Source organism: Schistocerca cancellata, chromosome 7, assembly GCF_023864275.1.
Source record: "Schistocerca cancellata isolate TAMUIC-IGC-003103 chromosome 7, iqSchCanc2.1, whole genome shotgun sequence".
Lineage (NCBI taxonomy): Eukaryota > Metazoa > Arthropoda > Insecta > Orthoptera > Acrididae > Schistocerca > Schistocerca cancellata.
This window is the reverse complement of record NC_064632.1, coordinates 204,332,165-204,404,253: the sequence shown is the minus strand read 5'-3', so window position 1 is coordinate 204,404,253 and position 72,089 is coordinate 204,332,165.

Below are 72,089 nucleotides of genomic sequence, written 5' to 3'. Positions count from 1 at the left end.
TTAAATGATAATTTTGTAATCCACATTCTTAAAAAAAGGAGCACTTGGAAAGGAAAGAACAATAAGAAGGAACTAGTAACAGTAACACATAAATTTCTTTTCAAGTACATGGTACTATTTCTTTTTACAATAAGTTGTTGTGGTGCACCACTTTAATTACATAGACATTAAGATGTGAATATGCATTTCCCTTGTCTGCATTGTTGTTTTTAGTGTAATATTTTTTCTGCTTGAGCTATGTCATGTTTAGGTATAAGTTGCTGCTGTTTGCCAGGCATAGTGTTATTGAATTTGACTTTGTATTACTCTGTTAAGCTAGTTTTACTACTGACTTATATTTATTGTTGCTGCACATTGGCTCATATTAGTTGTAATATTGCACTTGCTTTGCTAATTTATGCTGCTAGCTTTGCCAATTTGCATTTTTTGTCATTGCTGTTTGTGTTAATTTGTTATGTGATGCTGCATTGCCTCGTCCCTTAGTTTAGCATCTGAGCTCAATAGATTTAAGTTAGCTTAAGAGGGGGTAGACTATATAAGAAACTGACTATGAAGAATAGGTAAAGAATGCATTGCGAAGTTATATGAAAAAGATTTGGGCCCCAATGAGTATTGTACAATCAGAAATAATTATTTTGAAAGAAATATGAATAGAATACAGGAAAGAGGTATAGATAGGACTTTTTGGGAATAATGATGAATGAAGGGAGATCTCCGAGAAGTAAAGAAAGTTTTGTTTGCAAAATACTGCAGTAAAACAAACCCTGTCCTTTCCTTCTATTATTCCGCTATATGTTTGTGTACCCTTGTGTATTTGTGTTTTTCCTGTCTTTATGTGTTTAGCTGATGAGAGCTATGTTGTAGAATTTTTTTAATACTCTGTTATTTTCTTTGTAAAGATGCTTAGACATTATTTATTCTGTTCTGTTTAATGCTCATCATGTGTAAAGTTGATGTTTCGAAAGTTATTCTGATCTTTTATGTATGTACTCATGTCATCATTCCTGTAACACTGATGTATATGTTTATTTCTATTCTTTTGTAAAGCCCCTATTACTACAAATATTATCTGTATTGTTATGTTTTTAATGATGTATTTTGTATCTTTGTAATTGTATTCTTATGTTATATAATTGTAATTGACGCCAGTTAATCAAATTAAGTAACTTGAAAGCATTCATTTCACTGCACACATTTCTGTTGGTCATAGTATATGGACAATATGTGAGAAGTAGCGACTGATAGTGTTTGCACGTGTGTTAATAATTCAGCAAGGGACTGGATAACAGCATTGCTGGTTCTAAGGACAGTTCCACAAACTTTGTGAGTGCACAAGTGGGGGTATATGGACTTGCTGTCTTTTCTGCAAGACTCTTCGATGGTGATTGTGCACCTGCACAGTCGCAACAGATGGTTGCTGGCCATCTCTACAAGGACTACAGTGGGTCTGCATCTCTGATGACCCACCAATACCATTATTTCTACAAGGACTGCAGTGGGTCTGCACCTCTGGTGGCCCACCAATACCATACTCTCTACCAGGACTGCAGTGGGTCTGCTCTGTGATGACCTACCTACCAATATTCGTCAGAACTTCGAATGACTCTGCTGTGGGTTTGCTCCATTGTGGTCCATTACCTGTCAGCATGTCAAGAGTCAGTACTGTCTTTCCGTTGGAAGGACACCACTACTTCTTCAAGACTGCATGGAAATCCACTACTTCTGTGTGCAATTTTTTTACTAATGAGACTTTGTGAAAAAAAATTGTAATTACTATTATGATGAATGATCAGGACTGTCTTTATGGACTGTGAGAAAATTTTAGCTTTTGACCAATATTGTATCAATAAGTGTGTGCATTGGATATCTTTGTTAGCGTAATTATGAAAAATTTTATCAAATCATTATTGGCCACTGGCCAAAACAATTTGTAAAATTTTTTGTGGGGAGCGTGGGGGCTATGTAAGTAGGCTGTTTATGTTTTCTTTATGTAAGTAGGCTGTTTAGATTTTTATATTGGTAATGCCACGTAGCGCTCTGTATGAAAATCACTGGCTCTGCTGTGTGCAGCCTGTGGCTAGTTTGCATTGTTGTCTGCCATTGTTGTCATGAACTGCTATAGCTGGATGTGAACAGCGCGTAGCGTTGCGCAGTTGGAGGTGAGCCGCCAGCAGTGGTGGATGTGGGGAGAGAGATGGCGGAGTTTTGAAAAATGTCATGAACTGCTGTATATATTATGAATATTGAGGTAAATACATTGTTTGTTCTCTATTAGAATCTTTCATTTGCTAAGACCATCAGTAGTTAGTGCCTTCCGTAGTTTGAATCTTTTATTTAGCTGGCAATAGTGGCGCTCGCTGTATTGCAGTAGTTCCAGTAACGAAGATTTTTGTGAGGTAAGTGATTTGTGAAAGGTATAGTTTAATGTTTGTCAGGGCCATTCTTTTGCAGGGATTTTTGATAGTCAGATTGCGTTGCGCTAAAATTATTGTGTGCCAGGTTAAGCACAGTCATATACAATTGTTCTAAGTGGACGTTTCATATGTATAAATTGTTCTAAGGGGACGTTTCAAAGGATGTATTCGTATAGCCAACCGATCGACCTTTCCTTTTAATACTGCTACAAGCACATTGATACGAAGACACAAAAGAAAAGTTGTTATTCTATAATGGCTTATTTATAACTACGAGTAACTAAGATCCACTAAATCGAGAAGGCCTCATAGTAACCTGTGATGTAAATTAAGGTTAATTATCTTAGTAAAAATGGGTGCACCTAAGCGTTGTTGTTGTTCGGTGTTCCTCACATCTGGCTTTCCAATTAAATCGGTGTCTATCAGGTCTTCGTAAAAGTCTTCCACTGCCTCCCTCCCAGATCGGAGGCAGAATACGCCCAAAAGTCTTCGGAACATCTGCGAAGAAAAAAAAACAAATATCACGTTAAGTATTGACCAGAAAGAATTACAGCGTGTCTGTTGTGGACTGCTGGACAGTCAGAAAGATTGTAATGGGAACAGGGCAGGTGTCCTACGAAGATTTCTTACTAATAATTTTGCAAATGTGTAGACGATACCACCATAAACGTCGAAATCTCTGATACTGTAGGAGTTTTAAGAAATTAAAAGGTCAGTTCCTGAATAATTTTCAAATTCTGACCAAAGTAACGGTTTTCGGTAGTACAATGATATATGTAGGTTCAACGTATTCTAAGAATCAAATCGATGATCAACCTCAGTCTGGTTGGAGGTCTTACAACGCCGATTAAAAGTGGCGAACAGTTTTCGAACAAGTGTTATTATACGTAATGTAAAGACTGAGGGGTTTCACTGTGCATTTCGGAAGGATGTACGAACAGTAGACATGATATCCTGGGACAGAACACAGAGTTATAGGTTACCCGAGTGGTAAGTTTTTCTTTTTCTTTTCCATTTCTTTCTCTGTTCTTTACGTCAACTGATCCCACAAGAACAAACTACGGTTCACACTAGTGCCTGTTGCCTCACGTGTTTGTGTCCTGTATACAAATTTCCACACATTCTTTGTCACACCATTTTAAAGCCACTTCGACTTATAAGTGGGCTACCAGAAATTTCTCCATAAATGGCGCCAAAATAATACGAGATACTTGTGGCAAATGGCCAAATGGCCAGCAACCCGTTCCCTTCTTCTTAATGGATTACGGTGGGCACCTTATCTGATACCTTGTATTATGGACGAGAAGGAATAGTCGAGTCAGGTAGCAGTGAGTTATTTGAGATAATCTTGGCTGTAGATGAGTTTCTAATGATCGTTCAGCCAAGTCCACTGGTTTTTTTTTTTTTATTTAATTGCTCTAAAGTCACTTCCTCAGGAGAAAGATCGAACAGCTCACCTGAAAAAGAAACATTGACTTGCTGCTACTTCGTTGTCCAGTTCGACCGCTGACTAGATTGTATACCCTGTTTGCCTTTCTGTTGTCCAATACTTAAAAATGTAGATTGAGTTCCAACAAACTCTAAAAATTCTGTTAACCAGATGGTAAGTGTCTGAACTGTAACTGTTGTATGCGCATTACTAGCTAAGTTGCATAACTTTCGTTCCCTTCTGAAGCTAGCAAAACCACTGTTCTTGTCATTTGGAGGTGTAGTAGGAGACAGAGCAATAATGTTAAAGTCTCATACAGACATTGGATCACTTGAGACGGAATGAGAAATTGATGTTTAGTAGCAAGTGTCTTTCGATTACTCCATCTTCACTGAGGCCTGGATAAATTAGTTTCACGTGAAATGCCACAGACAGCATGCGTTGCTCACATTGGCAGCAAGGTGGAACTCATCATGCCTTTCTTGAACTGCTTTAAGCGTATCTCGTTTGTAACCGTTTGTGTCCTACGAGGCTTCCATGAATGGTACGTGATTCACAGCTAAGGCCACGAATAAGCTCTCAGACGGAAGTAACACTCATGCTCATTGGAACGCAGGTGCAAGTGCAACCAAATATGCGTCGACCACGACAAGAAAAGAAGAAAGTGGCAAGAGACAGAGAGGAAATGGTCCACCTTCATTTCCAACAAACTGAAAATTAGCTACCTCAAACGGCTCTCAGCACTATGGGACTTAACTTCGGAGGTCATCAGTTCCCTAGAACTTAGAACTACTTAACCTAACTAACCTAAGAACATCACACACATCCATGCCCGAGGCAGGATTCGGAACTTCGACCGTAGTGGCTGCGCGGTTCCGGACTGGATCAAATGGCTCTGAGCACTATGGGACTTAACATCTATGGTCATCAGTCCCCTAGAACTTAGAACTACTTAAACCCAACTAACCTAAGGACAGCACACAACACCCAGTCATCACGAGGCAGAGAAAATCCCTAACCCCGCCGGGAATCGAACCCGGGAACCCGGGCGCGGGAAGCGAGAACGCTACCGCACGACCACAAGATGCGGACAAAGCGGTTCCGGACTGTAGCGCGTAGAGCCGCTCGGCCCCTTCGGCCGGCTTAGCTACCTCTATTGGGAAAGGACACTCCCAGAGCAAAATTTCATGTCTTGCACTAGACCTTTACCTAGCGCTTGTACTGAATTATAGAACACAGCTCGTTCTACTGCACATTGAATATTCCACAAAAAAACATTATCATCCAATATATCCCAAGGAAGTGCAATAGGACGTGTAAAGTTCTCAGTGTACGCACATAATTTTCGCGAGAAATATCAAGGAGAATTGAATAAATTGGTTGACGTCGGAAATGAACCTGAAATATACGACACGTCTCTGTTATGATCTTACCAGTTTTTTTCAATCGATTGAAAAATTTGACACACTCACAAGAGAAAGAAGCAAACAATAATTATTTAAATAAAACTCAATTTTTAATATACCACATTATTAAATTGGACTAAAAAGTGTAGAATAATTTCTCACAGTCTCATACATAGTCGTACCTCATACAGATACTGTTGAAAATTTGTGATGGTTAATTTTTAGTGTCCATGATAGTGCTTGTAAGATTGAAAACGGGAAACGTGGAGCGCATGCAATACAACTTTCGTTAGTCAGCAGGTGAATAATTCATGCATCAATTATGTATTCAGTGTGCCCAAAGTTTTCCGTTTCACATGTTTCAAGTATTTTCATAGACATTAAAAATACGCAATAACAAGTTTCCAAGACTCTCTATATGCTGTTCGTAATTTGTATGAAGCTGTAAGAAATCATTTTATCCCTTTTAGTCAGATTTAAAAACGAGATATGCTGAAAACTGTTTTTCTCTTTTAATAGTTATTTTCTGTTTCTTACTCTTCCATGCGTGAAATTTTGTCGATCATTTCAAACATTTTGATGAGATTACAACGGACTCATGTGTTATATATCAGAATTATTTTAGTTTCTCTTCACTTGGCTCGACCGATTTGTTGCTTTCTCCAACGTGTATCTCATGGTATGACCGTGTAGAGAGATCTGACCTCACACGGAGGCTTTCCAGCAGCCGTTCCTCCCACGAACCATTCGCGACGAGATCAGGAATAGGGGGATATGAAAGTGGTACCTAAAGTGCACTCCGCCTCACACCAGACAATATAGTGAGTTAATACTGCATTGTCGGACATCTCTGAGCTACGCTGGAAGATTCAAGACTCTAGCCCATCGTTAAGTTACTTTTGGATCATCACGAAATCTGTACCGAAGAGACAGACAGACAAGGAAGCGACCTAACAGGAAGGTGCTGGAAAGTGGGGCTTTTCTGGCGATGTGATGCTAGAGAAAAATTCAAAATTCCTAATAAACCGTGAATCAAGCACAGGTAAACATTCAGGTAAACAGTAAGTTGATAAATGGTTCAGATGGCTCTGAGCACTATGGGACTTAACTTCTAAGGTCATCAGTCCCCTAGAACTTACGACTACTTAAACCTAACTAACCTAAGGACATCACACACATCCATGCCCGAGGCAGGATTCGAACCTGCGACCGTAGCGGTCTCTTTGTAAGCTAACAGAGCTAATTAGATACATCACGAAAGCTTGCATAATCTGACATAGTACACGTCTACTGCCTTCCTCAAAAACTTTTTCCTAATCTACAAACATTATTGCATCCCTAGCTTAAGTTCCTTCCTCTTCTGTAAAGTGTATTTTCCTAAAGTATACTGTCACTGCAGGATCTTTCTCTTCTAAAGCAAAAAAGCGCATGGATCAAATGTCACGGTTGAATAAATTATTAAATAACTATTGGTGAACCTTCCCTCTTGTGGGTCGCGGCACATGAAACTCTTTTGATCCTGCCGTTTCTTCCAAATCGGCGATGAACAACTATTGAGTGATTCGTGATTCTCCCTCGTTTTCCAAATGACCTCTTGTGTCTGCACGCCTCAGCAGAATCAGGAGCACCTCCAATTTCCAATGCTGCGTCTGGACGAAGAGCCAGGACAAACATGTTTCATGGGCCTCGAACATATTGAAACGGATCTTGTTGTACCGTTCCAATGTTTTAATAAATTGCTAGCACGCAGAAACTATTAGCAAGAGTTTCTTCTCTTGCAGGTAATACCTCAGCTGGTGTCCAAAAGGAGAGAATGGACTCAACAGGGTTATTTATTGAATTTTTTTCTGTTATGTACCACGTTTCCCATTTTCCTTTCCTTTGTGCGGCCTGGATGGTATAAATGAGTGAGTGTGGAACTAGCAGAAAGCATTAGGCACAGATTGTAACACTGCATAAATGGTCGTTCTGGGGTAGGGTAGTACCAACCCCCCCAAGCGTGAACAAGTTTAGCGGAGACCAAGTTTGGAAGTCAGGGCAAAGATGACACGAAGGCGCGCGTATTGGCTCTGCCAGGTTGGCGCGCCACCCCCACCACGTTTGTAAGCGGAACGGTTAGGCGAATTCGGTTGGAAGAGCACTTGTTCCTGGGTCGTGGTGCTGGACAGACATGGAGACGCAGCTCTCGTTTCGGTAATGTTAACATAGGTATTAGATAGTCTGAAATCTGCTCTGTAATGAAGTCCAGATGTTGAAAACAGGCGCGAAATTACCACTGAACCCTATAAGGGAATTGATTTTCTTAATTTACTCGAATTTCAGTAGACCATGCGTTAGTGCCTTGTTCAGCCAACGCACCATGTGCCTTAAGCTCACGGTCACGTTATTGCTCCATGCTTAACGGAAATTCACTCATTCAATGTATTTTAATCTGCTCTTCCATTTACAGTAATATTTTGGGTTTTTTTTACTTATTTTCCATATGTTTTCTTTGTGAACTTGCTTTCGCGTCACGTGGTCGGTTGGAGTAACCGCCGCATTGATAAATTGTAGTTTCGATCTGAAAATATATTGTACACGATGAATAATCATACGATAGTGAGCGAGTGTAAAATAGGGAAGGAATAATCGTGTGTGTCCATATTTTTCTGGGTTTCTGTTGGCTACTGAAACTTGGCCATGTGGGTTGAACAGCATTGAAGTGATGTTTCTTGTGCACACCCATAACGAGTTGATTTGTTGGCGATGTTATGCGTTAAGTAAAATACTCGTGCCACTAGGAAAAGTATCGGGTTTTAATGCCCACTGATTTGATAAAGATTTGCGTAATACTCTTCCACCCTGACCTAGTTTTGTTTGTATTGTCTTTGCGGAACTTGTTCTGAGTAATCTATAGTAGCTGAATGTAATAACTGAGGGTTGAGGTATAATTGTGCGGTTGTATAGAATTACATTGAAGCCAGGTCTGCGCTCCTCTGTCCCATTCCATAATTACGTCGCGGAACTGAACCATGTTAACTAGAGACCTGTTTTGCTGATGTACACGACTAGTTGTTGAAACACCATCGGTACTGAATAAATATCAATTAATCTCTACTCTCGACTGATTATTTGCTCCTTCCATCATAAAGAATAGGTGGCAGTCAGTACCACAGTCGAATTCTGGATCATGAAAGCAAATAAAACCAATATAATGCCAATTAAGCTCTGTATAGGTGCCTTCTGTAGTAGTTCCAAAAAAATGCGTTATCCGTTGCGTTCAAATTTCTACCGGTTTGTTAAAACCTTCCGCTAGAAATTATTAATACCCAGCAATAACTCGCATGGGCCAGTAATTTCGTGGACCTCACGAATTTAAGAAACCATTTTCTACAGACGGTACCTTGCAGGAGCGGTAGGACATGTCAAAGTGACGGTAATCTACCTACTTAGGTGGACTTTTACCACCACCAGTGCTGGAAGGTTACGTTGCAATATAAGCCGCAAGATTTCCAGCAGCTAAGCCGACTGGTCGCGATAGTCACCAGTGTATGAGCAAAATTTTGCTTTCTTCATTTGCTGTTATTACATAACACGTAAACAACGATTAAATAACGTTTATTTACGCTACCCAACAGATGTGTATCTAGAATGTGTGGTAAAATTAAGGCGACTGTCAAGGGATTTAAGCAACTCATATTAGCTCTCCTGTGAAATGTGGAATGACACAGAGACTTCACGACACACGTCACTACACAGCGCCCAATAACTGTTCTGCATTTCTTCAAACTGATCCTGGATTTTTACTTGTCTCTGGCTGGCGATACAGTACAGGACACCAATTTCGTACTCTCTAGATACGTCCATGTACCAGGCCACCAAAAATAAATTATGTACATGTATCTACCGCTGGTCAATCACTCAGAACAAAATAAAGCACCTTTATGATCTACACGATACCGTATGCTAACATGACGTAGAACAACGTCGCCGGGTAGCCACTAAACCCACTTGATAATGGAAACCAAAAAGTATGGGAATTTATAAAACGCAAAAAATTCAGCGGGGCACATCAATTACCGAAATTATTCCCCACGATTTTGTAAAACTATTCTCGTAGGATGAACATCAACTCTGATCACTGGAAAGGATCGCTTCCTTCGGTAAATGTAGCTGACACTACTAAACATTTAAGTAAAGCTGGATACGAACGATATCAAATGTGAGGATACAGCGATCAGCAGCAGTAGTTTATACTCCATCAGCAAATGATGTTAGTGTGGATAAGAGGTGACGGAAGCAAGATGTTGGCTGGTCTCTTACTGTTCCGCATAGCTTCCCACCCAACGTTGGCTTTCTACGTTCTTCTGTCTGAAGCCGGTTCTCAAAAAGCAGTTCATGTATTCAGTTAATGAGCTGATCTCACCAAGAAGGAGCACTACAGCACAAAGAATATCTCTACGAAAATCACACAAGCACAGACAGTATGTTTACGCAACACGATTCGCAATCGCAAAGGTGCTGCTCAACTGCCTTCTCAGGTTGTACGATATTTCATTGTTGACATAATCGCCTGGGACCCAAACTAAAGAACAACAAAGAAAATAATAATGTACATTTGAAAATGTCCCAAAGTTGTCCTAATGAGCAGAGAGGAGTCGCTATATTTGTGGACAGCTACACGCAGATGCCTACGGAAAAAGACTACAACATGTCTCTTTGATAGAGCGATACCTTAGATAATTTTGTAATATGCTATGAAGTGAAGGTGGTGTACACTTATTAATATGAACAGATTCGAAACTGACAAGTCTTGTGAGGTTGAAATAACGCTGAACTTTTAGTTGTACGAAATATGTTTGCATCCCCAAGAATTTTGTGGTTTACGAGCCGACGGACTGAGTGGGTCTGTGAGACGTTGGATTGAGCTGATATCTCATTTTAGATTTTCAATAAAATTAAGACGGAGTGCGAATTGAGCATGAGTCGAAAGAATCTACGAAACAGATGTGATGGTTTCAAGGAACCACCGTAGTTCGTAAGACGTCACATTAAGTACGATGGTGAATTAACTTAGAAGGAATTCATGGAGAGGGTTGAAGCTTTATTTTGAAATAGAATCGAAATACGTACGCGGCAGTAAGTAATTGGTTCCCTAAGAAAATTAAGAGCCTTTTAACAAAACACGCAGACACTTAGAACACGAAATATTGTGTGATGATACGGAAGTGTTACAGACGTGAGACTTTGCACACAGTTCATAGGTCACTTACATGTACGAAATATTCTAAAATCTATTAACAACACCAGGAAGATATTCGATCCAAATTAATGGAAATTTCGAGTACTATTCCTGCAACAAATGTAAGACATGATGATTAAATGGAGCACACTTTTGAACATAATATTAGAAAACCTAAAAAAAAACCTATGTACGCGTAATCACGAGATATTAGCTATACAATGGTACCCAAATATTGTAATTATCGACATTCAGAATCCAATAACACGTGTTTAGAGGTAAGAAGCAGTGAACTATAACTATTTTCCACTGCAACGCAACAGATGAATAGTAGACACATAGTTAATTTCGTTACATATCTGCAGCATTTCCTTGTAATAAAGCTTTAAGGAAAACACATCTGGCCGAGCGGTTCTAGGCTCTTCAGTCTGGAACCGCGCGACCGCTACGGTCGCAGGTTCGAATCCTGCCTAGGGCATGGATATGTGTGATGTCTTTAGGTTAGTTAGGTTTAAGTAGTTCTAAGTTCTAGGGGACTGATGACCTCAGATGTTAAGTCCCATAGTGCTCAGAGCCATTTGAACCATTTTTTTTCTCTTTTTGAAAACACATCGAGGTCACCGAAGCACATCCTAAAAAACATTCTGAAACAAATTATCCATATAATATTTTCCACAGTTTCCTGCAAACATGGCAGATATCAGGAAAATCCTGATTGTTTGAAAATGGCCAAAACTTCTATAACAGGAACACGTTTAATGCCCGGATTCCTCAGGAACAAAACGTGATGTGCGCGACCAAACACTGAACGTTATTTTACTTAGAAGTGATTTGTTAGCAGTAGGATTTCTTTTCATCCACTCCTGTCTTTTTACATTGCATTGTAAAGGTTGCAATTTCTTTCGTTTTCGTTTCCGTTGCTCGTAGCTAGATGGCTACCGACGTCGGACCCATGTTTGGTCGTCTTCGCTTCGCATCATTAACTACTCAGTTACCAACTTCACAGCGCAACGAAAGAGATTGGTACATCGTAACTGTACTTGCACACAAAAGAGGGCCAATAATCTAGACACACAGATAGATCCTTTAAAGGATCGTCCGCATTATCGGAACTTCTACGACATGCTAGACTTTCAACGACTATGTAAATGTAAAATGAAGCAGAAAGATTTAAGGCTGTGCACTGCTGACGTATTCGAACCCAGTTTGGCGACAAGACTCTTATTAGCGACAGTGGGAAAAAGTGTAAGACCGAGAATGAAGTTTTCATTCTGCAACGAAATGTGTGTACGTGTATGAGAGCGAGAAAGACAGACAGAGAGAGAGAGAGAGAAATAGAGAGCCAGGAAACGACCTAGTAAAACAATGGTAAAAAGTGGTGGTTTTTGGTGTAGTCACTTCCTGTGACATAGTAAAGTAGAGAGAGAATAGGGAATCGCCTGGTCGCGCTTCAGTTTGTAGACTAACGAAGAGGGAAGAGTTTGACCACATGCCAGCCATATGCATGCCCTCAGGTGTGTACGATCCACACACCAACCTCCACCCTGCTACAGAGAATCGAATGGGACCATTTTCCTAGGAAATTTGATGTAGTTTAAGTGATTACTGGAATACATTTTTGCTTGAAGCAACCGATTTCGACTTATTTAAAGTAAATAATCCACCCCCTATCTCACCACTTCCCACGCCACCCCCCTCCCACACACTCTACCTCACATCCTGCTGGTCTCATATCAGTTCTTGCTACCACTAAGCAAATATTTTCAGCTATATCAATTTCCAGCCCGCTTTTTTGGTCTTCGTTGATTCGGCTATGAATAATATAAAGAACCTTGCTAATCTACACAACATGTAAGACATAAAACGATTAACTATGTTAATACGACGCAGAAAAATTCAGCGCATTGCCCCTAAACGCTCTTAGTAGTGGAAATGCACAACTTTCGGAATTTATAGAATGTAAAGAACTCAACAGGTTACATCAGTTACCGAAATCATGTCCGACGATCTTGTAAAACTACTTTCGCAGATTGGATGTCAAGTCGGATCACTGGAAAGGATTTCTTTTTACTTTCTCGTCAAAATGTAGCTGATGCCATTAAACATCCAAATAAAACCGAATACAAGTGATTGGACGTGTGAGCTACAGCATTCAGCAGCAATCGTTCACAATGACATTAACAACAAAGGAATTTAGTGTGGAAAAGAGATGACCGAGAGAAGATGTTGACTGGTTACTTACGGTTCCGTACTGCGTCATATATAAGATATAAGATGAACATCAACAAAAGCAAAACGAGGATAATGGAATGTAGTCGAATTAAGTCGGGTGATGCTGAGGGAATTAGATTAGGAAATGAGACGCTTAAAGTAGTAAAGGAGTTTTGCTATTTGGGGAGAAAAATAACTGATCAAAGTCGAAGTAGAGAGGATATAAAATGTAGACTGGCAATGGCAACGAAAGCGTTTCTGAAGAAGAGAAATTTGTTAACATCGAGTATAGATTTAAGTGTCAGGAAGTCGTTTCTGAAAGTATTTGTATGGAGTATAGCCATGTATGGAAGTGAAACATGGACGATAAACCGTTTGGACAAGAAGAGAACAGAAGCTTTTGAAATGTGGTGCTACAGAAGAATGCTGAAGATTAGATGGGTAGATCACGTAACTAATGAGGAGGTATTGAATAGAATTGGGGAGAAGAGAAGCTTGTGGCACACCTTGACAAGAAGAAGGGATCGGTTGGTAGGACATGTTCTGAGGCATCAAGGGATCACAAATTTAGCATTGGAGGGCAGCGTGAAGGGTAAAAATCGTAGAGGGAGACCAAGAGATGAATACACTACGCAGATTCAGAAGGATGTAGGTTGCAGTAGGTACTGGGAGATGAAGAAGCTTCCACAGGATAGAGTAGCGTGAAGAGCTGCATCAAACCAGTCTCAGGACTGAAGACAACAACAACAACAACAACAACACTGCGTCACAACCAATGCTGGCCTCGTAAGATCTTCTATCGGAAGACTGTTCTCTACAAGCTGTTCAGATATTCAATTAATGAGCTTGTCTCACCAAGAAGAAAATCTAGAGCTCAAAGAATAGCACTACGAAAATCACGCAAGCACAGACAATATGTTTGCGCAACACGATTCGCAATCGCAGTTTTGCTACGCAACTGCCCGGCTCATGACGTACGATATTTCATTGTTAACAAATTCCCCTGAGACCCATGCTAAACACCTACGACCGCTTCTGGCCTTACAATAGTGTCTTACTAACTATTCATAATAAGCTACTGGTCTGTTCATTCTCATATTTATTATTTTCCTTTTCCTTCTCTTTGAAAAGCCTCGAAATGAAGCCGATAAGGTGACATACACCATTGTAATTGATAACAGAGAGTTATCATTTGATTAGATGATGCGTATCCGAACAATAGATTACGTCAACCATAGGTGAAAACACCTTTCAGTGTATACTAAGACCGCGATGCAGATTCGTCAGCAAACACCACGAACCAAATGTCCGAAGGTCCTACAGAAGCCTTGCACATATGGTCACTCAGGGAAATACGCCGGTTATAAAATGAAACTTGATTAAATACGTTTTCAGATCCGTATAATATCCTTGATGAAAATTACAGTCACTTCTCTTCAGTAACTTTTAACACATTAGGCACAGTGGCAAAGTGTACGTGAAATAAAAGGAAGGTATAAGTGTTGATGATCCACCACAGTCTAATACAGGGTGATTCAAAAAGAATACCACAACTTTAGGAATTTAAAACTCTGCAACGACAAAAGGCAGAGCTAAGCACTATCTGTCGGCGAATTAAGGGAGCTATAAAGTTTCATTTAGTCGTACATTTGTTCGCTTGAGGCGCTGTTGACTAGGCGTCAGCGTCAGTTGATGCTAACAAGGGAACATCCCCATCGCACCCCCCTCAGATTTAGTTATAAGTTGGCACAATGGATAGGCCTTGAAAAACTGAACACAGATCAATCGAGAAAACAGGAAGAAGTTGTGTGGAACTATGAAAAAATAAGCAAAATATACAAACTGGGTCGTCCATGGGTAAGATATGCAATATTATGGGTAATGTGAGGCGAGGAGCGCCGTGGTCCCTGGTAGCGTGAACAGCTGCGGAATGAGAGGTCCTTGGTTCAAATCTGCCCTCCACTGAAAATTTTGCTTTCTTTATTTTCGCAAAGTTATGATCTGTCCGTTCGTTCATTGACGTCTCTGTTCACTGTAATAAGTTTAGTGTCTGTGTTTTGCGACCGCACCGCAAAACCGTGTGATTAGTTGACGAAAGGACGTGCCTCTCCAATGGGAACCGAAAACATTTGATCGCAAGGTCATAGGTCAACCGATTCCTCCACAGGAAAACACGTCTGAAATTTTGTATACGACACTGGTGACAGCATGTGCGTCACATGACAGGAATATGTTGTCGACCCACCTAACTAGTACACTTGGCGAATGGGTGAAAAGTTTCTTCTACCTTGCCCGATTTAGGTTTTCTTGTGGATGTAATAATCACTCCAAAAAAAGTGATGAAAACATAAGAGTTTTTCACATAAACTGAAAATAAAAAGTTAAAATTTTCGGTGGAGGGAAGATTTGAACCAAGGACCTCTCGTACCACAGTTGTTCACGCTAACCACGGGACCACAGAGCTCCTCGCCTCACATTCCCCTTAATAGATGATCCAGTTTGTATATTTTGCTTATTTTTTTCATAGTTCCATACAACTTCTCCCTGTTTTCTCGATCGATCTGTGTTCAGTTTTTCAAGGCCTATCCACTGTGCCAACTTATAACTAAATCTGAGGGTGGTGCGATGGGGATGTTCCCTTGTAAGATGGCGACCGCTCAACAGAAAGCTTTTACCCCCTGCGATTTTTTCTTACGGGGGTATGTTAAGAATATGGTGTTTCGGCCACCTCTCCCAGCCACCATTGATGATTTGAAACGAGAAATAACAGCAGCTATCCAAACTGTTACGCCTGATATGCTACAGAGAGTGTGGAACGAGTTGGAGTATCGGGTTGATATTGCTCGAGTGTCTGGAGGGGGCCATATTGAACATCTCTGAACTGGTTTTTGAGTGAAAAAAAACCTTTTCAAATACTCTTTGTAATGATGTATAACAGAAGGTTATATTATGTGTCTTTCATTAAATACACATTTTTAAAGTTGTGGTATTCTTTTTGAATCACCCTGTATAACAGTCGTGACACTCTCTCTTGTTACCCAAGGCAATAGCGGCGCGCCAAACGGCCGGCAATCGACACTTCTGAATGCTATATCACATGAGTGCGAATACTATCATGTATATTTATTTTTAACATAGGTTACAAATTATGGAACGTGTGTATTGGAACAAAAATAAAAAAGTATTTCGCACTCCTTTAATATGAAAAAACTGCTAGTAAACACCAGAAGACCTGACCTTTACCACAAAGACATCGTATATCTACTCAACATCGTGCAGTTTGTTCTTTAAATTTTCATCAAGATTAATGTATACGGAAACCTGTATGGAATGTAATACCTTCATTATTTAACACAAAAAGTAAGCCACCATGCCTATACCTGAACCAAAACCCACACAGACGTGATAGTAAAACGTCAGAGGAAATGAGACTGTTTCCCAACGCCAAAGAAACCAGTCCTACAGTAGCTGCTACATCTCGACCACAACCGGCAAAAATTTCAACATATTAGCTATTGAAGCAAAATTAATTACATTTTCAAAAATTTTCGTGAACTAGAAAGTCGGGTTAAGTGTAAAAGGTGGCGAATCATTGGACTCCAGAAATGGTTTTTCTTGTCAAGGAAAGTGCCTGTCATAATAACAGACAAAAACAGAAATATGAGCTTCCTAAGCATGAAATATGTGTTTAATTGCTCTTGCTTTTAGTTATATAGGCTGCAATTATACGGTTATTCGAAAGTATTTCTACAAGGGTAAATTTTAGTTTGTCATTAAACCAGTGAGATTTGGCTGTTTTTGCATTTCTTTCGCAGTAGTTTATGTGTCTTGGTAATTTATTATTGCATGGAACGCGAAACTGAAAAACTATTTCGTCAGTTAAGTATAAAAATAATTAAAAACAAACTTTGTCCTTAAGACGCAGGTCACTGTTTACTTTCTTACCGCTTGGAGCGCTAGCGTCGCTCCAGCTGTCAAACAGTAACAACTTTCGCAACAGAGAGTGTCGCGACGTTGTTTATTAGACTTCCGCGGTACTTAGCCATATTTCAGAATTTATCGTTAAAACGATAGAGAGTTCACTGAATCCATCAGCTGATCGACAGACATTAAATAAAACGTATTACGCAACAAGCCTCAGGAGCCAGAATATTACAGCACTAAGTTGGCATTTGAGATGGCTATGTGGTAACGTATGAGGATATACACCGGAGTTGAAATGTTGAAGAACTCGATAGATGTGAACAGCAGAGATGGCTGAAAGTAAAGGTCATTGGCATGTGTCACTCATTGGCATGTCACCTTGAACTGCGGAGGCCATGAAAAGTCTCTCCAATCTCGTCATGAAGGCGGGCCATGGCTCGGTCTTCTAATCGAAATTTTGAAATGGTGGTCCACGACCGTCCTCACGTGTGGTCAGGGCCGTAGCAAAAGCTCCTTTTGGTGTTGAAGTCGCTGGAAGGACTTGGGCAGCGTCGGGATGGGCCACAGTTTGTAGAAGGGTCTTCTGTTCTTGCTGACGTCACTGTAAGGCGCGCAGCAACTGCGTTGCGGTGCTGAAAGGAGAAAATTAGCTTAGTACACTTAAACTTGTGGGGCGAAATTGCAGTGTAGATAGTGTAGATCTCAAAGTGTCTATGGGTGCACTGTCGACACAGCGAATGCAAATAATACGTCAAATGAAATCACCGTAGACAAAAGGGACGAACGTGGATACTAAATATAATATGCATTGCCAACTAAGATACCGTCAACAGCTATACTACGCTTCTCGAGCAAAGATGCAAAACGTGTTGAGCAGACAACATATCAAAGAAAAATCTGCTGGTTGGAACACGTTTGTGCCCGTTGCGCCAGTATTAGACAAACCGGAACGGAAATTAATAGTCAGGTCACTCAAAACTTGGAAGTGGTATGAAACAAAATATCTACTGTGGGAGCAGCATATACCTGAAAAACTGAGTTCAGCACACAAATACCTCTTCGCCGAATTATGTGTCCTACATTGTAAAGCCTGTCGATAACAAATTGTTCCAGAAAGTATGTGAACCGTGACGGCTCGTTTCGAGTCGATCCATCCCTACTTGCGTATCTTTGGTTCGCTGCTGCGTCGTGTGACTAGGTGTTGCTCCGGAGCCGGGAGGTAAGCTAAGCGAAGGAGGGATGGCGTAACGGCAGTGAGGCGAGTGCACCGAGCTTGGCAAGACCGTTTGTCGAGAAGCTGTGCGCTATTATGCGTGCTACACGCCGGTGGTAGCTCTGTGGGCTGAGGATTCTGGCAGCATTTTTCAGTGGCCGACATCCTAGTGGTCATGCCGTATTTTGGTTGGTGTGTTCTAGGACTGACCACCTGGATTTCTAAGTATAATTTACGGTTCCATCATTGGTAGGTTGTTCCGCTGGGTGTATATGATGTGTTATTTACTCATGCGCTCACTGCTGGAACTGTGGGGAAGAGTAAGCTATTGAAGCTTAATTTCCCTTGTTTTAAGTTCTGGAATTTTACGTGTAGCATGTTGCGTAGCGTTGCAAGTTTTGATGATGTAAATTCGTGACCTAGGTAATATTTTACTGCAAATTATATATTTAAGATTTCTGTAAATTTCTTGTCCTGGCTAGTCAACAGAATAATTGTATTTCATAGTTTTAGTATGCTTTATCACTTTATTGAGATTTCAAAGTAGTAAAACCTCGTCTTTCGGGCGACTATTTAAATTCGTGTCAGTCCACAGCTTAGTGACTTGGTGCATGGATTTGCTAAAGAAAATGTAATAGTCGTAAGTAGTTCATATTTGACATATCCTTTTGCATAGTTAACACGAATTTTCCCTCTTCTATCTCAACTAAGTAGTTTTTGTATCCTAGGTCTGCCTTCCAGTCTGGTTGTTAATGTACTTGCTTGCGTTATTCGTCCACGCTTGGGTCGTTGAGAGGGTCGCGCTCTCCAGTCTGCATATCTGTGATCTGGAAGTCATTCCTAGACATCCTTGTTGCGTATGAGTGTTCCAGAATGGCTCCGTCTGTATTGTATGCCTGTTGTAACTAGTCCAAGCAACTAAGTAACAAAGTTAAGTTGTTGTTCATTGTGGGTAGAAACTGACCTTAGATCTTTAATATTTTATTTAATAACTGAAACTTTGTTTTTCATGTTCCAAGAAGTTGCTTACTATACTGTTTGATGTTCTTGCATTTGGTCAGGTATTGTGATGAGCCGCGCAGGATTAGCCGAGCGGTCTCAGGCACGGCAGTCATGGACTGTGCGGCTGGTCACGGCGGCGGTTCGAGTCCTCCCTCGGGCATGGGTGTGTGTGTTTGTCCTTAGGATGATTTAGGTTAAGTAGCGTGTAAGCTTAGGGACTGATGACGTTAGCAGTTAAGTCCCATAAGATTTCACACACACCTGAACATTTTTTTTTTTTTTTATTGTGTTGATCAACAGTTTTATATGGACCTAGTCTTCGTTAATCATTTATTGTTCTTACTCTTATTTTTGTAGGGCAATATTGTTGATGAAATGTTAGTTATTCTTGTAACTTTGATCTAGTTAATTTTCTTAAGGAGTGTTACTTTTTATTCAACTAGTTGTGCATAAGTGTCTGGTTCCGAGTGGTAAATGGATTTGATTTGGTCCTTGTAAAAAAATGATTTAGTCTACAGTTTTATTCTAAACATTAACCAAGATGTGAATTTCTACTTTGATGTTGTTAGAGTCACATTACATAGTTGTGAGATTGGCAAAGCAAATTCTGAATTAATTCATGTTTTAAAGTAACCTTCATTTAATTGATTAATTATTTAATTAAATTGCTGTTTTGTGAATGGTTATGATAAATATGTAATTCTTGTTTGAAATTAAACGGTGAATGCTGTTTATCAACTTGGGATCAAGTTGTTCAACGTGTGTGTTTTCCTAAAAATTCCTCTGCACGTAATTTGTCCATTTCAGTACACAGTTAAAATTTATTTGTGACTTCATCACAAATATGCAAAACAACTAAATTGTTGTTCCTAAACTCTGGTGTAAGTTCAGTGCACATGAAGTTACAACGAAATAATGATTGATCACCCAGTATATTATTTAGTCTCTAAGTACAAACACTTGAAAGCCGATAAGTTCAACAAAAGGGATCATGTAGACCACAGTCATCGATTTAGTTGTGATCAGGATAATAATTCCTAAGTCCCATTAGCACTGGTGCTTGATGATGATAACCAAAGTCTGTTGGTCGTATAATGGCAGTGATCACAGATCACAGTTAGCAGTCTAAGTTCCATGCAAGAATATAAATCTCCGAGCACCAGTCCCATGGGGCGCCAGATCGGAACAGACGAAGTTCACTGTCTGACGCCTGGCTGCTAGTTGTAATTGAAGTGCAGTGTCCTCATTCTTGAGCTGCTGCTGGAATCACGTGGTGTTGATCCTGGAACTCTCTCTGCACCGGAAATGCTTGCAGTGGCACAGCAAACTGACTTGGCTGAGAGCGGCCGGGTGATGCCCTAAACACACACCTGCTGAAATGGTGTCTACGTGATGTATGGACAGAACGTGACTGGAGGAGCAAATATGTGCTCATGACTGTCACACTATCGCGTAGGATAAATGTTCACTGTTCTCGGGCCTGGCATCCCCTATAGTGAGACTAGCGCTGCATATAAACGTAGGTTTCCGAGGCCATTGTCACAGTCAATAAAATTTTTCTGGGTTTGTGACCGCATTGTCACTACGTAAAACTACCGACGTTTCGGTCAGTGTTGCGGGTGACCTTCTCCAGACGCGGCTGTTATATAATTCTGATAGGCTGTTACGGATGAAGGAGAGGGATGTTAGAATTTCTTTATTGGTGTTTTTATTATTTCTTTTCATTGGTGGAAACCCGAAGTTTTGATTACTGTTTCCATCACTGCTTGTGATTGGTGGAAATCGGCAGGTATATAAGAAACGAAGTTTTTTTCTTCAGTAGTAAACAAAAACACCCTGAAGATCACTCGCAACAGTATCTGGGGAACGTCTGTAGTTTCACATATTGACAGTGCAGCCACAGATCCAGAAAAATGTTATTGACTAGCGCTGGACTGTGTGGCTAGTCCCGGCGGAGGTTCGAGTCCTCCCTCGGGCATGGGTGTGTGTGTTTGTGCTTAGGATAATTTAGGTTAAATAGTTCAAATGGTTCAAATGGCTCTGAGCAATCTGGGACTCAACTTCTGTGGTCATCAGTCCCTTAGAACTTAGAACTACTTAAACCTAACTAACCTAACGACATCACAATACGTCCATGCCCGAGGCAGGATTCGAAACTGCGACCGCAGCGGTCGCGCGGTTCCAGACTCTAGCGCCTAGAACCGCTCGGCCACTCCGGCCGATGGTTAGTAGTGTGTAAACTTAGGGACTGATGACCTTAGGAGTTAAGTCCCATAAGATTTCACACAAATTTGAACATTTAGAACTAGCGCTGCAGGTTTCCGAGATGCCGGTTGGGACTCCGCTTCCAAATACCCCGGTGAGTTATGGACACATTCTAGTTTATTCTGATGAACAAGCCGTTCTCGCAGTACTGTAGCCATCGAGATCTCCCAAGGGTGTGTCCCCTGCAAAGCCGGAATAACTTGCTGACCACGTCTCTGGTATGGCTAGTCATACTTACAAGCAAAGGACGTGGGTTTGACACTAAGTCTGTTAAATGTATATTACACTCCAAGACAAATATACCATACACCACGAAGAACTTACCCGAATGCGGCGCAAATCAGTAGATATGACGTACATGTAGAGACAAACAAATGATCACAATTTGAGAAAAATTGGATGACTTGCTCAAGAGAAAGAGTTTCACAAATTGAGCAGGTCAGTAACATGTTGGCCCACCTAAGGCACTCATTAAACACTTACTCGACTTGGTTTTGATTGATAAAGTTGTTGATACTTTCCTGAACGATATCGTGCCAGATTCTGTCGAATTGGCGTGTTAGGTCACCAAAATCCGGAACTCGTTCGAGGGCCCTGGAATAATGCTCCAAATTTTCTCAATTCTACATCTACATACACTCCTGGAAATGGAAAAAAGAACACATTGACACCGGTGTGTCAGACCCATAATACTTGCTCCGGACACTGCGAGAGGGCTGTACAAGCAATGATCACACGCACGGCACAGCGGACACACCAGGAACCGCGGTGTTGGCCGTCGAATGGCGCTAGCTGCGCAGCATTTGTGCACCGCCGCCGTCAGTGTCAGCCAGTTTGCCGTGGCATACGGAGCTCCATCGCAGTCTTTAACACTGGTAGCATGCCGCGACAGCGTGGACGTGAACCGTATGTGTAGTTGACGGACTTTGAGCGAGGGCGTATAGTGGGCATGCGGGAGGCCGGGTGGACGTACCGCCGAATTGCTCAACACGTGGGGCGTGAGGTCTCCACAGTACATCGATGTTGTCGCCAGTGGTCGGCGGAAGGTGCACGTGCCCGTCGACCTGGGACTGGACCGCAGCGACGCACGGATGCATGCCAAGACCGTAGGATCCTACGCAGTGCCGTAGGGGACCGCACCGCCACTTCCCAGCAAATTAGGGACACTGTTGCTCCTGGGGTATCGGCGAGGACCATTCGCAACCGTCTCCATGAAGCTGGGCTACGGTCCCGCACACCGTTAGGCCGTCTTCCGCTCACGCCCCAACATCGTGCAGCCCGCCTCCAGTGGTGTCGCGACAGGCGTGAATGGAGGGACGAATGGAGACGTGTCGTCTTCAGCGATGAGAGTCGCTTCTGCCTTGGTGCCAATGATGGTCGTATGCGTGTTTGGCGCCGTGCAGGTGAGCGCCACAATCAGGACTGCATACGACCGAGGCACACAGGGCCAACACCCGGCATCATGGTGTGGGAAGCGATCTCCTACACTGGCCGTACACCACTGGTGATCGTCGAGGGGACACTGAATAGTGCACGGTACATCCAAACCGTCATCGAACCCATCGTTCTACCATTCCTAGACCGGCAAGGGAACTTGCTGTTCCAACAGGACAATGCACGTCCGCATGTATCTCGTGCCACCCAACGTGCTCTAGAAGGTGTAAGTCAACTACCCTGGCCAGCAAGATCTCCGGATCTGTCCCCCATTGAGCATGTTTGGGACTGGATGAAGCGTCGTCTCACGCGGTCTGCACGTCCAGCACGAACGCTGGTCCAACTGAGGCACCAGGTAGAAATGGCATGGCAAGCCGTTCCACAGGACTACATCCAGCATCTCTACGATCGTCTCCATGGGAGAATAGCAGCCTGCATTGCTGCGAATGGTGGATATACACTGTACTAGTGCCGACATTGTGCATGCTCTGTTGCCTGTGTCTATGTGCCTGTGGTTCTGTCAGTGTGATCATGTGATGTATCTGACCCCAGGAATGTGTCAATAAAGTTTCCCCTTCCTGGGACAATGAATTCACGGTGTTCTTATTTCAATTTCCAGGAGTGTATATACTCCGCTAGCCACCAAACGGTGTGTGGCGGAGGGCACAATTCGCGCCAAAGTCATATTTCGTCCCCTCTGTTCCACTGGCGGATCGCGCGAGGGATAAACGATTGTCTAAACGCCTCAGTACGAGATCTAATTTCCCTTACTTTTGAATAGTGATCATTGTGCGATTTGAAAGTTGGTGGTAATAATATATGCTCTACATCCTCTGTGAAGATAGGATTTCGGAATTTATTGAGCAGCCCCTTCCGTTTAGAGCGCCGTCTATCTTCAAGTGTGTCCCACTTCAAACTTTCTATGCGATTTGTAACGCTCTCGCGATGGCTAAATGTACCAGTCACGAATCTTGCCCTTCTTCTTTGGATCTTCTCAATCTCTTGAATCAGACCCAACCGGTAAGGTTCCCATACAGACGAACAATAAACCTGGACGAACTAACGTACTGTAAGCTATTTCCTCTGTTGAAAGACTGCATCGCTTCAGGATTCTACCAATAAGCCGCAATCTAGAGTTTGCCTTTGTTCGCAACATTCGTGTGATTCTACTTTCCTTTAGACAACAGCATCATCGGCAAACAGTGTAATGCCGCTGTCAATACCATCAACCAGATCGTTTATGTAAATCGTAAAAAGCAGCGGACCTATTACGCTGCCCTGGGGCACACCTGAATTTACGCTTGATTCTGTTGAAGTCACCCCGTTGAGGTCTGTTAGAAAACATTCTATCCAACAGCATATGTCATAGGATAGACCGTAAGCGCGCACTTTTTGTAGCAAGCGATAGTGCGGAACTGAGTCCAACGCCTTTCGAAAGTCGAGACATATGGCATCAACCTGATAGCCGGCATCTAGATCCTGATGTATATCATGCACAAAGATGGCCAGCTGTGTCTCGTATGACTGCTGTTTTCTAAAACCGTTCTGGTTTCTGCAGATGAGCTTCTCAGAGTCTTGAAAGGTCATTATGTCTGAAAACAAAATATGTTCCATGATTCTACACCAAATCGATGTCAGTGAAATTGGCTGGTAATTACGTGCATCCGATTTTCTATCCTTTTTATAGATTGCTATGACCTAGACCTTCTTCCAGTCCCGTGGAACTTTCCGCTGTTCCAATGATCATAGATGATGTATAAGAATGGTGCTATATTTGTAGCATAGTCAACATATAATCCTACAGGGATACCGTCTGGGAGAGATGCCTTCCTGGCGTCTAAGGATCTTAACTGTTTTACAGTCCCAGATACACTAAACACGCCGGCCGGAGTGGCCGTGTGGTTTTAAGCGCTACAGTCTGGAACCGAGCGACCGCTACGGTAGCAGGTTCGAATCCTACCTCGGGCATGGATGTATGTGATGTCCTTAGGTTAGTTAGGTTTAATTAGTTCTAAGTTCTCGGCGACTGATGACCTCAGAAGTTAAGTCACATAGTGCTCAGAGCCATTTGAACCATTTTGAACACTAAACACTATGTCAGCCATCCTTGTGTCTGTTCGATAACTGAAAGGGGGAGAGATTCAGTGACATTGCTGGTCAAGTTATGGTTTGGCAAGCACGAAGAAAAACAGTAGAAACTCTCACTGAGTCTGATCAGGGGTTATGTTGCCGAAATATAAGCCCAAGATGGCTTGCCATGAGAGCAACAATACGGGGCGCAGGATATCATCGACGTACCACTTTGCTGTAAGGGTGCCGCGTACGGTAATCAATTGAGTCCTGCTCTGAAATGAAATGGCATACTAGACCGCCACTTTTGGTTGCTGGCCTGTATGGCGGGTAACATTCATGTTGGATCTCATCGCATACCGCGACACCTCCAGCCATAACAATTTGTCCATTATATTTGGACTGTTGAGCTCCGTGGCTGTGGATAATGATATTTTATTGTAAAAATACAGCAACCAGCCACTTTTTAATGCGTTTTATTTATGCCAATATGCATTTCGGGTTTGCACCCATCTTCAGCTGGCAAATTACATGGATCTTCAGTAACTACAGCAGTACAATCTCGACAGCAGTTTGGATGCTGCAGCAGGCCTGTGCAAAAGCAAAGATTGCAATCATTTACTTCAATTTCGCGAGTTTAAAGTTACGCACTATCTGTTGTTTACTTTACTTACATTCTCCTCTCCTTGTTTTTTCTTGGCTTTTCTTCTTTCTTGCAACAAAACAAACACTTTTTATCACGTATTTTACACAGGCGCACTGCGTTATCCGCCATGTTGTCGACTGACAGTTTTTGTTTACAAACAAATGGTTTATCTATGGACAGAGTTATATATATTTTTTTTCGAAAGTTTCGAGGTTATAAGATAAGCTACTGTTTTCTAAACATTGACTTGGGTGACAGACGTATTCTAAGTACAATGCACACAATTTTTTTTTTGTAGTATTGAAGATACTAAAGTAACATAACACATTTATACAATGAAAGAACAGCATAAAGTCAGATGTAGGCATAACAATAAGTTGAAAAAGCTTATGTCACAAATTCCAAAGGTGAATGACAATGTACCTTCCACTAAGCATAAATTCTCCAAACGTCTAGTAAATTCAACAAACATCATCTTCAGTGATAAAGAAGTAAGTTTGCTGAATAAAGGGCTTCAACATAATATCACCCCACCTCTGACTGAAAATAATATTAAACAATTAATAGTAGGCACCGAAATAGCCTGTGATACTGCAAAACTAACTCAGAATGATCAGATTGCCATAGGCCACAAAGTTAACAATTTTATCACCAAACAAATAGAGAAAGCAAATAATAATAATAGTATAAAGCACCATGACACTACAATACTTAAAAGTGTTAATAAGAAACTAAGCGACAGTAAAGCTTTAGTAGTAAAAGCAGATAAAAGCAATGCTATTGTTGCAATGTATGAAAGTGAATATGTAAGAAAAACCATTGAATTTTTCAGTAACAATAATATAGTAGAAATTCAGTCTGATCCCACTCTTAAGTTACAGAACAAACTTAAAAATATGATGAAAAAAAGTGATTTCCTCTTAAATACAAAAGATATACATGAATGCACTGTTATGAACCCTTATGCACCACGTCTACGAGCACAACCCAAGACCCATAAAGTTAACTGTCCCATACGTCCAATTGTTAATTCTCGGAGCAGCCCAACTTATAAAATCAGCAAGAAACTGAATGAGATCCTTAGCAACACATTCAAATTTGAAGAGACATACTCTGTAAAGAACAGTTATGAACTTATTAATTGTCTAAAGGAAATTCAGATTCCTGATACTGCTAGGTTCGCATCACTTGACATCACAATCCTCTACACAAACATACCGGTCAAAGGAACAATAGAAATAATTAAAAACAATTTACTTAAACATAAAAATTTGGCATTACCAGAAATATATGAATTCATTGATCTATTAACACTAGTACTATCACACAACTATTTTTCCTTTAATAACAAAATGTACCAGCAGAAAGAGGGCCTAGCTATGGGTAGCTGCCTTGCCAGTTTGCTTGCAGATATTTTCATCAATAACTTAGAATGTAAATTTTTTAAAGAAAACCCCCAGATAGTAAACAAGATAATTTATTACAAAAGGTATGTTGATGATATAATAATCTTATTTGATGGCACAGCAGAAGAAATCGATAACCTTGCAAAAGAAATGAATAAAATGCATCAGAACATCATCTTCACTGTAGAACACCAGACAGAAGTAGGTTTAAATTTTCTGGATCTCTGCATAAGTAGCTCCAACAACAAACACAAATTTCAAGTATACAGGAAACCAACATACACAGATAACACAATTAATAAATCATCCTGCCACCCAGATAAACATAAGATGGCTTCATACAGAGCAATGCTAAACAGAATGCACAAAATACCACTAGAACCAGCTGACCAAATAGAAGAACTAAACACCATCAAAGCAATTGCTTACAATAATGGTTACAATCCAAAATTAATACATGAACTAAACTCTAAGATAAATCCCCACATAAACAAATACAATAACAAAACAACATTAAAGAATGCCACAACACAGCCAAAAGAAAAATATGTAAGCTTGCCATTTGTAGGAAAGCTGTCATATAAAATAGCAAAGCTGTTCCGAGGAACAGATATCAAAATCAGCTACTATACAAATAACAAAATAAAGGACAAAGCTATCCATAACATTAAAAATAATACCAAACTGTACAATCAATCAGGAATATACAAACTTAACTGCAACTCTTGTCCAAAAACATACATAGGCCAAACAGGGAGAAACTTCAGCATACGGTTTCGAGAACACATGGATGCTCTTCGTTTAAAAAACTTAAATGAATCCACATTCGCCCAACATGTAGCACAAGAAGAGCATCAAGTAACAGACATATCCCATAACCTACAAGTTCTCCACCTAGCCAACAAAGGAAAAAGAATGAACCTCCTAGAAGAAATCGAAATTTATTCACATAAACATGCATCCCCTTCTGACATACTTAACGACCAAACAGAGCTACCAAACCGAATATTTCTGAAAAACTTCCACACTCTACTTATCCAACCACTCACTAAGCACAATCAAGTAATAACATAATCTAATACAAACCTAACAAATGCATGTAATAGTATAAAACATAAAAAATCTTAATTGTATCTTTGTTATATTGTAAATGTATGAATTACTGCGTTGTATAAATGTGTTATGTTACTTTAGTATCTTCAATACTACAAAAAAAAAAAAATTGTGTGCATTGTACTTAGAATACGTCTGTCACCCAAGTAAATGTTTAGAAAACAGTAGCTTATCTTATAACCTCGAAACTTTCGAAAAAAATATATATATAACTCTGTCCATAGACAAACCATTTGTTTGTAAACAAAAACTGTCAGTCGACAACATGGCGGATAACGCAGTGCGCCTGTGTAAAATACGTGATAAAAAGTGTTCGTGTTGTTGCAAGAAAGAAGAAAAGCCAAGAAAAAACAAGGAGAGGAGAATGTAAGTAAAGTGAACAACTGATAGTGCGTAACTTTAAACTCGCGAAATTGAAGTAAATGATTGCAATCGTTGCTTTTGCACAGGCCTGCTGCAGCATCCAAGCTGCTGTCGAGATTGTACTACTGTAGTTACTGAAGATCCATGTAATTTGCCAGCTGAAGATGGGTGCAAACCCGAAATGCATATTGGCATAAATAAAACGCATTAAAAAGTGGCTGGTTGCTGTATTTTTAGAATAAAATATCTTTATCCACAGCCACAGAGCTCAACAGTCCAAATATAATGGACAAATTGTTATTGACACTACCTAGCCAGGTACTAAGAGCTTTACATGACTTCAGAAAGTACAAAATTAAGTTAGAAAGAACAATTCTTAGTATCAAGTTCAATAAAAAGTGTTTAAGTGCGTATGTAACTCCAAAATATGTCAAAGTGAACATCAACAGTCAAAGCAAAGCAGCGAAAATAGCTAAAGAAAGAAGTGAAATTATATGGCTCCAGTCTGAAATCCGAAACCAACACAGAAAGAAGATTACATTTAGAGCTAGGTAAACAACTTACTCCCACATAATTCAACCATGCATTAGATTTTGTCAGTATAATAGCTATGAAAGAACAGCATAAAGTCAGATGTAGGCATAACAATAAGTTGAAAAAGCTTATGTCACAAATTCCAAAGGTGAATGACAATGTACCTTCCACTAAGCATAAATTCTCCAAACGTCTAGTAAATTCAACAAACATCATCTTCAGTGATAAAGAAGTAAGTTTGCTGAATAAAGGGCTTCAACATAATATCACCCCACCTCTGACTGAAAATAATATTAAACAATTAATAGTAGGCACCGAAATGGCCTGTGATACTGCAAAACTAACTCAGAATGATCAGATTGCCATAGGCCACAAAGTTAACAATTTTATCACCAAACAAATAGAGAAAGCAAATAATAATAATAGTATAAAGCACCATGACACTACAATACTTAAAAGTGTTAATAAGAAACTAAGCGACAGTAAAGCTTTAGTAGTAAAAGCAGATAAAAGCAATGCTATTGTTGTAATGTATGAAAGTGAATATGTAAGAAAAACCATTGAATTTTTCAGTAACAATAATATAGTAGAAACTCAGTCTGATCCCACTCGTAAGTTACAGAACAAACTTAAAAATATGATGAAAAAAAGTGATTTCCTCTTAAATACAAAAGATATACATGAATGCACTGTTATGAACCCTTATGCACCACGTCTACGAGCACAACCCAAGACCCATAAAGTTAACTGTCCCATACGTCCAATTGTTAATTCTCGGAGCAGCCCAACTTATAAAATCAGCAAGAAACTGAATGAGATCCTTAGCAACACATTCAAATTTGAAGAGACATACTCTGTAAAGAACAGTTATGAACTTATTAATTGTCTAAAGGAAATTCAGATTCCTGATACTGCTAGGTTCGCATCACTTGACATCACAATCCTCTACACAAACATACCGGTCAAAGGAACAATAGAAATAATTAAAAATAATTTACTTAAACATAAAAATTTGGCATTACCAGAAATATATGAATTCATTGATCTATTAACACTAGTACTATCACACAACTTTTTTTCCTTTAATAACAAAATGTACCAGCAGAAAGAGGGCCTAGCTATGGGTAGCTGCCTTGCCAGTTTGCTTGCAGATATTTTCATCAATAACTTAGAATGTAAATTTTTTAAAGAAAACCCCCAGATAGTAAACAAGATAATTTATTACAAAAGGTATGTTGATGATATAATAATCTTATTTGACGGCACAGCAGAAGAAATTGATAACCTTGCAAAAGAAATGAATAAAATGCATCAGAACATCATCTTCACTGTAGAACACCAGACAGAAGTAGGTTTAAATTTTCTGGATCTCTGCATAAGTAGCTCCAACAACAAACACAAATTTCAAGTATACAGGAAACCAACATACACAGATAACACAATTAATAAATCATCCTGCCACCCAGATAAACATAAGATGGCTTCATACAGAGCAATGCTAAACAGAATGCACAAAATACCACTAGAACCAGCTGACCAAATAGAAGAACTAAACACCATCAAAGCAATTGCTTACAATAATGGTTACAATCCAAAATTAATACATGAACTAAACTCTAAGATAAATCCCCACATAAACAAATACAATAACAAAACAACATTAAAGAATGCCACAACACAGCCAAAAGAAAAATATGTAAGCTTGCCATTTGTAGGAAAGCTGTCATATAAAATAGCAAAGCTGTTCTGAGGAACAGATATCAAAATCAGCTACTATACAAATAACAAAATAAAGGACAAAGCTATCCATAACATTAAAAATAATACCAAACTGTACAATCAATCAGGAATATACAAACTTAACTGCAACTCTTGTCCAAAAACATACATAGGCCAAACAGGGAGAAACTTCAGCATACGGTTTCGAGAACACATGGATGCTCTTCGTTTAAAAAACTTAAATGAATCCACATTCGCCCAACATGTAGCACAAGAAGAGCATCAAATAACAGACATATCCCATAACCTACAAGTTCTCCACCTAGCCAACAAAGGAAAAAGAATGAACCTCCTAGAAGAAATCGAAATTTATTCACATAAACATGCATCCCCTTCTGACATACTTAACGACCAAACAGAGCTACCAAACCGAATATTTCTGAAAAACTTCCACACTCTACTTATCCAACCACTCACTAAGCACAATCAAGTAATAACATTATCTAATACAAACCTAACAAATGCATGTAATAGTATAAAACATAAAAAATCTTAATTGTATCTTTGTTATATTGTAAATGTATGAATTACTGCGTTGTATAAATGTGTTATGTTACTTTAGTATCTTCAATACTACAAAAAAAAAATTGTGTGCATTGTACTTAGAATACGTCTGTCACCCAAGTCAATGTTTAGAAAACAGTAGCTTATCTTATAACCTCGAAACTTTCGAAAAAAATATATATATAACTCTGTCCATAGACAAACCATTTGTTTGTAAACAAAAACTGTCAGCCGACAACATGGCGGATAACGCAGTGCGCCTGTGTAAAATACGTGATAAAAAGTGTTCGTGTTGTTGCAAGAAAGAAGAAAAGCCAAGAAAAAACAAGGAGAGGAGAATGTAAGTAAAGTGAACAACTGATAGTGCGTAACTTTAAACTCGCGAAATTGAAGTAAATGATTGCATATCGTTGCTTTTGCACAGGCCTGCCGCAGCATCCAAACTGCTGTCGAGATTGTACTACTGTAGTTACTGAAGATCCATGTAATTTGCCAGCTGAAGATGGGTGCAAACCCGAAATGCATATTGGCATAAATAAAACGCATTAAAAAGTGGCTGGTTGCTGTATTTTTAGAATAAAATATCATTATCCACAGCCACGGAGCTCAACAGTCCAAATATAATGGACAAATTGTTATTGACACTACCTAGCCAGGTACTAAGAGCTTTACATGACTTCAGAAAGTACAAAATTAAGTTAGAAAGAACAATTCTTAGTATCAAGTTCAATAAAAAGTGTTTAAGTGCGTATGTAACTCCAAAATATGTCAAAGTGAACATCAACAGTCAAAGCAAAGCAGCGAAAATAGCTAAAGAAAGAAGTGAAATTATATGGCTCCAGTCTGAAATCCGAAACCAACACAGAAAGAAGATTACATTTAGAGCTAGGTAAACAACTTACTCCCACATAATTCAACCATGCATTAGATTTTGTCAGTATAATAGCGATGAAAGAACAGCATAAAGTCAGATGTAGGCATAACAATAAGTTGAAAAAGCTTATGTCACAAATTCCAAAGGTGAATGACAATGTACCTTCTACTAAGCATAAATTCTCCAAACGTCTAGTAAATTCAACAAACATCATCTTCAGTGATAAAGAAGTAAGTTTGCTGAATAAAGGGCTTCAACATAATATCACCCCACCTCTGACTGAAAATAATAATAAACAATTAATAGTAGGCACCGAAATAGCCTGTGATACTGCAAAACTAACTCAGAATGGTCAGATTGCCATAGGCCACAAAGTTAACAATTTTATCACCAAACAAATAGAGAAAGCAAATAATAATAATAGTATAAAGCACCATGACACTACAATACTTAAAAGTGTTAATAAGAAACTAAGCGACAGTAAAGCTTTAGTAGTAAAAGCAGATAAAAGCAATGCTATTGTTGTAATGTATGAAAGTGAATATGTAAGAAAAACCATTGAATTTTTCAGTAACAATAATATAGTAGAAATTCAGTCTGAACCCACTCTTAAGTTACAGAACAAACTTAAAAATATGATGAAAAAAAGTGATTTCCTCTTAAATACAAAAGATATACATGAATGCACTGTTATGAACCCTTATGCACCACGTCTACGAGCACAACCCAAGACCCATAAAGTTAACTGTCCCATACGTCCAATTGTTAATTCTCGGAGCAGCCCAACTTATAAAATCAGCAAGAAACTGAATGAGATCCTTAGCAACACATTCAAATTTGAAGAGACATACTCTGTAAAGAACAGTTATGAACTTATTAATTGTCTAAAGGAAATTCAGATTCCTGATACTGCTAGGTTCGCATCACTTGACATCACAATCCTCTACACAAACATACCGGTCAAAGGAACAATAGAAATAATTAAAAATAATTTACTTAAACATAAAAATTTGGCATTACCAGAAATATATGAATTCATTGATCTATTAACACTAGTACTATCACACAACTATTTTTCTTTTAATAACAAAATGTACCAGCAGAAAGAGGGCCTAGCTATGGGTAGCTGCCTTGCCAGTTTGCTTGCAGATATTTTCATCAATAACTTAGAATGTAAATTTTTTAAAGAAAACCCCCAGATAGTAAACAAGATAATTTATTACAAAAGGTATGTTGATGATATAATAATCTTATTTGATGGCACAGCAGAAGAAATTGATAACCTTGCAAAAGAAATGAATAAAATGCATCAGAACATCATCTTCACTGTAGAACACCAGACAGAAGTAGGCTTAAATTTCCTGGATCTCTGCATAAGTAGCTCCAACAACAAACACAAATTTCAAGTATACAGGAAACCAACATACACAGATAACACAATTAATAAATCATCCTGCCACCCAGATAAACATAAGATGGCTTCATACAGAACAATGCTAAACAGAATGCACAAAATACCACTAGAACCAGCTGACCAAATAGAAGAACTAAACACCATCAAAGCAATTGCTTACAATAATGGTTACAATCCAAAATTAATACATGAACTAAACTCTAAGATAAATCCCCACATAAACAAATACAATAACAAAACAACATTAAAGAATGCCACAACACAGCCAAAAGAAAAATATGTAAGCTTGCCATTTGTAGGAAAGCTGTCATATAAAATAGCAAAGCTGTTCCGAGGAACAGATATCAAAATCAGCTACTATACAAATAACAAAATAAAGGACAAAGCTATCCATAACATTAAAAATAATACCAAACTGTACAATCAATCAGGAATATACAAACTTAACTGCAACTCTTGTCCAAAAACATACATAGGCCAAACAGGGAGAAACTTCAGCATACGGTTTCGAGAACACATGGATGCTCTTCGTTTAAGAAACTTAAATAAATCCACATTCGCCCAACATGTAGCAGAAGAAGAGCATCAAGTAACAGACATATCCCATAACCTACAAGTTCTCCACCTAGCCAACAAAGGAAAAAGAATGAACCTCCTAGAAGAAATCGAAATTTATTCACATAAACATGCATCCCCTTCTGACATACTTAACGACCAAACAGAGCTACCAAACCGAATATTTCTGAAAAACTTCCACACTCTACTTATCCAACCACTCACTAAGCACAATCAAGTAATAACATAATCTAATACAAACCTAACAAATGCATGTAATAGTATAAAACATAAAAAATCTTAATTGTATCTTTGTTATATTGTAAATGTATGAATTACTGCGTTGTATAAATGTGTTATGTTACTTTAGTATCTTCAATACTACAAAAAAAAAAAATGTGTGCATTGTACTTAGAATACGTCTGTCACCCAAGTCAATGTTTAGAAAACAGTAGCTTATCTTATAAGCTCGAAACTTTCGAAAAAAAAATATATATAACTCTGTCCATAGATAAACCATTTGTATGTAAACAAAAACTGTCAGTCGACAACATGGCGGATAACGCAGTGCGCCTGTGTAAAATACGTGATAAAAAGTGTTTGTGTTGTTGCAAGAAAGAAGAAAAGCCAAGAAAAAACAAGGAGAGGAGAATGTAAGTAAAGTGAACAACTGATAGTGCGTAACTTTAAACTCGCGAAATTGAAGTAAATGATTGCATATCGTTGCTTTTGCACAGGCCTGCTGCAGCATCCAAGCTGCTGTCGAGATTGTACTACTGTAGTTACTGAAGATCCATGTAATTTGCCAGCTGAAGATGGGTGCAAACCCGAAATGCATATTGGCATAAATAAAACGCATTAAAAAGTGGCTGGTTGCTGTATTTTTACAATAAAATATCTCCAGCCATGCCTTTGCTGCTCAACGAGGCTCAGTACAAAGTGGGACTCATCACTGAAGACAATAAGATTTCAAGAGGCTCGACAAACAGGAGTAATGATATGGGATGCCACTTCTTTTCATAATAGGACTCCTTTGATTGTCATGTACGGCACCCTTACAGCACAGCGGTATGTCCACGATATTCCACATCTCATTTTCTGCCCTTCGCAGCACGCCGTCCATGACTTACATTTCAGTGAGATAATGCCCACTCGCACCAGGCAAGATTTTCTACTGCTTGTCTTAGTGCTTTCCATACCATATATTGGCCAGCAAGGTCTCTGGATCTTTCCCAAATTGAGAACGTTTGGAGCATTATGCGCAGGCCCTCTAACCAGTTCGGCATTTTGACTATCTAACGCTACATTTGGACGGAATTTGGCACGACATCCCTCATGAGGACATCTAACTACTCTAGCAATCAATGCCAGGCCGAAAAAGTAGAAACTTAACTCAGTTTACTCAAAAGTTGGGCCAGGTGAAGGTCGAATCCTTGTCTGTGGCTCAGAGCAGAAATCTTCTCAAAGAACAAAAAGAAAGTTAAAGATTGGCTTCTTAAACATAAATGGAGGGAACTAAAAGATCTTTAACCGAACGCCTCCAAACCAAGGCTGTCTCAAAGTAAAGTGGATATTCAGAGACCTACTATCTCTAAGGGAACAAGAGAACAAGGAAGGAGACTAATACCCACATTTTTCAGGATCAACGGGCCTGGAAAAGCTTAGACAGAAAACTGAACGGTGATTTCCAAAAGGCACATCCACTATTCAGCACCACTTTGCAGCAAATGGGGCTTGTTCACACAGCTGTGGGGAGGGGGGAGGGGCACAAGTCGATTACCCATATTCAGTGTGGTGTCACCGCCAGACACCACACTTGCTAGGTGGTAGCCATTATATCGGCCGCGGTCCGTTAGTATACGTCGGACCCGTGTGTCGCCACTATCAGTGATTGCAGACCGAGCACCGCCACACGGCAGGTCTAGAGAGACTCCTAGCACTAGGCCCAGTTGTACAACCGACTTTGCTAGCGATGGTTCACTGACAAAATACGCTCTCATTTGCCGAGACAATAGTTAGCATAGCCTTCAGCTATGTCATTTGCTATGACCTAGCAAGGTGCCATTACCAGTTACTATTGATACTGTAAAACATGTACCATCAAGAGCGACATTCACCATTTATGGATTAAAGTTAAGTATTCCACCAGCTACGTCAGTTTTTTCTAAGTCTAATTTCCCTGTCCTGTTCCAGACCTCACACCAGCCTGTGTTAGCTAAAACGCGTGCCTTTCGGCTTCCTCTCAAAACCGGTGTTGGCTCTCCTGCCAACCCACAACATTTGGCGACGAGGCCAATTCACGTTCGTATCGATATTGCCCTGCTTTACTTGTGTAATGGCTTCGCCACAATCTCCAGATGTACTGTCCGAATTTATCGCTTGCAGAATCAGCAGACGCAGGCCTTACTAGATGCCCTTGACAGCTCGTCCAGGGTCAATGTGCAATGCAAAACGATGCGGCAGCCGCCGCTCCACCGCTAACGCAGCCATAACACGCAGTTGCACCAACTTTTCGTCCTTTTGATGCTGCACTGGAAAGCTGGATGGAGTGGCCACGCCAATTTGGATTCCATCTCGCTGCCTACATAATTCAAGGTAATGAGCGGCAGCCTTTTTACCTCCGTCGGGGTACATACGTACCTTGTGATAGTCAAATTATTTCCCCGACGCGACGTCGCAACACTGTCCTACGACGAAATTTTGTCTGCATTAGATACATATTTCAAAGAATAAGTCAATGTAGTTGCCAAACGGTATACCTTCTTTTGTACAAAACGTACGGCAGGTCAAACTAATAGGGAGTGGGTTGGAACCTTGCAAGACCTTACTAGGGATTGTGCTTTTGAGTGTCAATGTGGACTCCCTTATTCAGATACTATGGTGCGTGATGCAATTGCACAGAACGTTTCTGATGTTCGTATAAGGGAACAGATTTTGAAACTAGTCAATCCCTCCCTTCAACAAGTGGTGGACGTATTGGATCGGCAGGTCACACTTCACTTTGCTCAGGAATCATTTGAAACTTCGCCAGCCGTGTATCAGGTTAACCGGCCCGCCGGGCAAGCTGCACGGAACAGTAAACAGTCCTCGCACCCAGCCGCGCCAAAGCCGCGTGGCTCTCAGCCATGTGTACCACACCGGCAAGCAAATGCAGTGCTAAAATCATGCCCGCGGTGTGCTACTAGACATTCGCGTGAGAATTGCCCGTCACGCCAAGCTATTTGCTTTTACTGTAATAAAAAAGTACATGTTCAAAGTGTTTGCCATAAAAAGCTCAGATTGGAAACTCAAAATCATTCCAGGCCCTTTGCTGCACGCCGGAATCGGAATCGAACCAAGGATACTCAGGCTCGTGACACTTTGCCCATGGAAGTTCATATAGTTCATGCCACTCCACCCAGTGCCACTCTCTCTAACAGTGACTGTGTTCATCCCACAAATAGTGTGCGTCGACATCGCCGGCACTCCCGTCAAGTCGTGTACCAGTGTCAGTTGGCAATGCACGAGACAGTCGCTCTTGTCGTCAGCAGGACAATAAACTTTTTGTGGACTTCGACATTAACGGCAAAGTGATACCATTCCAGTTCGATACCGGGGCTGCAGTTACACTGATCAGTCGAGACACATACAAACAGCTGGGCACACCTCCATTGCGTGCCGCAAATGTTCAGCTAACTAGTTATTCTGGTCAGCATATCCCTGTGTTAGGACAGTGCAGTCTTTTTGCAACATACAAAGGACAAACAAAACTTGTGTCGTTTTACGTCCTTCGTTCTTCTGCTGCAGTGAACTTGTTTGGTTTCGATTTATTTCAGTTGTGTAACTTGTCTATAGTAAATCAGGTCCTATCAGTGAACCAGACTGTGCCTTCAGACAGTGTTTCTCGTCTCTGTGAAGAATTTGCAGACATTTTTGCACCGGGCCTCGGTTGCGCTAAGAACTATAAAGCACATTTGGAACTAAAAGTAAACGTGCAACCGAAATTTTTCAGAGTGCGCAATGTTCCCCACGCATTGCGTGATGAGGTCGCAAACACATTACACGATTTGGAATCACAAGGTGTCATTGAACGTGTGCAGGCTTCTCTCTGGGCATCACCCTTAGTAATTTTGCAAAAACCTTCCGGAAAACTGCGACTTTGCGTGGACTTCAAGGCAACTGTGAATCCACAACTAGTGACTGCTACTTTTCCTTTACCCCGCCCGGAAGATCTTTTTGGCAAACTGTGCCCGGGTAAATATTTCTCGAAGTTGGACATAGCAGATGCGTACTTGCAAATAGCGGTGGACGAAGAATCCCAGCGCGTTTTGGTAGTTGACACGCATCTTGGTTTGTATCGATTCAAACGACTGCCATTCGGGTGTGCATCCGCCCCTGCATTGTTTCAGCAATATCTACAAACTGTTTGTGCGTCGGTCCCTACAGCAGCAAACTATCTGGACGATATTGTGATGTCCGGAAAGACGGAAGAAGAACGTTTAGCCAATCTCAGAACATTATTTCAGCTCTTGCGACAAAGTGGTCATCGCACGCGGAAGGACAAATGTGTGTTTTTTGCTCGTGACTTACCCTATCTGGGACATGTACTCAATGCCCAAGGCATACATCCCAGTCCAGAGCACCTCTGTGCCATACAAGACTTGCCTTCGCCGCAGAATTTGAAGCAGCTGCAGAGTGTATTGGGAAAAACGAATTACTATAATAAATACACTCCTGGAAATTGAAATAAGAACACCGTGAATTCATTGTCCCAGGAAGGGGAAACTTTATTGACACATTCCTGGGGTCAGATACATCACATGATCACACTGACAGAACCACAGGCACATAGACACAGGCAACAGAGCATGCACAATGTCGGCACTAGTACAGTGTATATCCACCTTTCGCAGCAATGCAGGCTGCTATTCTCCCATGGAGACGATCGTAGAGATGCTGGATGTAGTCCTGTGGAACGGCTTGCCATGCCATTTCCACCTGGCGCCTCAGTTGGACCAGCGTTCGTGCTGGACGTGCAGACCGCGTGAGACGACGCTTCATCCAGTCCCAAACATGCTCAATGGGGGACAGATCCGGAGATCTTGCTGGCCAGGGTAGTTGACTTACACCTTCTAGAGTACGTTGGGTGGCACAGGATACATGCGGACGTGCATTGTCCTGTTGGAACAGCAAGTTCCCTTGCCGGTCTAGGAATGGTAGAACGATGGGTTCGATGACGGTTTGGATGTACCGTGCACTATTCAGTGTCCCCTCGACGATCACCAGTGGTGTACGGCCAGTGTAGGAGATCGCTCCCCACACCATGATGCCGGGTGTTGGCCCTGTGGTGCCTCGGTCGTATGCAGTCCTGATTGTGGCGCTCACCTGCACGGCGCCAAACACGCATACGACCATCATTGGCACCAAGGCAGAAGCGACTCTCATCGCTGAAGACGACACGTCTCCATTCGTCCTCCATTCACGCCTGTCGCGACACCACTGGAGGCGGGATGCACGATGTTGGGGCGTGAGCGGAAGACGGCCTAACGGTGTGCGGGACCGTAGCCCAGCTTCATAGAGACGGTTGCGAATGGTCCTCGCCGATACCCCAGGAGCAACAGTGTCCCTAATTTGCTGGGAAGTGGCGGTGTGGTCCCCTACGGCACTGCGTAGGATCCTACGGTCTTGGCGTGCATCCGTGCGTCGCTGCGGTCCGGTCCCAGGTCGACGGGCACGTGCACCTTCCGCCGACCACTGGCGACAACATCGATGTACTGTGGAGACCTCACGCCCCACGTGTTGAGCAATTCGGCGGTACGTCCACCCGGCCTCCCGCATGCCCACTATACGCCCTCGCTCAAAGTCCGTCAACTGCACATACGGTTCACGTCCACGCTGTCGCGGCATGCTACCAGTGTTAAAGACTGCGATGGAGCTCCATATGCCACGGCAAACTGGCTGACACTGACGGCGGCGGTGCACAAATGCTGCGCAGCTAGCGCCATTCGACGGCCAACACCGCGGTTCCTGGTGTGTCCGCTGTGCCGTGCGTGTGATCATTGCTTGTACAGCCCTCTCGCAGTGTCCGGAGCAAGTATGGTGGGTCTGACACACCGGTGTCAATGTGTTCTTTTTTCCATTTCCAGGAGTGTATATCCCACACGCCTCTTCCATTTCAGCTCCGCTTCATCGCTTACGCCGTAAATGTGTTCCGTTCGTCTGGACGACGGAATGCGAACGCGCCTTTCGCCAGTTGAAATCGGCGTTGCTTTCCAATACTTGCATTACGCCATTTGATCCCCGGAAGCCCCTTTTGTTGATGGTGGATGCATCGGATTTCGGGATCGGTGCTGTGCTTGCGCACAAAGATCGTTTGCAAGATCGCCCTATTGCCTTTGCGTCCAAATTGCTCTCGTCTGCGCAAAGAAATTATTCACAGATCGAGAAAGAAGCATTGGCTCTCGTATTTGGTGTTACAAAGTTTCATGATTTCTTGTATGGTCGTCACTTTACCATCATCACGATTTCTTGTATGGTCGTCACTTTACCATCATCACAGACCACAAACCTTTGACATCGCTTTTTCATCCGACCAAGCCTGTACCTCCACGTACAGCTCAGAAATTCATTCGATGGTCTATTTTCCTCTCGCAGTACCGCTACGATATCTTGTATCGGTCCACTGCTAAGCACGGAAACGCCGATGCGTTGTCCCGTTTGCCTGTTGCTGAGGATAGAGCATTCGCTTCCTCCGAACTTGCTTGCACGGTCATTGATTCGGAAACCGATGACGTGGTCGAATCGTTTCCGATTGATTTTCGTCGTGTAGCTACAGCCACAGCTGCCGACCCTGTCCTTGCTACCGTTCTGCGTTTTGTTGCTACGCAATGGCCCTTGTCAAAGTCACGGATCGGGGATCCGATGGTTCGCCGATTTTTTGCTCACCAGGAGAGACTTTTTGTACGACGTGGTGTTTTGCTGTTGCGTTCGGATAATGATCAGTCCAGAGTCGTGGTCCCACGTTCGTTACCGTCCTCCGTCTTACAGCTTCTCCACCAAGGACGTTGGGGTATAGTGAGCACGAATCAACTTGCTCGTCAGCACTGTACTTGGTTCGGAATCGATGCCGCGATTACGAATATGTGCTCTTCTTGCATGGTGTGTGCCGAACAACAATCAGCACTACCGCGGAAATTCTTTGCATGGCCAAAAGCCACTTCCCCTTGGCAACGCTTACACATCGATTTTGCTGGTCCATTCTGGAATGCTCGATGGTTGGTTGTGGTAGAGTCATTCAGTAATTTTCCTTTTGTTGTCCGGATGTCTTCCACGACGTCATCTGCCACCATCCAAGCGCTATCCGCTATCATTTGCATTGAAGGTCTTCCACAGACTATTGTTTTCGACAATGGCCCACAATTCATGTCCACAGAATTTCAGTCATTCTGCAAGGCCAATGGTATTCAACATCTGACGTCCGCGCCGTTTTCGCCACAGTCAAACGGTGCCGCTGAACGTTTGGTCAGGACTTTCAAGTCACAGATGTTGAAGTTGAAAGAGTCTCATTCTCGGGAGGACGCGTTATTGCTCTTTTTGTCCTCGTGTCGCTCTCAGCCCCGAGATGGTCGCTCACTGGCTGAGTTGCTTCACGGTCGCCGTCATTGAATCTTGATGTCTTTGCTACATCCGCTGCATCAGGTTCCTGTGCAGCGGCACACCTGCTTTTGCCCCAGGCGATCTTGTGTACTACCGCAACTATCGAGGTTCACAGCGTTGGCTCGAAGGGCGCATTCTTCGCTGCCTCGGCCGCGCTATGTATCTTGTTTTGGGGGCCTCTGGTGAGGTGCGTCGGCATCTGAATCAGCTGCGCCTCTGTCGTCGCACGGGATCTGCCGCTAACCGTCTGCTTTCAGCGACGGTGCCGTCCGGTCAGCGCACTGGGAACCCATCTACTGGCTCGGCTCAGCCCCAGGTGTTACCGACGCTGCCTTCCATTTTGCCCCATGGCGACACGCCGCCGCCGCCGCCGCCTGTTCTCCCGCCGGCATCGCCCGCAGTGGACGCGTCGCTGCAACCGCCGGACGCCTCCCTAGGTCACGCGCCGCCGATCGCTTCCCGTGACCAGATGTCCTCCGACATGGAACTCTTGCCCGCTCCGGACCATATGTCGGCTTCGCCCGTCGGGTGCCCCGGCCCGATGGAGGTCGACCCTTCGGCCCCTCCTGTCTCTCTACGGGCGCATGCACAGCATGTTGGCGTGCACCCTGGAGCAGGTTTTCAGGCGTTTCTTAGCTCCCCTCGGTCCGAATGGCAGGGTGCGGTTGGCACAGCCTCGCCTGTTGTTAGGCTCCCCACCTCGTCGCATACGTCAACAGGGGGTCCTCCCCACGGCGGGTGGAAGCCTTATGCCACAACCGTCCGCCGATTTGCGGGGGTGGAATGTGTTGTCACCGCCAGACACCACACTTGCTAGGTGGTAGCCTTTAAATCGGCCGTAGTCCGTTAGTATACGTCGGACCCGCGTGTCGCCACTATCAGTGATTGCAGACCGAGTGCCGTCACACGGCAAGTCTAGAGAGACTTCCTAGCACTCGCCCCAGTTGTTCAACCGACTTTGCTAGCGATGGTTCACTGACAAAATACGCTCTCATTTGCCGAGACGATAGTTAGCATAGCCTTCAGCTACGTCATTTGCTACGACCTAGCAAGGCGCCATTACCAATTACTATTGATACTGTAAAACATGTACCGTCAAGAGCGACGTTCACCATTTATGGATTAAAGTTAAGTATTCCACCAGCTACGTCAGTTTTTTCTTAGTCTAATTTCCTTGTCCTATTCCAGACCTCACGCCAGCCTGCGTGAGCTAAAACGCGTGCTTTCGGCTTCCTCTTGTAGTACCGGGTTGGCTCTCTTGCCAATCCACTACATTCAGTAGGGTCTATCTGGACAAATATGGTCTGTGGAGAGATGGGAACAGTGGAGTGGCTCAAGGAGATGGTGCCCAAGTTATCTCTCTGGGAGTAGGCGAAATTACAGGTCAAGACAAGGCTGAGCTCTTCAAGACCCATGAGCACCTACCCGAATTTCTACTAGAGAATAATCTATAAATCTTGAATAGGGATATGGAATCTACCAGCAGTAGTAGAGGAAGGAGAGAAGTAACTGACATAACTATTAGGTCCATTTGTGTGGGTAGTAATGTCAAATGATGACATGCAGCGATGGAGCTATCTTTATCTGGTCACATGTATATTAGGTTTGAGGTTGAAATGGATACTAAACAGACCATAACATGTAGGAATAACAGGGACACAGACTGAGACTCGTGGAGAAAAGACCAAAACTCAAGCTTTTCTGAAGTCAAAACTTAGTTAAGGATCGCAGTAGACGTTGAAGAAATGGCAGATGGAGTGATATCTACCATCTGTCTAACCATCAAGAAGCGCACAGGCAGAGATGTATTTTGGTAGAACAACAATTTGGAATTGCGAAGGAAACTGGTAGGAAGACTGTTCAACCTTGCAGAAGAGAAAGGACAATGGACAGTACATCGTGAGGTACTTGTCAAGTACTACCTTATGATCAAGCAAACAAAGCTATCTTGCTGGAAGGTATTCTGTGACGAAGTGGTAGTTACTGCTTCATGCGCCAGACTGCTTCATATCCTCACTATGATATCAACTAATCGTAGGAGGAACTCTAAGGAAAAAGGGTGGTGGGTATTGAAGGATAGCAGTGAGACGCTGGATGCCCTTCTCAAGACTTACTTCCCTCAGTGCAGATAAATCAGACCAGGTTTCAGTCCCTGAGAGGTACTGGTTTACAGGTAATCAAAGAGAAAAGTGTTAATTTAAAAAAAAAAATCCAGTGAGCAATGGGAACGTTTCAACCATCCAAGTCAACAGGCTCAGACTGTAGCTTCCCAGCTATCCTGCAACAAACAGAAGATGATTTGATTAGAAGGCTGTCTAGACTGTTTAGGATCAGCCTATCAGCGGGGATCATTCCTAACGCTTGGAGGAAAGTGAATAATGTTCTCATTCTAAATCCAGGAAGAAATATCATACCAAGGCTAAGAAAAAGAGATCGATTAGTCTGTCCTTTCTTCTAAAGACGTTAAAATATTTGGTTACTACACACATTAGGGAAAATAGGTTGACTGAGGTTCTTCTACAAGCAACCCAACCCCAGATAAATCATGTAAAATAGCATTTCACCAACTTGGTGGGAAGGGGAAAAAGCTCAACATTTTCACGAAATAGATCTCTTCATCTTCACGGATTTCAAGCGGGCTTTTAGCGACACGACACTCTTATAAATTTTTAGAGTTGCAGAAAAGCACGGCATTGAGACCATCATGTATAGGTGTATTAAGACCATGCTAAACAGAAGAAAGATATAAACCACCATGATGAATGAGAAAATGGTGATTAACAGAAACAGGGGATGCTCACGAGTAGGGCGTTTGGCGCCACTACCGTGGAACCTAGTGGTCAATGCAGTTACTGAAGATTTAAGTACTAGTGACTACATTTACCAAAGATACGAAGACGATTTAGTCATAGTAATACTTGGAAAATCTACTAGCAATCTTAAAACAATGGCTCAAAGTATACTACACATTGTGGAATACGTGGTGCAGAAAATAGGATCTAACGGTCAGTCCCAGGAAAACAGTTGTAGTACCATTTATGAGAAAGCAAATCCAGCACATACATTGCAGTCTCAAGGTTCTCGATGAAACTTTGCCAGTAAAAATGGCAGTGAAGTACCTAGAGGAAACCCTGGACGCAAAATTGTCATGTATCGCTCACATTAAGAATATTTGTTTTACAAGGCAAAAAGCACTCCTATGACCACTAGAAGAGCCTGTGGTAAAAACTGGGCTCTAACCCCTAGGAGTATATACTGGATATTCACCTATGTAATAAGGCGTATGACAATTGATATATCTACTGTGTGATGGAATTAAGTAGAAGAAGGTTGGTAAGATACAAAGGTGGTATGCCTAGCTGTAACAAGAGAAATTAGCACCACACCTACTGCTGGGATGAAGACCATGCTGTACATGGCCTCATTACATCTTCTGGTTGCAATGGAGGCAGCAGCAGAACCATTCAGGTTAAAAACTAAAAATAACTGGATTCCTTTAGCATATCCAGAACCTCACACCATTATAATGAGAATGATAGATATAGGTATTGTCAGGAAAATGCCGTATGACCATACAATAACTTCCAAATGATTGAATAAAACTTTCAGTTTGCTTTGCTTGCAAATACATGCTGCGCCAGCCCAAGATGGACGCACATGCGTTCATCAACAAAAGGTTAGAACTAGTTAGAGACTGTGCGAAAGGGCAGTTCAACCAAAATTGTTAGAAAAGTGATGTTACTCCAAAATATGCAGGAATTAGGATTGGTAATAGCTCAAAAGTGTCGCTCGGGCTAAGAAACGAGCACAAAGTATTAGGATTAAAAGGGAAATCAGAATTGTACATAGGACTAAATACTGTCCCACTAAGGAATTATACTTGTTACATTTGAAATTTGTAGCCTTAACTGGGTATTCACAGCCAGAAATTTTCAGAGATAAAGTTGATGAATGCATGGGTAGTGAATAGTAACCTATAAATTCTGTACAATGTAGCAAATTGCAGTGTCATCGTCCATACAGCTGGAAAAGTTGCTTTGTTTTGAACTTTCATAAAGTTACAAGTGTGGTAGTAAATCTTACAGATATTTGCTTTCAATATGAAAAAGATGTCAATTCTTTATAAGGAGCTGAACTTTTGCATTCAATCATGAATAAAAGAAAATTACATAACCAGCATAATTGCAGTTGCCAAAACGTTGTTTACGTAGGGTGGATTATCACGTCTTGAGGAAGCGAAAGAGGCGCTCAAAATGTAGGAAATGTTACCAAAAAATAAATTTTGTTCAGGAGACAATAAGTACGAAGTGTTACCAGGTATTAATAGAAGGTTAAAAATTGAGTAGGCACTTGTTATAAAATCGGAGAAGGGCAGCAGACTTGTTATCCCCTTTGAGGTGATTTATGCAGAAAGTATCACGGATTTTTTGATGCGAAGTGGTATAAGTCTGGTTGAAAGACACCCCACAGAATTTGCAAACGTTACACTGAAATAGAGAAAAGCATGTGTGTGATTATCAACTGTAGATCTTCGCCGTTATAGCCCCTATATACGTTCTTTCATCTTAAGCAGAAGAAAGCTATAAAATTCCAAGCGATTGCAGTACTCCGAAAAGTGTCGTTTTTGACAATGGGTGTCAAAAATTAGTGTTAACTGAAGATATGGCTTCGACTCCTTTTGTGGTTGCAAATACTCCAACATCCCGACTCATGAGACCCTTAGCGTTATTAAGAGCTACGTTTTACATAGTGGCACCATGAACAATGAATTTCTAGAGACCCTCTTCTTATCTTGCAATTACTTTAGCTATGATGACTTAGTTTATCAGCAACCAGACGGCCTGACTGTGGCTAACTCTCTCTCAGGATTGCTCGCAAATATTTTTATAAACCATTTGGAGAAAAGAATTTTAGGTTTCAATTCGGAACCTCTTAGTAACACAGTCTTCTCCAGTGGGACGTCTACAACGTTTTACTGTCATAAAAGGTAACCGAGAACGCTTCACAGATAATATCAGTATTTCCAAAGAGCAGCTTCCAAAAACCAGATTTACGCTAGGACTAGATAAGGATAGTAATACCATTTCCTGTATCTGGTTATAATTAGCAGATACAAGAGCCTTGGTTCTTCTATTTTCTGAAACCCAACGATGTCAGACGCGATCATTTGGAAAGATTCGAGTCTTCCAGTTGGGCATAAAATTGCTCACTTTCACTCAGTGAAAGTGCTCTGTTGAGGTTACCATTGAATGAGAATATTAATACAGTACTTAGGATTTAATCCCTAATAATAAACGTAGGCAGGGAACATCGTCACGGGATAGTGAAGCCACGAAATATCTTTTTACACAGTATAAGGGACCTACGTCAGATTCATTGGCTAGTGCTTTTCCAGAGTTACTTAAGGCTTCGTTTCGTACAAGCTACCAGTTTCAATTCAAGTTACGACTTAGGTTGGTTGCTTAGGTAAGGGGCTCTGATGGGGATAAATTTGATTCTTCGTGGGTACTTAGGCTATACACTGTGGCTCTTGTGAGTCCTTCTACATAGGCCAGACAGTTAGAAATTTTATCACCCATTGTAAAGGACATATTAATCCGAACAATAAGCCAGAGTTCTGTCAGCGTCTTCAAAAGGCATGCCATTCTGTCGGTAATATGGATGGTAATTGTACTTTAGAAGTTCTGCATTATGCAACAAGGGAGATTTTCAAAAACAAAATAAAAGAATCTGGTAGCATTCAGAATGAGCAGCTAGATTTCTTTGCTTTCTTCAGGAGCGTGTTGTAATACATATTTTCTGGAATTTGTTTGGAATGTTTCCATCCCCTTTTATCCCTGTGCCTTCCCTTTTTCCCTTTCCCCCCCAACAAAAATTTCCTTTCCAACCACCCAACCCCTCCCCAACTGCAACCCCACGTTTCCCCATTCCTTGCATTTTCCTTTTTCCCTCTCTTCTCTTTTATTTCCTGATCCTTATATCCCCACCACACACGTCCTCCCCCTCCCATCAGCCTTCCTCCCCTTTTTTAATTTCTCATACCTCTCTCCTTCTTCCATGCCCTTTCTTTAATTTTTATACAATAATTAGTTTTACTAACTGATAATTACCTTGTGTGCTGCTTGTTGAATATATTTTTGGCAATACATCTCTAAAAATAAAATGCATTTAACTATATTTATGAGATGGTCTGAAAGCTTTTACCAAGTGTCTTGATATTTATTTGTCCTTGAGACTAGTCAGGCTTGTTATGTGAACCGTTTTATATATATATATATATATATATATATATATATATATATTGTGATACACATGTATAATGTCCCTCTCAGGGGACACCGCCTTATAGTAGGCACCTTCAGTGCCGGGCGGGAGGGTTTGCGTGCTTCGGTGAAGTCGAGAGCTATGCCGGCGGTAGCATAGCTACTGGCAGGGTCTCCCAAGCCAGACTGGTCTCGACAGAGGAGCCAGACAAAGTGTGTCCCACAACATAGGGCAGGGAGGGCTCTAGAGGCGTAGTGAAGCCAGCTTCCCTAGAGGAGTAAACCTCATACAAATCCTGGTCCTCCAGGTTGGGGGTTGGGCATGGGGCTAATAACCCCATACTGTAAAAAAAAAGAATATTACGGAAATTCAACAGAACTGGATGGAAAGCATGTATCACGACCCCGGCAGAGGAAACGGCTAAAGGATCTAACAGTAGCATCATGGAATGTGAGGACAATGCTTCAGCCTGGAAAAATGAAAGAAATAGCCAATGAAATTTTAAAATTCAAATATGATATTGTAGGGCTACAGGAAACAAGATGGCAGGGGAATGGGCAGATAGATAAACCTGAGTACTCAAATGATTCAAATGGCTCTGAGCACTATGGGACTCAATATATTAGGTCATAAGTCCCCTAGAACTCAGAACTACTTAAACCTAACTAACCTAAGGACATCACACACACCCATGCCCGAGGCAGGATTCGAACCTGCGACCGTAGCAGTCCCGCGGCTCCGGACTGCAGCGCCAGAACTGCTAGACCAATGAGTACTCATTTGTATATAGTGAACCAGAAGAAAGAACAGGCCAACTTGGAACAGGGTTTATTATAACTAGGGAAGTTAAAAAAAGACTTCTAGAATTTGAACCCATAAATGAAAGGATGTGCAGACTCAGACTAAAAGGTAAATTTAGGAATATATCAATAGTTAATGCACATGCACCAACAGAGGAAAAAGAGGATATAATTAAAGAACAGTTCTACGAAGACTTGGAAAAAGTATACTGTGCTGTACCTAAATATGACCTGATGCTAGTAATACGAGATTTTAATACAAAAATAGGGAGGAATGAACATCTGTATGGAGTGTCTGGAAAATATTCACTACATGAAGAAAACAATGAGAATGGAGACTTACTATGCCAATTCGCAGCAAGGAATAATATGATTATTAAAAGTACCTGCTTTCCACATAAAAGGATCCTTCTGGGTACTTGGAATTCTGCAGCCAATGGAGTAGTTAATCAGATTGATCATATTTTAGTGATTGCACGCCACTCCACGTCAGTTACGGATGTACGGAGCTGCAGAGGACCAAACTGTGATTCAGACCACTTTTTGATAAAATCAGTCTTGAGAGAGAAACTGTCATTAACAAATGGCAGCAGAATGGGAAAGATGATGAAATGGAATACAGACAAACTGAACATCTCAGATGAAGTAAAAAAATACCAAGTAACACTAAGCAGAAAGTTGAGCAATGAAGAGACCACAGTAGGAGTAGATGAAAGGTGGAACAGGTTTGAAGAAACCATTAAGGATGCTGCAGAGGAAATAATAGGCATAAGAAGGAACAGAAGAACCCAGGAGTGGTTTGATGAAGATTGCAGATCAGCAATAGAGGAAAAGAACAGGGCAAGAACAAAAATGCTACAGAGAGAAACCAGAAATAATGTGAAACGATATAGAGAATTAAGGAGAAGAGCTAACAGACTGTGCAAGACAAAGAAAAGAGAGTGGAATAAGAAGAAATTTCAAGAACTAGAAGAACTAAAGGAACAGAGTGAAATAAGAATAAGGAAGTTCTATCATGCCATAGGCAAAATGAAGACCAGATTCCAACCAAAAACAATGGCCTGTTCCAGTACAGATGGGAAAATGATAAGGGAGGAAGAACAGATAGTGGGAAGATGGACAGAATATTTCAAAGATACACTAAGCACCAGCCTAGAAGATGAAGAGACAGCTGCACAGGAGGGAAGAGTGGAGCTGGAAGTAGACAATGAAACCAATGAGGCAAGAAAGCCAACACTACAAGAGGTCTCCCAGGCTGTGCACAAGTCAAAAAACAATCGAGCCCCTGGGGATGACAGCATAATTGCTGAATTAATAAAAACTGGTGGTGAGGCTGTAATAAAGGAACTGCACAAATTAATATCAGATATATGGGAAACGGAAACTATGCCAGATAATTGGAAAATTGGAATAATAGTCCCCATTTATAAGAAAGGGGACAGAACAGCATGTGAAAACTATAGAGGTGTAACACTCTTAAGTACAGCTTATAAGATCTTCACAAGTATATTAAACGAAAGGATACGGAAGTGTGCAGAAGGCATACTAGGGGAATATCAGTGTGGCTTTCGACTGGGCAGAGGAACAACTGATCAAATATTTGTGATAAGGCAAATGATGGAAAAGTTCTATGAATATGATATAGATCTGCATTTCTTATTCATCGATTTCAAACAAGCCTTTGACGGCATAAATCGGCAAGAACTATACAGAGTACTGAAAGAAGTTGGTATATGTGCTAAATTAATAAGACTAATCAGAATGACAATGACAGAGACAAGAGCAAAAGTAAAGGTCCTTAGCAGAACAAGTGAAAGCTTTGACTTTAATAAAGGTGTGAAGCAAGGCGATAGTCTCTCCACTGTCCTATTCAACATTGCCCTGCATAGTGCAGTAAATAAATTCAACAAAAGAGGCACCATATTTATGGAAACTAGCCAGATATGTGCATACGTTGATGACATTGCTATAGTAGGAAGAAATACCAATACACTCCTAGAAACATGCCGGGCAATGGAAACAGAAGCCTTAAAAATTGGCCTCATAGTAAATGTAAACAAAACAAAATATATGGTAATGTCACAATCTGAGGCCAGAAGAACCCCTAAAAACCTAAACATCAATGGGAAATGCTTCAATGGAGTGTCCTCTTTTAACTACTTGGGAGCCCTAATAACAAATGATAACAGTATTGGAAAGGCTATGAGGGAAAGAATACAAGCAGGAAACAGAGCTTACTTTGCAAATATGCAACTTTTCAAAAGTAGCCTTGTTACAAGAAAAACTAAATTGCTAATATATAATTCCCTAGTCCGCCCAGTTATCACATACGGCTCAGAGGTATGGACGTTGACAGAACACGATAAAAATGCTCTAAGAAGCATCGAGCGGAAAATTCTACGCAAAATCTATGGGCCAAGAAGGGAGGAAGAAGGCCGGAGAATACGCTACAATGCCGAATTACAAGAGTTAATACAAGGCAGGGACATAGTAAAATTTGTTAAATCACAGCGAATACGATGGCTAGGACACTTGGAGAGAATGGCAGAGGATAGAATTCCAAAGAAAATGATGAAAGGTATGATCCATTCAGTTAGGCGAAAAGGGAGTCCTAGAAGAAGATGGATCGATGAGGTAATAATGGATATCAGCAATATGGGAGTCCGGGGGTGGAAAAGAGCAGCAGTGTGCTCCCTGCCGCCGTTGGATAAGCAGCTGCAGCAGCAAGTCGTATACTCCTAGCTCACTCATTTGTTACATAGTTTAATTCTTAATTTCTTTGCGTGTTTTTGGTACTCGCATTGTTTAATTCATAAATTTCGGGCGTATTATAGTATTTGAGAGTTGTAGCATCGCGTTTTAGTACCTGAATAGTGTCAACTGTTTTTGTTTTGAACGGCCAGTGTCGGTTGGTCACAGTCAGTGTGCTCCCGGCCGCCGTTGGATAAGCAGCTGCAGCAGCAAGTCGTATACTCCTAGCTCACTCATTTGTTACATAGTTTAATTCTTAATTTCTTTGCGTGTTTTTGGTACTTGCATTGTTTAATTCATAAATTTCGGGCGTATTATAGTATTTGAGAGTTGTAGCATCGCGTTTTAGTACCTGAATAGTGTAAATTCGCGTAGTCGTCTGTCAACTGTTTTTGTTTTGAACGGCCAGTGTCGGTTGGTCACAGTCAGTGTGCTCCCTGCCGCCGTTGGATAAGCAGCTGCAGCAGCAAGTCGTATACTCCTAGCTCACTCATTTGTTACATAGTTTAATTCTTAATTTCTTTGCGTGTTTTTGGTACTTGCATTGTTTAATTCATAAATTTCGGGCGTATTATAGTATTTGAGAGTTGTAGCATCACGTTTTAGTACTCGAATAGTGTTAAATCGCGTAGTCTCCTTCCGCCGCCGAGCAGTGTGTCAGCAGTGCACAAGTGGCAGCATTACTGCATTTACTAGGCAATCTTGTATTTTAATAACCGCTTCAATTTTGTGTCGTTTTGTTTGCGCTCTCTGTAGATTAGTTCAGACGTTCTTTGCACAGTTTTTAGCATGGATAGGGACTGCAACTGCTGTGTTCGGATGCAGGCTGAGTTGGCATCCCTTCGCTCCCAGCTTCAGGCAGTGTTGGCTTCGGTCACACAGCTTGAGGCTGTTGCCAATGGGCATCACTGTGGGGGTCCGGATGGGGGTTTGTCGGGGACGGCCAGCTCGTCCCACGCATCCCCCGATCGGACTACGACTGTGGTTGCCCGGGATACTGCCCGCATTGAGGCTGATCCCTCACCTGTGGTAGAGTGGGAGGTCGTCTCAAGGTGTGGCAGGGGGCGAAAGACATTCCGGAGGGCTGAACGGAAGGCCTCTCCAGTTTGTCTGACGAACCGGTTTCAGGCTCTGTCTCAGGCTGATACTGATCTTCAGCCTGACATGGCTGCTTGTCCTGTTCCAGAGGTTGCCCCTCAGTCTGCAAGATCCGGGCAGTCGCAGAGGGTGGGCTTACTGGTAGTTGGGAGCTCCAACGTCAGGCGCGTAATGGGGCCCCTTAGGGATATGGCAGCAAGGGAGGGGAAGAAAACCAAAGTGCACTCCGTGTGCATACCGGGGGGAGTCATTCCAGATGTGGAAAGGGTCCTTCCGGATGCCATGAAGGGTACAGGGTGCACCCATCTGCAGGTGGTCGCTCATGTCGGCACCAATGATGTGTGTCGCTATGGATCGGAGGAAATCCTCTCTGGCTTCCGGCGGCTATCTGATTTGGTGAAGACTGCCAGTCTCGCTAGCGGGATGAAAGCAGAGCTCACCATCTGCAGCATCGTCGACAGGACTGACTGCGGACCTTTGGTACAGAGCCGAGTGGAGGGTCTGAATCAGAGGTTGAGACGGTTCTGCGACCATGTGGGCTGCAGATTCCTCGACTTGCGCCATAGGGTGGTGGGGTTTCGGGTTCCGCTGGATAGGTCAGGAGTCCACTACACGCAACAAGCGGCTACACGGGTAGCAGGGGTTGTGTGGCGTGGGCTGGGCGGTTTTTTAGGTTAGATGGCCTCGGGCAAGTGCAGAAAGGGCAACAGCCTCAACGGGTGCGGGGCAAAGTCAGGACATGCGGGGACCAAGCAGCAATCGGTATTGTAATTGTAAACTGTCGAAGCTGCGTTGGTAAAGTACCGGAACTTCAAGCGCTGATAGAAAGCACCGAAGCTAAAATCGTTATAGGTACAGAAAGCTGGCTGAAGCCAGAGATAAATTCTGCCGAAATTTTTACAAAGGCACAGACGGTGTTTAGAAAGGATAGATTGCATGCAACCGGTGGCGGAGTGTTCGTCGCTGTTAGTAGTAGTTTATCCTGTAGTGAAGTAGAAGTGGATAGTTCCTGTGAATTATTATGGGTGGAGGTTACACTCAACAACCGAGCAAGGATAATAATTGGCTCCTTTTACCGACCCCCCGACTCAGCAGCATTAGTGGCAGAACAACTGAGAGAAAATTTGGAATACATTTCACATAAATTCTCTCAGCATGTTATGGTCTTAGGTGGAGATTTCAATTTACCAGATATAGACTGGGACACTCAGATGTTTAGGACGGGTGGTAGGGACAGAGCATCGAGTGACATTATACTGAGTGCACTATCCGAAAATTACCTCGAGCAATTAAACAGAGAACCGACTCGTGGAGATAACATCTTGGACCTACTGATAACAAACAGACCCGAACTTTTCGACTCTGTAAGTGCAGAACAGGGAATCAGTGATCATAAGGCCGTTGCAGCATCCCTGAATATGGAAGTTAATAGGAATATAAAAAAAGGGAGGAAGGTTTATCTGTTTAGCAAGAGTAATAGAAGGCAGATTTCAGACTACCTAACAGATCAAAACGAAAATTTCTGTTCCGACACTGACAATGTTGAGTGTTTATGGAAAAAGTTCAAGGCAATCGTAAAATGCGTTTTAGACAGGTACGTGCCGAGCAAAACTGTGAGGGACGGGAAAAACCCACCGTGGTACAACAACAAAGTTAGGAAACTACTGCGAAAGCAAAGAGAGCTTCACTCCAAGTTTAAACGCAGCCAAAACCTCTCAGACAAACAGAAGCTAAACGATGTCAAAGTTAGCGTAAGGAGGGCTATGCGTGAAGCGTTCAGTGAATTCGAAAGTAAAATACTAGGTACCGACTTGACAGAAAATCCTAGGAAGTTCTGGTCTTACGTTAAATCAGTAAGTGGCTCGAAACAACATGTCCAGACAATCCGGGATGATGATGGCATTGAAACAGAGGATGACAAGCGTAAAGCTGAAATACTAAACACCTTTTTCCAAAGCTGTTTCACAGAGGAAGACCGCACTGCAGTTCCTTCTCTAAATCCTCGCACCAACGAAAAAATGGCTGACATTGAAATAAGTGTCCAAGGAATAGAAAAGCAACTGGAATCACTCAACAGAGGAAAGTCCACTGGACCTGACGGGATACCAATTCGATTCTACACAGAGTACGCGAAAGAACTTGCCCCCCTTCTAACAGCCGTGTACCGCAAGTCTCTAGAGGAACAGAAGGTTCCAAATGATTGGAAAAGAGCACAGGTAGTCCCAGTCTTCAAGAAGGGTCGTCGAGCAGATGCGCAAAACTATAGACCTATCTCTCTGACGTCGATCTGTTGTAGAATTTTAGAACATGTCTTTTGCTCGAGTATCATGTCGTTTTTGGAAACTCAGAATCTACTATGTAGGAATCAACATGGATTCCGGAAACAGCGATCGTGTGAAACCCAACTCGCATTATTTGTTCATGAAACCCAGAAAATATTAGATACAGGCTCCCAGGTAGATGCCATTTTCCTTGACTTCCGGAAGGCGTTCGATACAGTTCCGCACTGTCGTCTGATAAACAAAGTAAGAGCCTACGGAATATCAGACCAGCTGTGTGGCTGGATTGAAGAGTTTTTAGCAAACAGAACACAGCATGTTGTTCTCAATGGAGAGACATCTACAGACGTTAAAGTAACCTCTGGCGTGCCACAGGGGAGTGTTATGGGACCATTGCTTTTCACAATATATATAAATGACCTAGTAGATAGTGTCGGAAGTTCCATGCGGCTTTTCGCGGATGATGCTGTAGTATACAGAGAAGTTGCAGCATTAGAAAATTGTAGCGAAATGCAGGAAGATCTGCAGCGGATAGGCACTTGGTGCAGGGAGTGGCAACTGACCCTTAACATAGACAAATGTAATGTATTGCGAATACATAGAAAGAAGGATCCTTTATTGTATGATTATATGATAGCGGAACAAACACTGGTAGCAGTTACTTCTGTAAAATATCTGGGAGTATGCGTGCGGAACGATTTGAAGTGGAATGATCATATAAAATTAATTGTTGGTAAGGCGGGTACCAGGTTGAGATTCATTGGGAGAGTCCTTAGAAAATGTAGTCCATCAACAAAGGAGGTGGCTTACAAAACACTCGTTCGACCTATACTTGAGTATTGCTCATCAGTGTGGGATCCGTACCAGATCGGGTTGACGGAGGAGATAGAGAAGATCCAAAGAAGAGCGGCGCGTTTCGTCACAGGGTTATTTGGTAACCGTGATAGCGTTACGGAGATGTTTAACAAACTCAAGTGGCAGACTCTGCAAGAGAGGCGCTCTGCATCGCGGTGTAGCTTGCTCGCCAGGTTTCGAGAGGGTGCGTTTCTGGATGAGGTATCGAATATATTGCTTCCCCCTACTTATACCTCCCGAGGAGATCACGAATGTAAAATTAGAGAGATTAGAGCGCGCACAGAGGCTTTCAGACAGTCGTTCTTCCCGCGAACCATACGCGACTGGAACAGGAAAGGGAGATAATGACAGTGGCACGTAAAGTGCCCTCCGCCACACACCGTTGGGTGGCTTGCGGAGTATAAATGTAGATGTAGATGTAGAAATAACCGAGAATTGTGGAGGAAGATTGTTGAAGCAGCCAAGGCTCACCAAGGGTTGTAGAGCTACTGAAGAAGAAGAAGGCATGTATAATGTGTGAGACTGTTCTGTTCTATCTTCCTATCACGTCTTCGCAAGGACGCTCTGTGAGTGTTTTAGGAATTTGGTGTTGGACCTATGGCGTGCAAGGTAGGAAGATACCATCTCATGCATGCAGAGTTCAGAAGAGCGCAGCAGTATGGACAGTGATGTAATCAGACATTGACCTCAGTGTCAGTTCCACTACACTCTCTGTAAATGAAACGTTATCGCTAACAGAGATTAGTGTACAAGTTCAGGCGTAACTATATGTTAGCAAAAACTAAAATCTTAGATTTTCATTATTAAGGTTTATTTCTACCCTAAGTATTACTTCATGTCGTAACAACGTAAGCACATTTACGTGCAGGATGGGAAAATATTGATATTGGGTGTTCATAAATGCGAAGCGAAATTCCTAACTATTATAAGGTTCTTTAATGGTAAGATGGTTGATGACCATGTTTGTGGATCGATAGAAATACAAACAAATTAAATACAATTGGGGCCAGAGATATCAATTACGCTAAAATGAACACTGAAAATACCCAAAATTGATGGCGGTCGGTAAGGAGCAATCGAAAAGAAAAGAAGTACACAGTTAAAACAACTCCATAACTGATCAGTTCTTTTCGTTCAGTCGGATATCTCACGTTTCTGTTTCAGTTAAGCCTGACAATCATGAATATGTATAACTAAATATCATGTTTGAATGTACAAAAATTAGGAGAGACGGTGACGACCATAGTCCTAAGTGTCAATTGAATATCACTTGCTGGCATAGCGAAAGCGCGCGTGTTTACCTTCCGTTGCTGGCGGCAGTGGCTGCTATCGATGGGAACTGTGGACCTGAGAATCTATTCTAATTCTCTCTCGACTGTTAAACACAAGTCAGATACATTTCCAACGTCTTCGGTGAAACTGAGACTCCTAGTTATTCCCTAGCTAAGTTAATTGGCATGGTACACGCTATTTGGCTGGAATATTGCGTACGTCGTTGCCCTCAAATCGCACACAAGCATTAACTATCAGTGCTCGGTGTGATTCTCTGCACTAGGAGACTTTGCAGTTTAACTCCTTACGAGTTAAGACAAGCCCGTGAACATAATGAATCCCGCAATCATCTCAGTGTGGGGTGAGTCGCCTTGCTCAAATACTGGACGATTTCCTGCAAGGGAAGAAACGAATTACTCTGTCTGCAATTCGCCTATATCAAAGCTAGTGGCCACATGTTTTCTTTCCGTCCAATCAGAGCGTTCGTACTTGTTAAAACTCCACCCACTAGAGCTTTCGTAGCCTATCACAGGCGTCGTTTCTTTCGTAGGGCAGAATTTAGCTTCTGCTACATAATACTGAGATAAACAGCTTTTTCTTTCATGTGAGGTTTAACACAGGTGGCTACAGTGAGTCACCAATGTTTCGAGTTGGGTTTCTCTGGACGTTTACTTGGCATTCCCTGCATGTTCTTGTAGAAAGATTTTCCGAAGGGCCATCGTTAAAAGCAGGGGCAAGGGCTGCTTTTGCTGGCGACCTACGCAGTGGCTCCAGCATCTCATTGTGTCCATTACGTGCCCCGCTGTCAAAGTTTCAGCTGAATGCAGGACAGGCATTCTGTTCTAAAAATTCTTCTTCCCTCAGAACTGCATCTTGTAGCTCGGGTTGGGTAAGTTACTTATGTGCAAGTACTAGTGTGAGTATTTTTGGTTTATATTCACAAAATGTCAGTTAGTTTATTTGCTTTGTTCATCAATAAAATTCATACATTTTCACGTATCTATGTCGTGTGAAATTTCGAGTTAACCGGAGTAGTTTCAGAAATTCGATGTATGGTGTGTTATTTGTTTGACACCTTGCACAAAGATTATTTAAAAATATTAGTTTATTTGTGCTTATTTGATGTGTTTTTTGTAAAACAAATGTTGTAATATATGCTCATTTATATCACACACATATTAAACATTTCTTGTACCTTAATTGGCTATGATCATGCTAGACTGTATGTGTGGATGTTTACAACATGGTTTGAAAAATTTGTCCTAAGGGCCTTGAGAACAGCTTGCACTTGATAGTGTACAATCCCAGAGTTGAATCCCATTCAATATGCGTTGTCATTTTATTTTATGGTAGACAGATTACTGCAAAAATTTTGTGTATAATTACTGAGCCTATCTATTGTAAAGCATATTTTCTATTGTTCGCTTATTATTGTTTTGTATGTTCGTAAATAACTATTGCATGCTAATTTATATAATCTTCTGCTCAGACTCCCACTGTCTCCCATGTACCTAATCTATCCCACTCTCCCTCTGGTCAGATTATTCCCCTTCCTTTGAGCCCTCTCATCCCATCTACGTTATCCAACTTCCTTTCCTTACCGCTTTCATCTTCCCCTTATCCTTTACCTTACCTCCCCCCCCCCCTATGTGTCCTCCCCTTCCCCCCTCCATCTTCACACCCTTTCCATGGCCTTTTCCTTGTAACTGCACTACTTGGCGAAATGCTATTGTGAACATAATTATGGTTTATTTTATTGCTTTATATGCTCCTGTATGCAATCTTAATGTTATATATGATTTTATGCGGATGCATATCGCTCTATTTTAATTTCAATTAAATTGTAAAACTGTTTAGATTTGTGGATGTCTTTTATTTGTATATTATTTTTAAACATTTATTGTTTATTGTCTTTTTGGGTGTCTGTTTGTCACAGTTATGCTACACTGTGTATGCTATAGTGTAGCAATGTTGTGTATTTCCCTTTTTTGACAATGTACTAATATGTTTCAGGTAGTACCCTCTATGGATTTATATTTTAGATCTTAGTATTTTATTACACTTCACTTACGTAGATTAGCGCACATACAAAACGTGTGTATGTGCCACTTGTGGTGCGTATACATTTTTTTGTGCTTTGCTTGTTTTTAAAATTCTGACTTACTTTGGAAACAACCTTTCCCGAAATAAAAGAATCACGGACCTATGAAGAATCACCTCTCTTAAGGTTTCAACTTGACCTGTATCATGCGTTAACTAACGTCAGTGATGTTAACTTGGGACCGGACCTCAATGCGTTGGCATCATTTAATGTTATTTTGTCACACGTTTAGCTCTACAACCGTTGGAAAGTACCACTTGCGACAAAATATCACTGATTTTTGCTTTGCTCTCGTACTTAATATAAACATACGTTCTGATACGTCGTAATTTTGCCCTTTTATATCGAGGTTGGTACGAAAATGGGTCCTAGACCATAACAGGTCACCTACTAAATAAACGTCTGTTTTTTCGCAGCACTAGCTGTCTTTTTGCATCACAAATCTTTCAGTGTAACAACTGGAGGTTTTACATTGGAGGAACGAACCATGACACCGTCCAGGCAAACACTGTGGTTTACTGACTGATCCAAAACAGATGAAGTCGCTGCGGCCAGAGTATACGGAGTACAGTTTAGAACAGAGAGAGAGAGCAGTCTATGTAGGGAAGCTGGCTATGGTATTCAGGCGAAAAAATCTGGCGTCAGAGTGTGCATGGAGGGGCATTTACGATGGTGTTGCAAGGATCGTTGCATTTACAATAAGGTGAAATATCGCTGCAGAATGCCATGAAGCCCATGGAAGACTATGGAAAAGCAACAGGGTGAATCTTTCGTGTGTCCCTGGTCACTTAAGAATTAGTGTCAATGATCAAGCTGCTAGACTGGCCAGGACAGGGGCGATAACTCAGTTTATTGGATCGCAGTCTGTCCTAACTATCACTAAGACGATGCTGAAATGAAATCTACGTAGCTGGATCAGGAGGTAGGACGTAGAATATTCGATTAAGTTCCAAAAATAAAGACAAGACAAACAAATGTTGCCGAATCCACGTTTCGAGATAAGTCCTTTAATACTGAACTGGAACAGGAAATAGAATAAACTTATGGTAGGACTCATGACTGGCCATGGGAACTTTAAGATAAATCAACACACGATGGCTATAGAGCGAGAAGCCCGAAAGTGTAGACTGTCTAATGAAGAGGTTTCAAAAGCACCACATCTAATCTATCAATGCAAAGCTCTGGCGGGCAAAAGACACAGGATATTCGGGTCGGTAGATCCTGAAGAAATCGGGTGTAGTAAGGAACTAGTTAAGGGTCTCCCACTACTTCTTAAGGATACCGGTTAGCTTCAATAGAATATCAGGTAGAGAAATAGCACAGTAAACTCAGTTTCCGTGTGAAAAACAGTCGGCTAAGACCACTGTTGTTTTTGTCTCCCTGTATTAATCAAATCAAATCCAATCAACACTGTGGGGAAACAGTGAAGCTCTGTAGGTGAGCATAACAATAAGACGAGGGATTGTAGCATCATTATCGATATTACCTATAATGGTCTTATCTTCTTTGTGTTTACTTGATTTGACTTCTGTATAAACATGCTCCTTGTTGTAACATCCATGTAAAGGTTTTAGTCATTTTTTTTATAATTTATGTAATTGTAATTAACCTATGGATGTAATTTCAAAACTAATGTGCTGTAAGAGAACTAAAATGCTATATTTTATTGGTTCAAGCATAGGGAAAATAAGTTGCAATAATTTAAAATGGAATTAGCTAGGTGGGAATAGGAAAGGTACATCTGGCGGTGGAACTGCAAAATTTCTTTGTGGCATGAGTCAGTCGGTGGCTAGCAGGTAGTGGGTGCTCATCTTGAGATCTGAAAAAGGCGCTAAGAACTGCAAGATTACATAATATAGTCCCAAATGCATAAGTAATGTGGATTATTGTTCATGACGTACCTGTACTATGAAAATACGACGCTAAGGTGAGAATTTTCATAGCCTATTACACAGGACGAGCCATGTACACCTGACCACCTGTTTTTAAGAGCGCAAAAGATCGAAGCTGCCACCACCTTCATTTTAAATTATCAGTTGAGTACTGTATAATTTCATGAGCCACTTATGTGCTTTCTTTTTAATAATAAGTTTGTGCTGAGCCACCATATTTCCCTTAATCGTTTACTTAGACACCGTCCCATCCCAGATGCTGAGGTGAATATGAATATCCTATTTTACTGAACTAAAAAGCAATTACCTTCCTTAACAAAACTTAATAAACTTTGTGGAGCTGTAAAGTGCATATTCAATTGGTGAGTGTAAGTTTAAAAATACTCCACGTAGTTTTCATGATTGGACAGTTAAAGTATATAGTTCAAAGATTTTTCTTATTGAAACGACAGTGTTTACCATTTCAAGTGTTTCGTACTTAACAATGTTTCCCTTATTGTACTGTGACTGAAGTGTTCAGCCTCGAACTGAGCTTATAGATAGATTATTTTCTGGGTTCCCATGCTGATAGTTGAGCCAGATTTCAATGTCATAATACAGTACAATGACAACAATCAAGAATAAGCAACTCGCTGCAAATACGCGAACTATACTAGATCCAGGTATCACAAGCTCCATTTGAGCTAAATAATATAAGGAAGTGAATGTTTCTTGAGAAAGGAAATAATAATCAGTACAAAAGATGCAATAATTTCACAACTAATTTAATAGTAGGAATTTCCTATAATTAAACTCACAAAAGAACCTCCTGTCAAGTCGGTAGTGCTCCACCATTAGTAATCATTTACCTATAATTATCATTATCTTCATACTATTATGAAAAGATAGTAAATGTTATTGAGAGCCAGTTGTGTGCCTAAACGTATTAATACTCCTCCTGCGTGATTCAGGTCAAATCACTAGTATATTAATTGCTGAATTGTGTTACTGTCTAGTATCTTATCAGCAAAACAGGAAGTAAAGTCAACCTTAGTAGTTAACTGTCTTTATGAACCATGATATTACTCGGTGGAACTTTGCCTAATTAGGCTGGCGACTGTTTCTTTTCACGGAACTACAGTTTGTAAGATAACTAATAGAACCTTGGTTGGGTTCTCATTTACCCTCGTACTGCTTTCTTTCAAACAGAAACCTTTGGGGAAACAAAATTAGTGCGATATCTTAACACTACACACCGTCACGCTCACAAAATAAAAATCCTTTCACAGGAGTAACACTGTCAGTATATCACTATTTTAGTATAGTGTAGTATAGTATAGTAGTGTTATTGGGTCTCATGAACTCTCGCACCAATTGTACTTACAAGTTTATGACTGTTACACAGTATTTAAAACTTACGTCACATGATATAAATGTTCTTATTTGTAAATAATTTGCTTGTATTTCTTGTGTTTTTAGTAATTCAGTTACATACGGTAAATAAATTTCACCACTTACTGCAGTGCTGTTACTTATGTGAAACGCCTTCATTTTGTATTTATGTGTATTTCAACACTAATAGAGTGAACTACAGAGTGTGTGTAACTATTTTCCCATCTAGATGTTCAGATAAGCCCAGTATAGAGTACGCTACTTACTGGTTGCTAAGTGTAGCGATTTCGTTTTTCCCCATATGGTAAACGAATGTTAACTGATACTATAATTCAGTTTGAGTGTTACTAGCCTTGAGAAACTTTGCAAGCTTTATTCAATGTTAGCCTCGCACCTTACCATTCCTTCACAGCTCCTGACATACCAGTCCACACTCAGTTACAATCCTTACTCAGCAACGCCACCAAACACCGTATCCTTAGCCCCTTCTCCTAAACCCTCACTGATAGCTGTGCTGAAATCTGCTTCTGACCTAACAATCCCATGCCCTATGATTTCCTTAACAATATCAACCATACCTTCCCCATCTATATTATTGCTACTTACCTCAGCAGCCATAGTAGATCCTCTGCAGAACTCTGCTGACAGTGTCAGTTTACCGAATCCCTCCAAGGTGACGTTGTCCCCATCCTGCAGCCCTCATGTCCTGAAAGCAACACCACCTGCGATGTCATCCAAATACCTCCCAACCTCCTTGGGCACCTCACTGCTGAAGTCCTTGATTCAATTGGAAGTGAACACTTACCTCTCCTCCTCAACATATCCTACACACTACCCCAACCCCAAGTACCCCATCCCAATCTTCATCCAAATGTTGTCCATGACTACTCCTTTGGTAACTGGAATGCCTACCAGAAATCTATAGATACCTAGATTGGAAGCCACCCCATAACCTTCTGGCAATCTGATGATATACCCCATGCCACAGCCTCCCTGCAACAGACCTTGTCAAAAGATATCTCCAACCAAATCCCTACTAAAACTATAATTCTCATTGCTCCACTCTCCCACCATAAGCAGTAATCCCCCATGAATCCCTTTGTTTATATCGCTCCTTCTTTTGGACTTGTGATTGTAATACAATCACATGCCACTGTAAAATATAGAAATACATCAGAAATTTTTTCACTGTCAATAAAGGCAGGAGCTGGTGCCATACATGCACCAGATTCAATGCTACACTCCCAGTTAACTTTTACAAGTTCCTAAGAGCATTCCTCTGACTTACTGTCACCCATCCCATCACTTACTACCCAGTCCTTCACAGCAACCCTTTCCCAACGACCTGAGTGTAGCCAATCACTTTGTATCACATCTCTCCCACATCTTCCTCAACCCTGATGACTCTCATCTTAACTACTCCCAATTCCCTACTGTCCATAAATTCACTTATACCATTGTCCTACACCGGGCTCCCAGCGCCTTGTAACATACAAAAGACAAGATAAACGCCACTGCCACAGCACAGCACATAAAACAAATACTTAACAAGCAACACAACATATCCGTTGCTCATGGCCATATTACCAATCACTATCTCGAATAATGCCCTGTCTCCTTTCTCATCACCCTCGCAATCCTGTATACCTCTATCCTCTCCTCAGGCTTCTATCTTTACACGTGGAAAACCTCCAGGTTCCTACTTTTCATCAACCGACACAAAGCCCCCACTGATACCTTGTCCTACTTCCCCATCTACCTCACCTCAGTGTTAAGCAAGGTCTTTGGATCTATCCTCTCCCGATACATCCACCAGCATATGCACCAAACATCATCTGCTTCCTGTTACCCAATGTGGCTTATGTTCCTTCTTCTCTGATGATGATCAACTGAACATCACCCAGCTCCTCTCCCAACAGCTCAGTAACGATAAATCCGCAATCTTCGTCTCATGTTATGAAGAGAAAATATATTACTGCATATGACCATCCAGTCTCCTTTTAAAACTCCAGACTTTTGCTCTTCAAAATAACTATTTTCGCCTTATTGTATCCTTCTTTGTAATCGCCCATCGTATGTCATTATTAGCAACAACAAATTCCCATACCTTCCACCCTACTGCAATTGTGCCCTCACTTTCTGTACCCTTCCCTCTCCTTTACCTCTTATACCCTGCCAATATGCTCAAACCACTTTCCCCCCATTCACCTCCTTCATTGAGCTCATGACACCACTTTCCTCGCCTCATATCCTACACTCTAGATATCCCAATAAGCCCTCCAACTTCACCTCAATCAGTTTACCTCCTGGTGCAAACAATAGCTCCTTAAGATTAAGCCCCTCCAAAATCCAAGCAATAATTACAGGACACACCACTTGCACCATCCATCTCCATGACTTCTATGTCACCATTTTAGGCTGTCCCATCCAGCTCAGTGATACACAAAAACTTTGGACAAATCTTCGACAATCAACTAACATGGAAACCTAACCTACTAATAATTACACAGAAAGCCCATAATAGACTGAAACTACTAACCAGATGAGCATCGAGAATATGACCCTCCTCTGTCCTTCATAGATACAAATCCCCATTCTGCCCTGTCCTTTGCTGTGCAAATGTTTGCATGAATCTGTGCCCCTCCTAAGTTCTATAGACCTCTTCAAATCCTTGTAGGCCATGCTCTTTGCCTTGCTTTCTACACCTGCTTACCTTCCCTCACAAGGATCCTTTACCAACTCCTCAAATTCCCACCTCTCCTAACTCACATCGAACACCTCCAAATAACCTACACCATCCGTAAATTCGACTCCAATAATTCTGTTGTGTCCCATCTCCTTTTCAGTCATAGTGTACTGCCGTGCCTCTATCAGCACATTTCACCAACCCTTCAACTACATGCTCCACATCCTCTCCCAAAGAAATTTCAACTGTCTCCCTTGCCCAGACCATGGAGTCCCCCTTAAGTATATCCTCCTACACTCTCTGAATCCACCCTTTTTAATGATCATTGTACCTTCTGTCGTGTTCATTGTTTCAAGTGCCTTAATCAATTCATGCAGACAGTATTATACACCATTATATTATTTATATTTCTTATTCACGTCAAATTTTGAAAAAAAATTGAAAGTTGTAAACCATATGTCTCCTTTTCTCTAATTTTAGCATCTAAGCTAGCATTGAAGTTCTACTCGTTGGAAATCATCTTATTTGTACCACAGCCAGTCCACTCCGACACCCGCCCACAAAGAATATGGGAGAATGAAATACTAACAAATAAATAAAAAACACTAGCGTCAGTGTTGCGACTCGCTCTGAGGATGTCCAGACGATATGCGATCGGAATATAAGTTGAAGTAATAGTGTTTGCACGGCTGCGTGCCTGAAATTTAATGGATTAAATTTCTTTTATGTTACTTGTCCTGTCAACTTTTCGTAGCTCGCTCTGTGCCGAGCACAGCATGCTAGGCCTGGTTAAATTTGCAAAGTGTTAGGTTCTCAGTAACATGCAAATGCCCGAATTGCAAAGCATTACTTCGCTTTTGGTCACATTGTGTTAGCTATCCCATGCGCTCGACCTCTGACCAGTGTCGAAAATTCCCTTCTGTCTGGAGTGTTTTGTTGTGAGGTCAACAATACCGTCCACTGACTTAATTAGCACACTGCCCGTGCTGGTCTCTACTGCCTGCCCGCATTAGGAATAAAACGTTAAGAATTCACAGTTCTCTCATCTGATGTTTCCGGGGCACAGAACACCTCCCTTTTTTTCCAAATATTCGTCCCAAACTTTCCAAGACGAGTATTTAATTGGAATTAGACTGAACCCAAAAAGTCTTCAGAGCGTGGTGATGGCAACACCCAGGTTCAACAATGAGCTGTCCCACTGAGCTTATCCACTACTAACAAGAGTTCATTTTAAAGTGCAGTCTCCAGGAAATCATTACTGTATAATCTTTAATCTAATGCTCTTATTACTTAACACAGATGTTTTACTTTCATCGACTGTTCCCTCGGCCTATTCCGGCTAAACACGCTAATGACAACTGATGTGTCAGTGGGTCTGTAACTGTGCTCGCCTGCGTTTATTACGGAAATAAAATACGCAAATCCCTTCTAGAAACAAACCAGAACTGGTCGCTGAAATGCTTATCACTATAATCTTGTACTGCCAATTTTCTTTCTAATTTTGAACACATGTTATGACATATGCTCCATTGAAATCTTCCCCTGCTGTAGTTCGAAAAATCTGCCTAATGACTGCATAAGTTCAGGGTTTCGAGCGTCATTAATGTAAGTTAAATTTTGGGTGGGTAATACTCTGTGAGACCCTTCCGTGCAAAACAATGTAATCTGTGTCAATGTCATGACAGTCGTACTAGTGAGTGAAGAAGGCAGAAATCTTTGCCAACTATCTCACAAGTTAATGATAATACTGCTTCCCTGCAACTCTAATTTTCTCAACCCCTCTAGTTTCCCTTCCGCCTAGCAATTTGCTAACACAGTTTCTGGCGAGTACAACTAATGCTTCCCTACCTGCTGGAAGTAAGACCGTATTGGAAAGATTTCCTTTTTTCTCCTAAAAACACTTGCTTCATGTCTGCATATCAGTCTGTAGCGGCCTGTGTCGGCAGACAACAATACTTCCTTGAGTGCACTTCCCTAACTCCAACAACTACGTAAACTTATGAACTATCTGAAATCAACAGCACCTCTTGCATCCTTATTCATATCCATTTCCCTATTACCCCCAATTTCACTGGATACGGTGAATGGTGTAAAACTGAAATTTCTAACCAGTCCCTGCTATAAATAAGTGAGCTGCTGTACTTACCCCCGCTTCATTCGTTCTTACCCTTTGCTCTGGCGTAACTACGAGCGCCGGAACGAAGATGAAGAAAGGAAGATAAGAGAAGGCGGTGAAACGACGTTAGCCAATACTGCGCTGACCAGGACATCACCACGATAGGAGTGCCATCTGGCCGACGTGAATATATGCGCCGCTCCTGATACACTCGGATGGACATTAGTGGACAGTAGTTGCGGAGTATTAGCACGGCCTGGCAGAGTGTACTAGGAGAGCAGTTATTAGTGATCCACAAACTGTGTGTCAAACTTGCATATATATATAGCAATGTCGCCCATCGCTTGCAACGCCATTATTATTTCAAAGTCAAATATTGTCAATCTGATTTACTGAAATAAAATTACTATTATGTCAAACATCCGCCTCAGTTGCGAAATGTTACTGGTCTTTACCCAGGTTTCAGCTAGAGCAATCAAGCCTTCTTCAGAGGGATAAAATAAACTAATACATGCCAGAATAAGGCACGGTCAAATATAAAAGCTAAAGTACCGTGGTACCATGTCAAATTACGTTACTTAACTGAGGAACAGCCTCGACTCCACTTCGTGGAAAGCGGTCGGTTAGCCGCGGACGTTAGTTTGACCTTGTACGAAACGAGTGGATAAGACCACACATTTGGCGACGAGTATACGCCGAACCCAGTGCCTCACGACCACGAACGTTCTTGTGTTTTTTGCTGGTGCCTTAATTTTCTCTTGTCTTTACCTTGCAGGGGCTTATTGCTTTAACAGTTTCTGGTCGTTTTTGCTAATCAGTGTTTTCAGGTGGGCGTTGCAGAAAATTTCTTTGATTTTGTCGTTACTTAGATTTGCTTACCTTTGTTTTTTTGCATTTGTCACTTCCAACATGCCGACGCCATCTGTCCCGCCCCCCTGCTCAAGCGCCGCAGCTGCAAACGTTGGATGCCACACAACTAATGCAGATTGTTTCAGTTCTAGACGCAGCAGATTTCTGCACTACTCAACACGGTGCAGCAGCTACTCGCCAACGCTGTGTGCCTGATCCGTCGGGCACACAGCACCAACTACTACAGCTGCTGTACCACATTTATGGCAGTTTCGTGACCAAGAAACACTAGTGTTGTCACAGTTTGAGGCACATTTACTAGCTCACAATGTACCAGGTACTGTGAAACTTCCATATCTATTATCCACGGTAGTAAGTGCAGTGTTCAGATCAGTTCAAAAACTCCTTCCTAACGCCACTCTCAGTGGCAATACTATCTCTTCGCTGACTAACTATTGCGACCAACAATTGAATGTGGTAGCAGCTAGGTATCAATTCTTTCATTCCAAAAACATATCAAACATATCCCGAGTGGGTAACAGATTTACAGGGTATGACTAGGAAATGCAAATTCAAATGTTCTTGTTGTGCATTATTCAGATGTTATGTTGCTTGAAGCGATTGTGTACAACTTGCCTGCTGTCACAAACTCAGAGAACAGATTTTGAGGCCGGCCGATGTAGCCGAGCGGTTCTAGGCGCTTCAGTGCGGAACCGCGCGACCGCTACGGTCGCAGGTTCGAATCCTGCCTCGGGCATGGATATGTGTGATGTCCTTAGGTTTAAGTAGTTCTAAGTTCTAGGGAACTGATGACCTCAGCTGTTAAGTCCCATAGAACTCAAAGCCAATAGATTTTGAAACAGTCCGATCCATCATTTCAGCAGGTAGTGCAAATACTAGATCAATACGATTCCTGTGCCTTGTTGGTTCATAAATTTGAGCAGCCAGCTATTTGCCAGGTTGAGTCCCTTACTTGCTACGGCCCCATTCCGCATCGGCGACTTGCGCTAGCCAAGCCGAGTAGAAAAACACTTTTACACGCCGCGTGAGCAGCTCGCTACACAGACGGATACACAGGCGCACAGACTTAAGTCTTGCCCTAGGTGTTATTCACGACACAAACGGCAAGACTGCCCCTCCTAACAAGCTCAGTGTTACGCTTGTGGTAGGAAAGGACATGTACAATCCGTATGGAAATTTGGAAATTTGTGGTAAGATTCTATGGGATTAAACCGCTGAGGTCATCAGTCCCTGGCTTAAACACTAATAAATGTGTTTTAAGGGGCTCCGGAAAGGCTCAAAATCATGAAAAGTTCAATTTTTACTTTTTTGCGTTTTCTGAATCTGCAGACTATCACCTTTTAATAGATATATAATTTATTCAATTCCGAAGACTACAACTATTTTTAAATATTTTTTGAAATGTGTTCTACATGGGCGTGACCCACTGTGGCGCTGTTAAAGTGCTGTCAAATGGTGTTATTATTAACGTACGTGTTCATCAGGTACATTTTAGTGATGTGAGATAAAGTATGTGTTGTGGCTAACCTGTGATGGTTCAATATATTTCGCTGGTGTGATTGTCGATTGTTTCATGTTTATTTACTCTGTCGTTATCTCGAAAATATTCGTAATTAATTCTGTTTCTTGAGTCTCTGTTTTGTTGAAGTATAATAATGAGTAAAAGTAAAGTTATTAGAAATCCTCTGAAGGCTTTTAAGAAAAGGATAAATGTTGGAAAGCCAAAGCTATGTGTTATTACTGTAAATAATAACATTCTAACATGGTACGAGCGATGCTTGCTTTAGACAAGGAACGCCTTCGGGCTGCAGACAGGGCTGTAAAGAGTCTAGAAATACAAGCAAGAGTAAACAGGAGGAGGAACAAGAGGAAGCTGGAGGAGGAGTTTGCAGAGGATGAAGATAATCCATCCTATGGACCTGGAATGCACTAAAAAGTTAATCCAATCTTTGTCGCTCGATTCCCAAAACTTTTATTTTCTCATACTAATTACATGTTTTCTAAGGATCTTCCAAACATATTTGTTTCAAACTTTCAGTAAATGTTACACAGTACCTTCTGCATAATTTAACACAGCCTTTTTCCAAAAAACTGTATATTTTTGAATATATAAATAAAAAATTACAAAAAAATGTTGTGAATTTTCATTACAATTGAAAAAAAAATCATCTTTAATAACTGAACTAAAATTTTGTAAAATCCCTATGTTAAGTTGTAGCCCATATTCCAATAAATAATCTGTAAAAAGTTCAACTTCCTACCTCAAATACTTTGTGAGGAAAGATGTAATTTATAAGCGTTATTTTAACGTTGCAAGTATAGGGCGTTCCGGAGCCCCTTACACTAACTTAAGGGACAACACAGACACCCATGCCTGAGGGAGGATTCGAACCTCCGACGGGGGGAACCGCGCGAACTGTGACAAGACGTTTCTGACCACGCGTCCAATCAGTATGTTTGCAACGGAATAAATATAACAATTCGGCTTACTCACAAAAATCTAGTCACAAGGCCCATGTCATTAATGCAGTATATTCCAAGCCTGCAACCAGCAAGCGTGTTTTTTCGTCAGTGATACGTCAGTCATATAAACTCTCTGTTCATTTCCTTATTTGTGGGAAACTTATGAAATTTCAGTTGGACATTGCTGCCTCTGTCACATTAATAAATCGTCACACATATGGACTGTTACGCTCCCCACATCTGTCTAAAGCTAGCACGCAACTGACCGCTTATTATAGACAAGACATTCCCGTTCTTGGAACATGTACTTTACCTGCTATGAATCGCTCGCATACGCGAACAGTAACTTTTACAGTGCCACCAGCACTCGATTGTGAGAACATATTTGGCCTTGATTCTTTTGATTTGTTTGGCTTTAACATTCAGAACGATGTGTTGTCTATGTCTGCGTACAACACAAACAGTGTAGATTGCTAAAAGAATTCCCGGAAATGAAGGTTTAGGCAAAGCTAACAATTTTCTTGCACAGCCAAAATTTTGCCTGGCCAGAACTGTTCCCATTGCATTACGGGACAAAGTCGCTGCTGAATTTAAGCAACTGCAAGATGACGGAGTTATTGCGCTCATATCAGCTAGTCAATGGGCAAGTCCACTAGTTTTGCTCCCCAAACCTTCAGGTCGCATTCGCCTGTGTGTTGACTTTGCCCACAGTCAACCCACAAACTGTCATTAATACTTATCCATTGCCACGCCCAGGGGATCTTATGGACAAATTAGGCGCTAGACGCTACTTGTCAAAAATTAATTTGCGCGACGCGTATCTTCAAATACCGCTTGATGAAGAATCTCAAACAATGTGTGTAGTAACTACTCATATGGGTTGGTTTAAATATTTGCGTTTGCCTTTTGGCAGTGCTTCCACACCCGTCATTTTCCGGCGGTATTTGGAACAGCTGACTGCGCAAGTACCAAACCGTTCCAACTATTTGGACGATATTTTAGTAGCAGGTCGTACACCTGAAGAACGTATTGCAAATTTACGTGCTTTGTTTCGTGTTATCTGAGGCAGGACTTAAGTGTAGACTGGACAAGCGTGATTTGTTTAAACCTGAGTTACAGTATCTTGGTCATGTCATAAAGCCGGCCGGGGTGGCCGAGCGGTTCTAGGCGCTTCAGTCTGGAACCGCGTGACCGCTACGGTTGCAGGTTCGAATCCTGCCTCGGGCATGGATGTGTATGATGTCCTTAGGTTAGTTAGGTTTAAGTAGTTCTAAGTTCTAGGGGACTGATGACCTCAGATGTTAAGTACCATAGTGCTCAGAGCCATTTGAACCATTTTCAAGTCATAAACAGTCAAGGTGTACATCCCCTTCAGTCACATTTCATAGCTATATGGGATTTGCCAGTTCCTCTCAATATCACAGAATTGCAGCCAGTCATAACGGAAACGAACTATTATATTCGGTTCATACCAAATGATGCACAAATCGCAGGTCCATTTCATCGCTTGCGTCTCAAGAATGGCTCCTTCGTTTGGACAGATGAGTGCCACATAACGTTTCAAAAACTTAAAGATGCATTGCTCGCTGATAGATGCTTACGTCACTTGGATCCGGACAAACCAGTCGTATCGCAAGTTGAGCTTCCTCTTACGGAATCGGTGCAGTGCTGTCGCACAGAAATGGTGATAAAGACAGGCCTATGGCTTTTGTATCAAAAGTGTTTCCAAAGCTCAGTGTACCTGTTCACGAATTGAGATAGAGGCTTTGGCTATTGTGTATGGTGTCACCAAATTTCACTACTATTTGTATGGCAGAAAATTCTACTTAGTAACGCATCACAAGTCTTTGCAGTCCTTG